Consider the following 72,089-nt stretch of genomic DNA (forward strand, 5'->3'; position numbering starts at 1 on the left):
GTGAAGCACAAGATATCTTTACCACAGGGGAGTATTCTGTATGATATTATAATAGTGAATATATGATATTATGCCTTTATCCAAAATTATAGAACTATGTAACATAATTAGTGAACTCTAATGTAAACTATAACATTTAGTTAATAATTATGCTTCCATACTGGATTAGCAACTGTAACAAAGGTACCACACCAATGCAAGATAATAATAAGAGAAAGGGAATAGAAGAGGAGGTGGAAAAGGGGAAGGAATCTGAGAGCTCTCTTTTTTCTCCCCAAATTTTCTATAAACCTAAAACTGCTTTTTAAAAAAGTAAACTTATTATTTCTTTGTAAACAGTATGTTGATAAAAAAATGTTTACAGGCCATGATTTGCTGTCCAGTAACTGAGTACTGTGAAGTTCTTTCTCAAACTTTTTAACTGTCATTAGAGTATTAAAAAAAAAATAGAATAGCAGCATATTAAGATTAATTTGGCCAAGCTGTAGTTTGAATTTCTTAGATTCTTTACATTTCTGACACACTGCCAATAATTTTACTTGGCAAGGCAAGTTCTTCAGAAGATCTTCCCTACTTTTAAACATCCATTCAGATCATCAGCAGCCATACCCCTTTTCTCTACTAATGTTTAAAGTATATGTGCATACAAAGAAAGGGTTTCATATTTATTAGTTTATTTATTATATTTATTTGATGGTTGTATATAGAGTTTTTAATCATATAAATTTCTTTACTAATACACTGTACTCAAATCATGTATTTTTGACTCAATTCTATAATATCTCATCTATTTTCTATCTAAACAAAGCTTTGAAATATTGTCCCAATATATACTTTTAGCTATTGTGTACTCAATAATATTTAACTCAAAGAAACTGAAATAGTTAAATCACTTAAATGTATAATTTATCTTAATATCCTGGCCTGTAACAAATGTTTCATTTATACACTAACTGCCAAGACCTATGCTAGGAGCCTGGAACATAACAAACAATATAACATATTTCCTACTGTTCACACTTTCTTGGACACAATAATATAATATAGTTACTGCCATAAAAATGAGAAAGTTTAAGGTTATTTGTGAGTAGAAATTGTCCAAAAATCTACTGCTTTTATTGTTGGTCTAAAGATACCACAGTTAGAATAGACCAAATCTTTAAGAAGAAAAATAAGAAAAGATAAAGGAAAACTATGAATAATGAGATATAATAACATATGTGAGTTGCAAAAGTGAGTAAATAGTGCCACAATTCACAGAGATAATAAATACAAAATAAGGACATGATTCCATGGGCAGTTAGAAGTAAAAAGTAAATTTGGATATATTATCAGGAACAAGAATAGGGCTTTAGCTACAAATTTGGAATAAAGTCATACAATGGGAATGAACATGCATACTGAAGAATTCCCCACAATGTAGGAAGACAGGAGGGCCTGGGTCATATCTCCAAAATGTATCAACATTTAGAAAATGACACCAACAAGTTAACAAAAGAGAAATTTGTTAAGAACACTGAAGGACTTGAAAAACTGAAGGCAAAGAACAGAGTGTAGGATCATAAAATTCAAGACAAGAAAATGTGTTAAGAAATAAGAGATAAAGAGGATCAGATGAAAAAGACCACAATGTGTTTGTATATACTTGGATACTGTTGCAGGGATAATATTGTTATCTTAAAAGAAAAGGTGGTATTTTTTCCTCTCCCCTCCTTCAAAGGCTAGCAATTATCATCCAATGACCTCCACCATTTATTCATTTATTCATTTTAAAAAAAAAATCTAAAGAATCTTTTATATTCCAAGAAATATAGTTCTTTAGAAAAACAATGAGGACTCTTTCAGATGCTTGGGATATATCAAAAATAAAAGACACAAAACCCCTGCCCTTGTGAAGTACCTGTTCTGAAAGACAGTAAGAGAAAACAATAAAAAATAAGTAAAGGGAAATTTTAATATTTTATTGAATGAATGAGATATAATTAATTTGAGATAATGAAATGATTTAATACGAGATCATCATAGCTTAGCAACAGAATACACTATAAACTATCACTTGCCATCATGATTAAGTGGTTGACTAAGAGGGCTTACTGTTGCTGATGCACAGCATCAAGAGAAAGTTTCATAATTCATATAGGCAGCTTAGGAAGCAATCAAAATTCTAAATCTGAAGTACAGAAGCCACAGAACGTGTATTTCTTTCACACCCATAGTATAGTGGAATATGATAAGTCTAACCAATGAAAGTCAGGAACAGCATCCAATGCCACTGAACTCTTTTTAAGCACTGCTTAAAAGGTCTTTTTGTACATCCCACAAATATTAATAAGTTGTATTTTCATTTTAATTGAGATCAAAAATATAATAAATTAATAATTTTTTAATTTCTCAATATTTCCTCTTTGACTTATGTGCTAGAGGGTACTGATTAATGTACAGGCATTTGGATATTCTCAATTATCTTATTGCATGATTTCTATTCTTTTAAATTTGGGAGTGTTTTATGACCCAGAATGTGGTCTATCTTGGTCAGTGTTCCATGAGAATCTGCATAACATGTTTATTATACTATTGCTAGGTAAAATACACTGTATTATTTCAATTACATGGAGTTGATTGATGCTGTTGAGTTCAACTATGTCTTTATTCATTTTCTGCCTGTTAGATCTGTCCATTTTGGATAGTATTGAAGTTTTAAATTATAATAGTAAATTCATCTGTTTTTCCTTGTGTGTCTGTCAGTTTTTCCCACAAGTACTTTGATGCTGTGTTGTCAAATGCAAACACATTAACGACTATAACATGGTTCTGGAAAAAAGGCCCTTTTATCATTATGTAATACCCTCGTTATCCTTCAACATGACATGGTCTTGAGGTGGAAAAAAAGATCCTTTTATCATTATGCAATATCATCTTTAACCCCTTCATAACCTTCCTTGCTATGCAGTCTGTTCTGCGTCAACTAATACAACTACTGACTTCTTTTGATTACTGTCAACGTAGTAAATTTTTCTCCATTCATTTACTTTTCCTTTTTCTGCTCTTATGTTTAAATTATATTGCTCACAGATATCATTGGGTCGTCTTCTTTGGTCCATTTTGACAATCGCTTATCTTTTAATGGGTTTATTAAGATCATTGACATTTGAAGTGATTTTTTATATTATCTGGATTATATCTTACAAATTTACTGTTTTGTTATTGTTTTGTTGTTCTTTCCTATTTTTGTCTCCTACTTTTTTTGCATTTTGTTAGTTTAATTGAGCATTTGTGTAATTCCATTTTCTCTTCTTTCTTAGCATATCTGAAACTTCTTTTGTTACTTTTTAAAAATGGCCACTTAGAGTTGTTTCATAATTCCAATATTCCTACTATATTTGAAACTGGTTCCAATGCTTGCTTGCTTTCTTCAAACCATGTTTATTTACTTTAGAATATGCCTTGTAATTGGTCGGTTTTTTTTTTTTTTTTTTTTTTTTTTTTGGTGGAAGAGGATTGAACCCAGGACCTTGTGCATGTGAGACAAGCATTCTACCAACTGACCTATGTCCCCAGCTCCTGTAATTGTTTCTTGATAGCTGGATATGCTATACTAAGTAAAGGAAATTGCTGTAAATAGGCTTTTACTAATACAGTCATAAGGCATAAAGAGAGGGAAAGTATTTTATAGTTAAGTCTCAATCTTTTAAGGAGTCTTTGCCTTTGGACTGTGAATTTCACAAATGCTTCTTGGTTTAATTTTTTTTCACCCCTCTAGGTGGTACAGAATGGTGAGAGTGGGCTAGAGTTGGGCATTTCCCCTCCCCTAGGCCAGTTATGCTCTAAGAAAAACCCCAGCAGGTTAAATAGCTTCTCCAGAGTACTTGCCTTGTTAAGAACAGAATGTTTTGGTATATTTCAAAATGGCTACTTTCCCCTTCCCCTACTGGAAGCATGAGGGAATCTTCTTCTTTTTATGTTCACTGTGAGAATCTGGTAGAGTTCATGGAGCTGAATCTCATGAAAGTGTGGGGATCTCTTCTATGATTGGGTCCCCCTGGACTTTTTTGTTTCTCAGTCTCATCCATTAGCATTTAGACATTCATAACTTACTATTAAGGTTTTCCCACCCTGGCACTGGTTCCCATGGAGATTTCTACTCATGTGCTTCTGTTCCTGTAAATTGTGATTATCTGAATTCACCTGTCTCTCCAATTTGGGGTGGGGGGGGCATTATTTTTCCCCTGTGATTTCTCTTTCCTTTTGGTCTATGAAGAGTTACACTGATTTTTCAGCTTATTCAGCTTTTTGTTTGTTTGTTCTAACAAACAGAGTAGTGACTTCCAGTTCCTTACATGTTAGACTAGAAACCTTTTAGTTCACTTCTTATAATTCTTTGGTTATCTGCCAAGTACTCCCTCACAGTCCTAAGAGCCTTAACCACACCATACGAGCTAACATTCATAGAGCAATAGGCGCCAGGCACCATATGCCATGCTAGGACTTAGATCAGTACTTCCCAGTTTTGTTTTATTAACAGGATCAGAAATATCTGAAGATCTTTTGATAGGTATAGACATCCAAGGACTACCACATACATATGTGTAGGGTAGTGTGCAGGCATGTATGTATTTCCCATTTTTAATAACCTGGGATTCGTTCACAATATCTCTATCTGATCACAAGCCCCACTGCCATCAATTTCATACATTTTTTTAAATTTTATGTTAATTGTTGATGGACCTTTATTTTATTCATTCATTCATATGCAGTGCTGAGAATTGAACCCAGTGCCTCACACATGCTAGGCAATAGGCCACAACCCCAGCCCTCATACATACTTTTAAAACTACTTTTAAGTGCTCTATATAACTGGAAATACTGCTCACATGTATGTACTTCTTTCCATCATCAATGCTATTACCATTTAGTACATTTTTTGCTAAGCAAGTTGATAACCTTTTATTGGTGTCTTTGTCTTTATCATCTTTGTAATTTATCATCTTGTTTAAAGATAAGCATAATAGGTACGTAAAGAAGCTATTTGAAATATGTTGCTCTTATAGACAGGCAGGGTGGAACACACCTGTAATCCCAGTTTACTCTGGGGACTGAGGCAGGAGGATTGCAAGTTTGAGGTCAGACTCCACACTCAGTAAGATCCTGCCTCAAAATAAAATAAAATAAAATGGGGTGGGGGATATAGGTCAATGGTAGAGAGAGGACCTTGGGAGGGAGGGAAGGAGGAAGGAAGGGAAAAATGTTGCTCTTTCATTTTATTACCTTCAACAAGACTTGTAGTTTCTGCTAGGATTCCTCTAAATTTCTATCTGGGAAAATAACTTCAAAAATGTGGACAAACTGTACACACTTTACATTCTCCAGGATGACCTCAAATGGAGTATGAAATTTAAAAACTGGAATAGATTTAGGAGGAATTTCATTGTAACATATCTGACTTTTACTAACAATAATGCAAGCAATTAATATTTATTACATGCTCAAACATCATGCCAAATGTTCTACATGCATTCCTTCATTTATTAATTCCACGGCCGCATGAGTTCACATTACTTTTCTCTTCCTTTTATACACAACAAAATTGATTCTCAAATAGTTGCCTGCATCTACTTAAGTAGCAATGTGATTCTGAACCAAGCTGATTAACTTCAAAGAACACAGATTTATCCACTATATTCTTCCAAATCATAAAACAACGCTATTCAGAAAATGGCAAAAGTTACTCATACTCACAGGACACTGAGTCTGGCTCATGGTGACGAGCAGAGAAGGAGAGCCTTGAGGCGTCATTCCTATTGCATAGACGCTGGTCTGGGGGTTGGTCCCATCTTGCAGCATTGCGGCTTTGGGTGCGGCAACAGGCAACGGTTCAGGACCTGCGACAACGTCCCTTCTGAGGCAGCAGTGCAAGCTGGTTCCGGTTCCGGTTTCAATGGCAAATGGTTCCGGTTCTGGTATCTCTTTCCCTGGTCACCTGAAATTCCCGCCCCCCTCTCCCAGCAAAAGATTTCTGGGTGTGATCTTTAATGTAGCTAACCTTGAGTGACTTCTCCTGGGAGGAATGAGCTTCCGGATGAGGCTCAAATACTTCTCAAGAGGACGTGGTTCCCATAACCTCTCTGTTATTGATGTGGAACAAAGGATAATTTCACACCTGTGCCATGTTTTAGTAGAAAGTGTCACAGCCAGGCCCATTGATCCAGAAAGCTCATCCCTTTGTATCCTAGTCAAAAAAAAAAAAACTTTTTGTACCTGGCAGACCACCAAGGAACAATGAGCAGAAATGTTACAACCCGAAGGCATGTGGGAAACAATTCTGATTCAGTTGCAATCCTGCATAGGCACCAGAAGGAGGACAATGGCAAAAAGATGTGGAAAGTGTCTTCTTTGTGAAGGGTTACTGATTCCAGGCGTCAGGAAGGCCCTTCATCATGTGAGGGCTCCATTCTTAATAATCATCAGAGAGTTCATAATGAAACAAGCCCTAAAAGTGTGGTAAATATGGAAAATCTTCTTTAGAAATCCTTGGCCTTATTCAATGCTGGTGAGTTCACACTGCAGAAATACATTTTTGTTAGGTAAAACAACTGTAGGACACCTTGTGAGGAAGCTGTCAACCTGAATTGAACCCCAAGCATATGAACATCCACAGTGGAGACAGGCATTCCCACTAAGTTATAGTTGTGTGGGAAACCTTAAGAAGCTGCACTGTACTTTCTAACCTGTGCAGTACAGAGCCTTTACCAGATTTAGGTCAGTGCCAGTTTCTGTGGCATAAACCATTTCACCTCTACCACTTGACAAGTTCCTACAGTGTAATTTTATTAATTAATAATCACCCCAGTGTAATAAGATAAAGCAGATATTGTCTCTTTCTCTCCCATCTGTGAAGAAAATCTAAGCCTTTAGGGAGCTGTCCTTTCTTCCTCTCTGATTAGTTGAAGCATGGTCCTGACCCAATTTCAGCCAAGAAGACCCAATCTGTAATGTAACTAGCAACTTGCAAAGAAATTTATCATTTTTCCAGTTTTTTCTCTAATTTTCTTTGCTGCCAACGGCTACCTGGAAAAGAGTAGTCCTAATTTTGAATTTTGTAGTCCTAATTTGTAACTTGGATGCCTAGATTACTTTGTGGTCTCAAGGATCACCCCAAAGAAGGAGAAACAATTGTGACAACATACAGTACTTTGAGGAAACTCATAGAGTGATTCCCTTTTTCTTACGGAATGTCCCATAATGTCCAGCACTATTCAGGCACTGCACATGAAAATGTGCCCTGATGTCCAGAACTGTTTGCTTGTGTCATTGTGGTAAGACTACAGGATCCAGGCTGAAACCATAATTAGTATAAAAAATACTGGATGTGATTAACAGTATTTGGAGGAGACAGCATCAAAACAGGTATTCCACTGAGTATAGCTATGTGAGACAGTAGATGTAGTCTATTTCTGGAGTGAACTTCTTTGTCAGAACAAATTAGGTTTTGTTTACTCTTATAATGACCTCAAGGCATTGTTCCACAGTAAAGAAAATAAAAATAGAGAAACAGGAAGTCTTATAGAGTGGGGAATCTGACTTTTGTCACCCAGGTAACATTTCTGTTGGCTCCAATAGAAATTATCTTTATTGTTTGCAAATATTGCATGCCACTAATGGAGAGTTGCCCTTCACCAGACATAGGTAAGTGAACATAGGTCACCATTCTGGTTTCCTATAAAAGTAGATCTGGACTTTGACTTAAACTATTTTTAAAGTTTTATTGAAGTATAATTGATATACTATAAACTACTTAAAATGTGTAATTGGATTACTTTTCACGTAAAATACATGAAACCATCACAATCATGCTAATGAACATATTTATTATCATTCATCTTATGCCCTTTTATAATCTTTTCCTGGTCTCATCAGTTCTTCACACAAATATTAATTTACTTATTTTCTAAATAAATTAGTTTATATTTCCTAGAATATATTTGGAATCAAAAAAGACTTATTTTTTATTATTCTGGTTTCCTTTATATTACATATTTAAGATTCATAAGTGTGCTTAAGTAAATAGTTCTTTCTGTTACTGACTAGTACTCTGTCATATGGATATATTACTGTTTATCCATTCTTCTGTAAAAGGACATATGAGCTTTTATTGGATTTGGGCTATTATAAAAAACAAATTTCATAAAGTATACACTATATATTTTGATACATGCATACATGCTTGAAAACAAAATGTTGTTCTTGCCAATTATAATACATAAAATTATTAATATAAGATGTTATGGTTGGGATTTGAGGTGTCTCCCCAAAGCTCCTGTGTTAACACAAGAATATCGAGAAGTTAAATAATCGGATTCAGGAGCTGTAACCTGAATTAGTCCATCCCAGTTTGAATGTACAACTATAGGGAGGTGGGCATGGCTGAAGGAGGTAGGTCACTGGTGGCTTGCCTTTGGGATTCATAGCTCCCTGATGCTTTACTTGTTCACAGATAAACAGTAAATATTTTGTAAGGAATACTTTCATAGGAATACACAAATGGAGAGGCATATATTTGAAGCCCTAGGAATTCTTCCTCAATCTTTTTTTCATTATTTGTCAACGCATGACTATTCTTGTTGCATCTGGCCCCACATTACTAGGTTACTTTACTTACAATTCTAGACATCATGTCATACCTTACGTATGTAAGGTTCTCTTAATGCATTTCTAAAATGCATGTGCTCTTTCATACTCATACTATCAAGCAAAAATAATTTTTAGATTTTAAAATAGGTAAGGTTAGTGAGCTGACAATTTGTTGATTTAAAAAAAGCAAAAAATTAACCATCAGTGTATGGCAAATATTTACCCTTGCTAGCAATAAAATACACAAATTCATATAAAATAGCTCTTCAATTTTTTACTCACATTTGGCAGAATTCAAAAATGACAGTAATAGAAGGGAAATAGTCATATTTTTTTTTACAGTGAGAGAGAGAGGAGAGAGAGAATTTTAATATTTATTTTTTAGTTTTCGGCGGACCACAACATCTTTGTTTGTATGTGGTGCTGAGGATCAAACCCGGGCCACACTCATGCCAGGCGAGCGCGCTACTGCTTGAGCTACATCCCCAGCCCCCAAAATAGTCATTCTTAAAGTAGTTGGTAAGAGTGTATATTAAAATCACATTTTTAAAAAGTAATCTGGCATATCTTTTTTTTTTAATTTTTTATTGTTGGCTGTTCAAAACATTACATAGTTCTTGATATATCATATTTCACAATTTGATTCAAGTGGGTTATGAGCTCCCATTTTTACCCCATATACAGATTGCAGAATTACATCAGTTGCACATCCATTGATTTACATATTGCCATACTCGTGTCTGTTGTATTCTGCTGCCTTTCCTATCCTCTACTATCCCCCCTCCCCTCCCCTCCCCTCCCCTCATCTCTCTCTGCCCCCTCTACTGACATTCGTTTGTCCCCCTTGTATTATTTTTCCCCTTCCCCTCACTTCCTCTTGTATGTACTTTTGTATAACTCTGAGGGTCTCCTTCCATTTCCATGCATTTTCCCTTCTCTCTCCCTTTCCCTCCCACCTCTCATCCCTGTTTAATGTTAATCTTCTTCTCATGCTCTTCGACCCTACTCTGTTCTTAGTTACTCTCCTTATATCAAAGAAGACATTTGGCATTTGTTTTTTAGGGATTGGCTAGCTTCACTTAGCATAATCTGCTCTAATGCCATCCATTTCCCTGTAAATTCTATGATTTTGTCATTTTTTAATGCAGAGTAATACTCCATTGTGTATAAATGCCACATTTTTTTTATCCATTCATCCATTGAAGGGCATCTAGGTTAGTTCCACAGTCTAGCTATTGTGAATTGTGCTGCTATCAACATCGATGTAGCAGTGTCCCTGTAGCATGCTCTTTTTAGGTCTTTAGGGAATAGACTGAGAAGGGGAATAGCTGGGTCAAATGGTGGCTCCATTCCCAGCTTTCCAAGAAATCTCCATACTGCTTTCCAAATTGGCTGCACCAATTTGCAGTCCCACCAGCAATGTACAAGTGTACCCTTTTCCCCACATCCTCGCCAGCACTTGTTGTTGTTTGACTTCATAATGGCTGCCAATCTAACTGGAGTGAGATGGTATCTTAGGGTGGTTTTCATTTGCATTTCTCTGACTGCTAGAGATGATGAGCATTTTTTCATGTACTTGTTGATTGATTGTATGTCCTCCTCTGAGAAGTGTCTGTTCAGGTCCTTGGCCCATTTGTTGATTGGGTTGTTTGTTCTCTTATTGTCTAATTTTTTGAGTTCTTTGTATACTCTGGATATTAGGGCTCTATCTGAAGTGTGAGGAGTAAAGATTTGTTCCCAGGATGTAGGCTCTCTATTTACCTCTCTTATTGTTTCTTTTGCTGAGAAAAAACTTTTTAGTTTGAGTAAGTCCCATTTGTTGATTCTAGTTATTAACTTTTGTGCTATGGGTGTCCTATTGAGGAATTTGGAGCCCGACCCCACAGTATGTAGATCGTAGCCAACTTTTTCTTCTATCAGACGGCGTGTCTCTGATTTGATATCAAGCTCCTTGATCCATTTTGAATTAACTTTTGTGCATGGCGAGAGAAAGGGATTCAGTTTCATTTTGTTGCATATGGATTTCCAGTTTTCCCAGCACCATTTGTTGAAGATGCTATCCTTCCTCCATTGCATGCTTTTATCCCCTTTATCAAATATAAGGTAGTTGTAGTTTTGTGGATTGGTTTCTGTGTCCTCTATTCTGTACCATTGGTCTACCCGCCTGTTTTGGTACCAGTACCATGCTGTTTTTGTTACTATTGCTCTGTAGTATAGTTTGAAGTCTGGTATCGCTATACCGCCTGATTCACACTTCCTGCTTAGCATTGTTTTTGCTATTCTGGGTCTTTTATTTTTCCATATGAATTTCATGATTGCTTTCTCTATTTCTACAAGAAATGCCGTTGGGATTTTGATTGGCATTGCATTAAACCTATAGAGAACTTTTGGTAATATCGCCATTTTGATGATGTTAGTTCTGCCTATCCATGAACAGGGTATATTTTTCCATCTTCTAAGATCTTCTATTTCTCTCTTTAGGGTTCTGTAGTTTTCATTGTATAAGTCTTTCACCTCTTTTGTTAGGTTGATTCCCAAGTATTTTATTTTTTTTGAAGATATTGTGAATGGAGTGGTTGTCCTCATTTCCATTTCAGAGGATTTGTCGCTGATATACAGGAATGCCTTTGATTTATGCGTGTTGATTTTATATCCTGCCACTTTGCTGAATTCATTTATTAGCTCTAATAGTTTCTTTGTAGACCCTTTTGGGTCTGCTAGGTATAGAATCATGTCATCTGCAAATAGTGATAATTTAAGTTCTTCTTTTCCTATTTTGATGCCTTTAATTTCTTTCGTCTGTCTAATTGCTCTGGCCAGTGTTTCGAGAACTATGTTGAACAGAAGTGGTGAGAGAGGGCATCCCTGTCTTGTTCCAGATTTTAGAGGGAATGCCTTCAATTTTTCTCCATTCAGAATGATGCTAGCCTGAGGCTTAGCATAGATTGCTTTTACAATATTGAGGTATGTTCCTGTTATCCCTAGTTTTTCTAGAGTTTTGAACATAAAGGGATGCTGTACTTTGTCGAATGCTTTTTCCGCATCTATCGAGATGATCATATGGTTCTTATTTTTAAGTCTATTGATGTGGTGAATAACATTTATTGATTTCCGTATATTGAACCAGCCTTGCATCCCAGGGATGAATCCTACTTGATCATGGTGCACAATTTTTTTGATATGTTTTTGTATCCGAGTGGCCAGAATTTTATTGAGGATTTTTGCATCTAGGTTCATTAGAGATATTGGTCTGTAGTTTTCTTTCTTTGAAGTGTCTTTGTCTGGTTTAGGTATCAGGGTGATGTTGGCCTCGTAGAATGAATTTGGAAGTTCTCCCTCTTTTTCTATTTCCTGAAGTAGCTTGAAAAGTATTGGTATTAGTTCCTCTTTAAAGGTTTTGTAAAACTCTGCTGTATACCCATCCGGTCCTGGGCTTTTCTTAGTTGGTAGTCTTTTGATGGTTTCTTCTATTTCCTCAATTGATATTGGTCTGTTTAGGTTGTCTATATCCTCCTGACTCAATCTGGGCAGATCATATGACTTAAGAAATTTATCTATCTGGCATATCTTTTTAATGTAGAATTTTTTTAAGAGCTTAGCCTAAAGAAATAAATAGAAAAGTAAAAGAAGAATGTTAAAGATACAAATACTGTAAATGTCAAAAAACAGGATGTTAGTACATTTCAATTCATATGCCAATTTTTTAAAAAAAATATTAATAATTTCATTTATCATGAACATAAATGATAAAATTCATATGTTTTATTATGAATCACATTAATTATTACATCAATACAATTAAGATACAGTCATCCATATATTCAAATGTGAACATTTTACTTCATGTTATTAGCAAAATCTTGTATATTTTGGTCATATTTTGTCAATTGTACTATAACTCAATTAGTATCAGTCAACCATGTTATCATTTTAGACTGAATGAATTTAATAGAACAAAAAAATTGAAATATTATGCATTTATTAAGATATAATCACAAAAAGAAATTATAAATTTTGTGTACCTAAACTCTGTCATATGGATATATCACTATTTATCCATTCTTCTAAACATCTAAAGCATTATTTTCTATACTTATAATAATGTTGATAATAGAGTACTTATTACCTGGAGTAACAAGAAAATACATTTTCTAGTATTATTATGCGTCTACTTCATTACACCTTAACTGTTAAATTTGAATTACAATGGTCATACTGTGCTAAATAGGAAAATGCCTTTTTTTGTGGGCTCAAAATATTCTGGGATGGTGGGGCATCAGATCAACAATTTACTCTCAAATACTTCGAAAGAAAAAAGGTCTATATAATATTTTTTTAAATTCTCTAAGTTTGAGCTTATTTCAAAATTAATTTTAAAAGTTTAATCAAGTAAACACAAAAATCACATCTGTAACATTATAGCCCATTAGCACAATTAGATCATAACTCTATACACAATTTTATTTTTAATAGCCTGCCATATATTTTTAATCTACATCTTGTGAGTATTTTTCTACCTTCAAATAACTAGTGAATTCAGTGTTTCATAGAATCACATAGCCTTAACGATGTAAATATTGCCATGTATTCCTTATGAATTGATTTATCCAATTTTACATCTTCAAAGTCAAATATGAAATTTGTTAGATATTAAAAAACAAAAATGATATTCAGTGTACTAAAAACATTTTAAGTTTGCTATTTACTTTGAGCACTTACTTAGAATTAAGTTTCTAAAAATAGAGAGAGAGAGAAAGCTATGAATGAAGAAATTCTACAGTATGTGACTTATGGCAAATATGTTTGCCATTTCTAATGTGGTTATTTGTGTTTTCAAAAATGAATGAACTTTGCAAAAATATTAACTTTAGTAAGCAAGTTATTAAACCACAACTTTTCTTCATAGGCCTTACTCACATCTAGAATTGTTTTGCCTACTTGACTTTTTGTTCTGGAAATTGTATCCAGTAAGAGGTTAATTTAGCATGAGAAATTTTTATTGAACTCATACTTCTGGTAACCATCTTAAATCACTAAGAGTTCAAACATAACTAACTCAATAGTCAAGTATAGAATTATGTTGCAGATGGATATCAAAGTCATCCCATTATAATTTCTGGAATTTATCTATGCCAACCTCTTCCCCAACTCTATTGCCTCCACCATTTTGACCTGTCTTTTTAAAACATAATTATTTGTATGTTTCTGATTTCTGGCACCTGTCACATTCCCCTCCAAATTGATTCACAGCAGTTCTTCAATCACAAAGGAAAATTCTTAGGCATTGAAAAATGTCATTTGTTGGGATTATTAATCAACTCACGCTAAAAGTATCCAGATGATTATCTTCAATTTTCTAAACCCTTATGATCTTTATACCATTTTTGCTTTGTTCTTTCTAGTTCAAATAACGTTCTGCTGCATAAATAAAGAAAACTGAAAGGACAGCATTGTGGACATTGTGGATATTCAAGTATTTACTATTAAATTGTAAATGTGTCAGTTACTCCCTTACCTTTCATCCTTTATAAAGATTGATATTTTGTTTCAAATATTTTGAAGACCAATTTTATTACTCTCCCTGTGATTTAGAAATCTAGTCATTAGATACTTTCACTTTAATAAAGTCCTTCCAATCTTGTGTCTTTATTTTCATTCTACTAATCTTCACATAGTGGGCTCCTTTTATTCCCTTCTTAACTACAACACCACTTTCTCCAAAGCTTCTCTTCATCACTGGAGGTTATGGATTCCTTCCACCTACCCTACCAATGTCACTCTATCCCAAACCTGCATTGTTATTTTTGCATTATTTATAATTATGCTACAATGATTATTTTTTTTCCTGTCTCAAACTAGAAGGGGAGTTCTATGAGAAGAGGAATGCTACTCCCACCCTAGGACCTATTACTGGCCCAATCACATAGTAGATATCAAATACCTATGTGCTGAATATAGTGCTGATGTTCAAAATATTACCTGGTACAACACAGGTATTGAACAATAAAATAGAAGCCAGCCATGAACTGGAATTGTATTACTAAGGCATACAGACAGAGTATTATCCTTGATTAAATGAATAGGTAAATCTAAGCTTATGCCATCTGTCTCCCATCTAGGAACTAATGATGGAGGTCCATATTACTTTCTTATTTATTAAAGTGATCTTCTTTGACTGTATTGTAGAACTTTATTATTGCAAGTCTCACAATATTTTTAATAGTTTGTTCTTTCTAGTTCATATTGATCCCTAGTCATATCTTTCTCCTATTTTCTCTGAATTTTCCATAACTAAGTTTTAAAACACCAATACTGAACCTAGCATTTTCTCTCTGGCCACTTGGAATACTGAAATGCCAAAATTATTTTAAGTCTAAGGGTATAAATCAATTATTCCTTTCGATTAGAATTTAACAGAGTCAGACTTTTCATTTCTTGGCTTCATCTGTCTTCAGAGACTCAAACTGATAAAAAAAAAAGTAAGAATTGTCAGATGCTTTGTTCTTTCCATTGAAAATAGACAAAATGTGCTACCCCCAACACTTAAAACCTTTCACTGTGTCCCAACTGTCAGTCACCTGCTCTGCACACTGCTCCAGTCCTTCCCTATAAGTAGGATAATTATATTTAAGGTAAATTGAATTGAATATACCATATGATTTATCCAAGTTAGATTCCAACACTTACTATTGATAATTAATAATTTCACATTTCTCCTTGTCCTTTATATGGGCCCAAACACTCTTCTCTCTAGTCTTAGATTTCATTTGCATATCTGTTTTCCATTTTCCTGCTTTCAGATTTATTTTATTTTATACAAGGGATAGCCTTGCCCTGCCATTTTCCAATTCTAACTGCTATCTCACTAATTCACAGTAATAATTGAGATTATGTTTATCTATTGATGATTAAATTTAAATTTTATTCATCATTCACACATTTAACAAGCCTTTTCTCTTGCTTTCATTTAAGAATCACCAGGAAACCCTTCCAAAGTATTGATTTTAAATTTTATCTAGCTATTTTCCTCTTCCACTAATATTTTGATAAATAAATTCATAAATGCTCATAAAATGAGTCCTCTCTTTGCCTGGAGCTCATTGAGATAAACTAACATTTAGTGATCTTGTTAATACTATGCTAGATACTTTCACATACATCTTATCATTTAGCCTTCATGCTTATGTTGTCATAAAAATATTCCAAAAATGTTATGCAACCAACCTAAGAGAGTAAGAACTTGCCTCTGGTTATACTAGCTAGTATCTATGCCTGTTGATCTAGTCCTTTCTAGTTCTTTGTAAAACTTGGAGCAAAAAAAATATTGTTGTTTAGCACCACCTAAACATACAGTTACTTAATTCCCAGGACCTTATTTTTATTATGAAATTCTTAAATTTGTTTCAATATATCAAATATTTTCTTCTAGAAATGTTATTTGTTCCAACATAAATTAGCAAAAAAAGTGGTAATAGATAACGATCATCAGGATCTTTAGCAAACTCTCAAATATATAGCAGTATAATATAGTGATGAGGCATAAGGTGAGAGTGGTGTCATAATGGGTCTGCTCTGCGATTGTGTGGAAGTCAGTTTACTAAATACCTCTAAGTTTCATTTTCTGATTCTCTAATTTGGAAGAAATAAATCCAACCTTGGAGCATCATTTTAAGAAATAAATTATATAATATGTATGCATCTAAATAAAATGCCTATCAAAGAGTAAGTAAGCACTTAATAAATGTTACTTAGAATCATCATCATCATCGTCATCATCATTTTGGAGACTCTAGGAAAGTAATATACATATTTTCAACCTGTCAAGCAACCATAACCCTGAGCAGTATAATACATCCTTCTTCTTAGTCCTATGTGAGATTTCGGGGTAACTTTCAGTACCTGTAAATACCATTGTTATTCTCTTCACAAAGATAGCTATGTAGTACAAAATGTACTCCTTTAGAACAGTTGATCTAGCTTCCAGGTATGACCCAGTTAATAATAACTGACGTAAGGAGAGACACTTAACTTTTAATTGCTTTAATCTATTCATCTATAAAATAAAGGAATAGGAACAGATCATAAATAGAAAAGTTTCCATCCAAACTGAAGTTTTAAAATTTCTTCTTGGCCAGCTCTCTTATGGGAAGTAATTAACATTTATAATGACAAAGAACAAATTACTTTCCTGTTTTAGTTTACTAAACTCATATCTAGCTGAGATAATTATCACCTCATTTTAACTTCAAAAATCAGAAGTCACAAAGACAGTGGTCCTCCTCTCTGTTAGAAAATAATAAACAACCTAAAAAAAAAAATCAATGTAAAGCCAAATAAACATACTGGTGCATTCCATGAAATAAATGTATAGTCACCTGCTACTATCTTTTACCTCATCAATCCTACAAAATCCCTGTAAAGTATTTAAGAATTATGTAGCAGAAACATCCTTGTTTTACTAGAAGGAAATTTTAAAACCTATATAAAACAAGGAATTTGCATATTTTGCCTTTAATTACCAATAATAGGAGAGCTCTAAAAGAAGAAATTGGATTTGTGACCTTCAATTACTGTATATCTAAGGAAAATGAGAAACAGGTGAGGAATCAGGCAGGAGGTACCATTTTCCTTCCTTTATTTAGGTCTGAACTGCCTTCAAAAACACCAATTAGCCAAGTATGGTGGTGCATGCCTGTAATCTCAGTGACTCAGGAGGCTGATACAGGATGATTGCAAGTTCGAGGCTAGCCTCAGCAATTTATCAAAGCCCTGTCTCAAAAAATTAAAAGAGCTGTGGATTTGGTTCAGTGGTAAAGTACCCCTTGGTAAGATCCCCAATACAAAAAAAAACACCGATTAGTCTCATTTTTTTTTTAGTACTAGCACTATTCTATTTCACCACTTCCATTCGATATCATCCTTGAAACTTTAGCCAAAACAATTAGACAATAGAAAGAAATTAAAGGCATATCAATAGAAAAGAAAGACTCAAACTATCACTATTTGCAGATGACATTGTTCTATATTTAAAAGAGCCAAAAATTCCACCAGAAAAATTCTAAAACTCAGATGAATTCAGCAAACTAACAGGTTATGAAACCCAATACCCATGAATCAAACACTGATGAATCTACTGAAAGAGAAAGAGAAATCTACTGAAAAGAGAATCTACTGAAAGAGAACCCCATTCACAATAGCATCACACAAAAAAAAATGGGACTCAATCTAACAAAAGAGGTAAAAGACCTCTACAATAAAAACTACAGAACACTAAAGAAAGAAATTGAAGAAGACTTAGAAGATGGAAAGACCTCCCATGATCCTGGATAGACAGAATTAATATTGTCAAAATGGCCATACTACCAAAAGCATTATAGAGATTTAATGCAATTCCAATTAAAATCCCAATGGCATTCTTCATAGAACTAGAAAAAGCAAGCATGAAATTCATTTGGAAAAATAAGACACACATATACTCACACACACATACACACACACACACATAATTTCAAACACTTTTTTGTTTGTTTGTTTTAAAAGGAGAGTATAGGCTGGGAATGGAACCACCAGTTGACCCAGCTATTCCCCTTCTCGGACTATACCCAAAAGACCTAAAAAGAGCATACTACAGGGACACAGCCACATCAATTTTTATAGCAGCACAATTCACAATAGCTAGAATGTAGAACCAACCTAGATGCCCTTCAATAGATGAATGGATTAAAAAAATGTGGCATTTATACACAATGGAATATTACTCAGCACTAAAAAATAACAAGATCATGGCATTTGCAGGCAAATGGATGGCATTAGAGCAGATTATGCTAAGTGAAGTTAGCCAATCCCTAAAAAACAAATGCTGAATGTCTTCTCTGATGTAAGGGGGATGACTCAAAATGGGATAGGGAGGAAGAGCATGAGAAGAAGACTACCACTAAATAGGGAAGAGAGGTGGGAGGGAAAAAGAGGGAGAAAAGGAGTTGCGCGGAAGATGGAAGGAGAACCTCATTGTTATACAGAATAATGTATGATGTTATGAGGAGAAAAAGAAAAAAAATGTGTCACATTAGATTGGATAGAGAGAAAGGATAGGAGAGAAGGGGAGGAGTAGGGAGGATAGGAAGGGCAGCATAACAGAATAGACAATATGATTGATGTATGTACATTCCATGTATGTATTATATGTCAAAATACATTCTGCTGTCATGTACGACTAAAAAAATTAAAACAAAACAAAAAAAAAACGTTGGGGAGAGTCCCAAAACTAAGAACCTAAAAAAATAAAAATAAAAAAAGGAGAATATAGAAAAACATATTTGCTCTGTGTTATGATTTTGGTTATAAAGTGTCCCCCTAAAATTTCATGTGTTTATGGAGGAGTATTCCTAACTGAAATAATAGATTATGAGGTCTGTGATCTGATCAGAGAATTAATCCATTGATGGACTAATAACTTGAAAAGACTACTATACCGGGTTATAATTATGGGCAAGTATGATGTAACTGGAGAAAGTAGGTCACTGGGGGTGTGTCCTTGGGGATTATATATCTTGTCCGCATGCTTTTCTCTCTGCTTCTTGTTCACCGTGAGCTGAGCAGATTTCCTCCATCATCACCCTTCTGCCATGATATTCTGCCTCACCTCTGGTCCAGAGCAATGGAGTCAGTCAACCATGGACTGACCTCTGAAAGAGTGAGCTCCAAAAAACTTTCCCTCCTCTAACTTGTTCTTGTCAAGTATTTTGGTCACAGCAATGAAAAGCGAACTAGCACAAACTGACTTCCCTAATAATCTGTGGCCTTTTGTTAGCCATAGAGCAAATTAAAGGGTGTAAGGCTATTTTGATATGGCTCCAGAAGTTCTAGCATGTTCCCAAATCAGTGAGAGAATGCTCATGACATATGTTCAACTGTAAATCACACTTTACTAATGTTACTTATTGATCTTCAGGACATTTAATCATTTAGGTCTTATATTTAAGACAGCTCCAAGATAACGACAATTTATATGAGTTCTTTGGTATCCTAAAAATTAACCTAGTTCTCTCCCTATTAAATAAATATATCTATTCATAAGTTTCTGACATAGAGAAAAGTAGTTTGATTTCCATATACTAATATATATTATTTGCTATAGTTCATGTTATTTGATACAACATAACAGAGACATAAGTTACAAATTTCATAGTATTAAAAATGTTACAACCAACCTTCATAGATTTTCTAATGATTTTAATTATGTTATTATAAGGTTACAATGATCTTCATCAATATTTCAAGATCAGAAAGCATATAGTATGTGGGATGTATAGGTGTGAATTACAACAACCTGTGTTCATAGCTCTCTCACTGTCCTGGTTGGCTCTTCTCATTTTCTACCTTAGCCATGATTTAAGTAGCTCTAATAGTCAGGTTCTATACCCTCAAACATATAGGATAGGAGAAAGCAGGGAAGAAAGCAAAGAAGAAGAAGGAAGTTTAGGCCTAGCTGAATGGAAGACAACTCACTCCCTTAAAGGAGCTCACTCATGTACTCAAGCCCTAATATTGCAGATGAGAAACCTAAGGGTTTGACTTTGTGAACATGTGACTCATTTATGCCAGCTTATACTAGAGGAAACTCTCCTGACTTCAAAGTTGGCTCTGAAATTTCTTCTGGACCTAGTTTTCTGTTGTATGTTCTTTTAGAACCAAAAATATATTATTCACTGATTTTTGGCCTTAATTTAATAGACTATTTGATTAATGCCATACAAACCCAAAGAACTTAATGGAACATGGAAAATAACATAATAAAATCTCTTCAACTCTAGGTAATGAACTTCTGAAAGTTGTTATCTATTGTTACCAGGTACTCAAATACAAGGTATCTTTGATATTTGCCAAAAAAATTCAAATCACCAATGATCCTTTAGCAATATCCTAGACTCTAAATCTTTCCCTCCACAGAGTATTTGGGTTGTTTGCTTGGGTGTACTTAGATTTAGATCAGTTTTTCTAGGGCTTTCCAGTGGTCCTTCTGACAAGAGTTATGACTAGATAATTAAAGAACAAATGAAATTGTTCTCTCCACTGTGCATGGAAAAGTCTAACACACACACACACACACACACACACTCCCTTAAGTACAGGAAACTTGCTTTTCTTTCTCTTCAACATGTTGTGAAATTTGAGAAGACTAATCTGATTACTCTTCTCTTACCAAGATGGTTAAGTTGCCAAATGGGAAAAAAGGGGCCAGTCCTAAAAGATTTTCTAGGACACTACCCAAAATTCAGAAGGAATCAATAAACCCAAAGATGAAACAGCTCATCCAAGTATAAAGAAGTTTCATTCCCCAAATTTAAAAGCCAACATTTAGTATTACACACAATATATTTTTCATCAATAGAAAAAAGGATGACAAATTCAAAAAACAGAAAATGCAAATGTGAATGAATGATTGTCACCAGAGGTTTCATTCATGGTTTTCCCCTTGATTCTGCCCTGTCAAGTCCATTCTTGTGGTGGGTATCAGGATGGAGTCTTTCACAGCCCTGCTGCTGTTCTCATGGAATTGTTCCACTACTTTGCTTCTTCCCAGAACCCTGGCTTCAATAATAAAACAAGATAAATATAATGGCCCTGTCTGCAATTCATTCTCTAAGTGCCACCCAGATAAACTTCCAAACATCTGAATCTGAGAGGTAGTGTTTTATTACAAGCCATTCAGGGACTGCTAGTTGTTTGAGAGTAAAAATCTGAAGTCCACTTTCAGGTTTTAAAATACGTTCAGTGGCCTGGCTTTTGCCGTTTTCTCTGGCCTCGTCTTCTGCTCTTCCTTTATCCCCCAACAGAATACCAAGATCTAGTCTTTCTTTTAATTTACTTCACTACTATTTCTTTCTTCTAGGTCTAGAACCTTCAGATCCCTCTATTTGCAATATACTTTTCCCCTTTCTCTTAATATCATTTTTTTTTTTTTTTTTTTTTTTTTTTTTGGTGCTGAGGATTGAACCCAGGGCCTTGTGCATGCAAGACAAGCAGGCAAACATTCTACCAATTGAACTATATCCCCAGCCCATCTTCTAATATCTTTTTCTACCATCTTTTCAGTTTCAGGAGAAATGACCCTTCCTACAGAAGACTTAACTTTTCCACCTCACTATGTTAATTCAATCTAATACATGCTCCTTGCCATATGCCAACTGTCTGCCTCCTTAGCCAAGTTGCAAGCTCCACCAGGAACAGGAATATCTGTTTTATTTGTGGCATTTCCTCATGTCCTAATGCAGGACCTATCTTTGGTGCCAAGAAACATTTGTTGAATAAGTTGTATAAATGATATTAACCCAAAATATGGTATAGATGTTACTTTATAGTAGTTGTTGACAACTGATGCCAGCCAATATAGGAACACAGCAACTATTATGATTTCTCTCCCTTAATCTTCAGGCCTACCAGTAAGAGTTGTATTTCTTTTGCTCTCAGTCCCTGTAGTAGATAACCACTTTGATCATTTGGTAACTGTAACTTTGACCATTCAATTTTTCTAATTTCCCTCACCATCCAGTTATTGCCATTCATAGGGTTATGAGACACCTTAACAATTACAAACAACAAGACTGGATCAATCTTTAATGAATCTATAAGATTCCTAAGCTTATTTTAGTCAATAAAAAGATTTCCATTTCAAAATTGGAAAACCTATGTGTCATAGGATGAATTGTTCTCCACCCCTCAAATTCTTATGTTGAACCAAATCCCAGAATCTCAGAATGTGACTATATTTTGAAGGCAGGGACTTGACAGAGGTGATTAAATTAAAGGAGGCCAATAGGTCGGTCCCTAATCCAATCTGGTTTGTCCTTAAAAGAAGAAATCTGGATACAAAAGGAGACACCAGGGGCCACATGTACACTGAGAAAAAACAAGAGGTGGCCATCTGGAAGCCAAACAGAGAAGGCTCAGGAGAAACTGAACTTGCCAACACCTTGATCTTGGACTTCTAGCCTCTGGAACTGTGAGAAATAAGTTTCTGTTGTTTAAGTCACCCAATCTGCAGTAGTTTCTTATGGCATCCCCAGCAAACTAATACACTATGAAAAGTTAAAAATATATCACTTGTATTCTAGAATTGAAAATCTATCTTTTTCATCTTTAAATCCAGGAATTAATATTATTATTAAGGAAGAAATTTTTAAAATAATTAATTCAGCACTATATATGTGACAGACATTGTAACAGGTTCTTTGGGAAATGTCAATTTGCTGTGCATTTAACAGCTCAGAAACCAGGATCAGAAAACTTAGGTGACCACCTCAAGATCACACAGCCATCAAAGAGGAAAAGACTGCATTTGAATCTAGATCTAAGGAAGTTGAATATGGGAGAAAAGGCAAAGGTTTTGAAGCCATATGACTTGGATTTGAACCCAGGTTTATTGTGAAATTTCAGGTGTGACCATGAGTCAGGTCAGTTGTCTTCCATAAGCCTTAGTTTCTTCATCTGTACAATAAAGAAAATAATATGTACCTTGCAGGGTTAATAAAAGGATTAAATTATGTATCATACAAAACAATAGGAACATAGTAGATAACCCAAAACAGTCAGATCCTCTACTATAGCTTGTGGTAGTAGTATAGTCCATTGTCTATTGCTATAACAAAATATATGAGTCCAAATAAATTATAAAGAAAAGAAGTTTATGAACTTTTTTCTTTATAAAAGAAAAGAACTTTTTGCTGATGGAGGCTCTGTAGAGTTCTGAGATGTTGTAGGGCATCTATGGTGAGATAGAATAAGCGGGGTCTCACTTTGCCTTCTTATGAAGCCACTAAGGCTATCATGAGGGTCACACCCTCATGATTTTATCTAATCCTAATGACCTCCTAAAGGCCCCTCCTCAAAATATCATTAATACATGACTTTAAGGATTAAGTTTCCAACACTTGAATTCCAGGTGATACATCCAAACTATCTAGGAAAGCCAAGGTAAGAACAAGACCCTAACACTAGCAAAAACTGCTTTAAGCATTGTTTTTCAATTTCAACAAAGAAAAAATAATATAGACTTATGTGATCACTTAAAATTAAGTAAACATATCAGCTAAAAAATCTGCTTCTCTCAATCTGAGCTTATTAGTAGGACATTTTGGGATGCCTGTACTCACCATTGGACATGGGATATAGAGCAAATCAAGTTAAGATTGGGCTTGTTAGCAGGTCTAAATTGAGCCAGCAACCCATTGTGTGTATGAGAGAACATATATAAGATTAAAGAATTCTGATTTGAATTTAAATCCGCTGACTTATATTCTTAAATCAATATTCCGACATGACTAAAAGTACTTCTCAGGAACAATTACATCAAAATAAAAAGTTTAATTAAAAAAAAAAGCCATCATACTTAGGAGTCAACCACACCTTGAGTCAAGTCTCCTCCTTCAATTTTCTAGATAAGTGACCTTGACCAAACTTTCCAGACTCCCCAAACCTGTTTTCCTCATCTGTCAAATGACCACAATAATGACTACCTAATAGTTTGGTTACAAATAATAAATGCAATTATATATGTGTAGTGCTTAATGATAATAGCATTTATATAACATTTGTTTTGTGCCAATCACTAGTTTTAGTCCTTGAATTGTATTTATTTAACTCAGTATAGTCCTCACAACAACTTTATGAAATAGGCTCTATTATGATGATGATTTTACCAATGAAGTAATTGAAACTCAGAGATGTTGAGTAACTTGCCCAAGATCATACAAGTAATAGGTGTTGGAGCTATATTCAGACTCAGGCAGCCTGATTCCTGAGGTTGTGCTTATAATCTGTCCCTAGTAAATGTCCAATACCTAGTATTTGTAATTATTTTCAGAGAATAATCAATCCTTTAATTTTGCATCATTTAATTTGCTTTAAATTTAAGAGAACTTTGTCCAAAAAACTAAATCAAATATATTCTATAAACAGTAATGGTTTCATAAAAATCATCTGAATGATGAATGGTCTCAGTTTGAACTTAATTTTAACTATAAATTACATTTTAATGATGAATTACTGTGTTGATAGAAATAAATAGACAATGTAAATTAAATAATTATATGACCATAAAACTAAGAAATGCATATTAAAAATCATAATGGTCAAGCTCAGTGGTGCACACCTGTAATCCCAATGGCCCAGGAGGCTGAGGCAGGAGGATCAAAGCCAGCCTCATCAACAGCCAGGTGCTATACAAATAAGTGAGACTCTGTCTCTAAATAAAATACAAAAAAAGGGGGGGGTAGGGATATAGCTCAGTGGCTGAGCGCTCCTGAGTTCAATCCCTTGTACCCATTCCCTCCCCTCAAAAAAGTCACAAGGCTGGGGAATATATTTACTAGGTAAAGAGTGCCATTCTTCTTGTTTTTAAAATACATAATGTTTTGTAGATATTTTTAACTCAAAAGTTACCCTTAATATAAAATACAATAAATTTTGAAACATTCTTCAAAAATGTCATAACAATGTATTTTTTTCTAATCTTAATATAAAAGATGATTACAGTATATGGGAAATCTCATCATCTAGTTAACATGTTTTATCTTCTCTTAAACGTATGCTTATCCAAACATTTCTTCATTTAACATGTATTGAGCACACAGGCTCACTGAACTGGCTACTGGAAGATATTCAAAGAAAAAGACAACCCTCTGTGAAAGCATTCAGACATTATAAGAGAATTACATCACTGTGATTGGTGTTCCCACAGTAAAAATTTGATAGCTCAATAGGGAAACAGGTGGAGAAGGTAAGAGAGGAAGAATACTAAGGTAAGCGGGTTTTGTGTGGCAAAGGCCTAAAGTAGAGTGAGAGGGATTTGTTGTAACTGATATTGCCTCCTAGAATGGAAATAAAAGAGGGACTACAAGAAAGATATGGGGCATATAATGTCTCCTATGCAATGCCCTGGAGTTTAGAGATTTAAGAATTGTAATCATGAGAATGGCTAAACATGTTCAGATCTGTTTTAGACTTTCCCGGAATGAATATGAAAGCTGAATTGAATTTAAGAAACTTGGAGGCAAAGAATAATTCAGGAGACTAACTGCTCTTGCTATCACAGGAAAAATTATAACAGTCTGAACAGTTAGTAATGGAAATTCAGAAAGAAAGGGACCACAATAAACTAACTCTGCCCTAGATCCCAGTCCTTCCAGTGTACTAAAGAAACTGCTGCTCACATTTTTCTCAATCTCACATGTATGATTTATTAATAACCCAGAAACAATTAGTTAGGACTAATATTTATTGTGTTATTACTCTGTGCCAGGCACTGTAACAATGCTTTATAAACATTACCCAAATGTTACTTTACTAATAAATAATTTGAGCACAGAGAGTTGAAGCAACTTGCCAAGTCACACAGTTGGTCAGTAGCAGAGACAATATCCAAACCCCTTCTGTCTGAATTCTTTTTTCTACTACCTTCCCCCAAACTGTTTCTCATTCATTCAGTTATCACTGATCTTAAATTCCAGTCTTTTAATTTTTTAGTATGAATCCTCCAGTCCTTTCTTAAAAAGAGAGAGGTAACCTATTTATTTGCCCTCTAGTCTTTTCAATTATGCAATCTATTTCCTTCCCCATAATGTTAGTCTTGAATCCATAGCAATATGGATATTATCAACAGCCCTTTCTCTTTAAGTTTCAGACTTTTGGTTCTGTGCTTACTAAATTTACAATAATTATTGTGTTGGCAAATTCAAAATATTTTGCCATTTTCCCCTTGTATTCATCAAAGTACCTTGCATTATTAACCACTTTTTCTTCTCAAAACTATTTCTCCCTATCAGTGCTACAAAACTCAGGTCTCCACACTCCTGTGTCATTCCAGCAGTTCCTTTTCTGTCTCTTTCACCAGAAGGAACTGGTCCTTTTCTTTTTTGCTCTATGTGTGTTATTAGAGGTGATGGATTTTCATTTGTTTCTCTCTCTCTCTCTCTCTCTCTGGGAGGGAGGGCCCTTTATATTACAGTTTAACTTATTATGCTAGAATATAAATATCTTCCTGTCTTAATTTCTCAACATTTTTTGGAGACCCAATTTCAAATCAGCTTTGAAGACTTCTGCTTCAGTAGCTTGCCAACAATATGTATTTTACAAAGCCTTCCCCAAACACTTCCCCTTCCTTAATTGACTGGCCTTCCCCAAGGTCTCCTGCAAGCAGGCAAAGAACATATTTAAAGGATTCCTTTCACTGTTAGTCTTTTGCCTAACTCCCATCTCTTTCCTCAAGAGCTTTTCTTTCCCGCCCTCCCTTCCCCCTTCTTTCCTTTTTTTTTCCTGAAAATAAATGCTTATCAATACAACTGGCAAAATTAAAATTGAAGTTTGACACTATTAACCTAAGAAAGAGACCAATTAGCAGACTAGCTAGGTGAATCCATCTCTCACAAAGCTAGGACTTAAGTTCCTGGAGGGCAAAGAACCTCTGTCCTGTATTTTAAAAGCCAGTGTGATTCAGCGAGTAAGCATTCATTCCATTAAAGCAAAACTTCGCCAGCGACTCAGAAGCTCTGTGCGAGTAGATGATGACAGTTCTTGTGGTGCACTTAAGATGACGAACAATTGACTGTGATCCAAAACACAAATGCTAACAGGATTCTTAAAGTTCCAGGCTTGAAATAATAGAAGTCAAGGTTTTCAGAGTTCTATTGACTTATTTCCATTATCTGCACAAATTGTCAAAAACGCAAGTAAAAAAAAAAAATTAAAAACCACGTTGTTAGTTATGTCTTCTTTCCCTCACCTCCACCCTAATGGTCATGAAACGGAACTCACACAAAAACATAAGAGACAAAAGAGCAAAATTTTGCTCTTCTGCTTGTTTTAGTTTGTTGGGAAGCCGGAGAGTAATTTAAGCTCCCAAGTCTAGCTCTCTCTTCTCTGGGGTTGGTCTTTAGGACACTGGAGGAAACTCTCTTTGAGAAATAACTTTTCTGGTCTTCCTCCACTCGTGCAGAGACTGGGGGGAGGCTCTGACCCAGGATCCGCGGAGTCTGCAAGTCTGGAGGGAAAAGATCACGAAGCTCGGAGCCCGGGAGTGCTCAGGGGCAGGTGACACAGTGCGGGTTCCCCGGCGCTGGCTTGACAGTTTCATCCCCGCCCACTGGCAGGAGACCGCGGGGCCAGGCAGCACGCGAGCGCGCAGGGGGCCATAAAAGCTGCGGCCGCGCAGAGACACGGAGCTCGCCCACCGCCCTCTGCAGCTGCGACCACACCATGCATGTGAACGGCAAAGTGGCGCTGGTGACCGGCGCAGCGCAGGGAATAGGCAGAGCCTTTGCAGAGGCACTGCTGCACAAGGGCGCCAAGGTAAGCGCCTCTCCGGGCCGCTGAAACTTCTCTGCCCACTCCAAGGTTCGCCCACCGCCTGGGGGACGCCAGGGAAGATCTCGAGGAGCACCGGGCGTGCATGCCTTGCCATTTCCAAAAGCTGCTCAGGCTGAGACCCTTGAGCAGACCTCGAAAGCTACCAGTAAAGAATCCGAACTTTAACTGCCTTATTTCAGGTCTAAGAGAGGAGCGTCTTATTTATTTGGTCTATTTCATGAGCTGCGCAGGACCTTGATGCCTCTCCTCTTGTTTATAGGTAGCGCTGGTGGATTGGAATCTTGAAGCAGGTATGGACTGTAAAGCTGCCCTAGACGAGCAGTTTGAACCTCAGAAGACTCTCTTCATCAAGTGTGATGTGGCTGACCAGGAACAACTGAGAGGTAAGTCAGGGGAATCAATCCATCAACTGGGAACACTCCCTGAACAAGCAACAACCTGAAGGCAACGCGGGCAAGAGAGCCAGCCAAGGCAGAGGGCCAGCCCGTCTGGCTACCTAGTGCAGCAAGCTCCAAAATGTGGGTTAGACTGTTATGTTTCCTATTGACAACCCAATAGCCATAAAAACCAAGGAAAGGCAAAATGGCTTGAGAAATCTTTTTAGTTTAGTCATTTGGCAGCGCATAATGTAATCAAAACTTCTTTGTATATCCAAACACAGCTCTGCTACAGTAATTATTAAATAATTGAAATTGCAGACAGAATTTCGAAGTTAAAATCAGGAACTGTGGCAAACAACTTCTCTTAGAGAGCTGGAAGATGTGAAGTTCAATGACAATCAAATGTCACTTTTTTTTTTTCTTTAAACCTATTAGAACACAAATTCTAGAATCATGGTTACAGATGTGCTAGATGCTTTTAACCAGGCATTTTGTCCCCCCACCCTCATGAAGTGGTACTTACTAATAACAACACAATGTTAGAGTTGCAGAAGAAAGGTCTCTATCAGCTTTTCATCAATGTTTTCTGTGTATCTATTTGTGAAATATCAGGGATAATATTAGTATAGACACTAAACAAACAGCTTCCATTGTATAGAATGCTAGATTTGCATGAAAAAAAAATTCCTGGAGGAAAAAAATAGAAAGATAAAATATTTGTATTTCACAAAGTTTTATTTAAAGATCCTGAGCAATTACTAGGCATATTTTTAATCCAGTGGTCAGAAAGCTTCCAGAAAATTCATTCATGTTCCTACTAAAAGGAACACCAAAGAGTGAATTCCTTTTAAAATTTTGGTATATTCTATAAGAATGGAAATGGACTGCTGTATTAAAGAAAGTGTACCTAAAGTTAAGGAAAATAGTTTTAAAGGAAATTTTATCATCAAAATCTGAAAATAATAATAAAGACCTATAATATAGATTACAGGCATGAGTAGAACAGGTCTATAAACACAGTGCTAGTAGAACATATTTTGCCAGAAGATAATTGTGTTGATTGCACATTATATTTTGATTCAAGGATAGAGTCATGTCAAATCCCAGCATTCATGCTGGTAGAATAGGAAACAATATAGATAATCTGAAAGCCATTTCTGTCTCAAGTTATGTGGTTTCACACATTATGTTTAACCTCAATTGTTTTGTTTCCCAGTATTTAAAACTAGTCCCTAGGCTGTAAATACATGCCTTCAGGATAAATGATTGAGGAGGAAACGACATAATAATTGACTGGAGGAGGCATGTTTGTACCAAGAAATCTACATGTTGTCTGGACATGATCATTTATTTGTATCAAAGGAAATTATAGCACTGATTCTGTCAGTTTCAAAACTTAACATTGCCTACAGCTTTTAAAACTGTTTAGACACATTAAAATGTTTAAATGCAGAGCTGAAGATTTGGGGAATTGATATAAACATAACTTATTTTATAAATTAACAGATTGCAACACAGAGTTTAGGTAAAATTATACAAAGTACCATAGCATATAAAATATAAGTCACTTGAGCCCAGAACTCAGTGTGATGTCAGAAATAATATGATGAATTATACATTGGTGAAAGCAGAGTATAAGGGATTTACTGGAGACTAGAATGAAGAAAGCAAATTAAGGAAAAATAGACACACACATTAACAACCTAATTTCCCATAAAGTGGGGCTGTGTCTGTAGAATAACAAAGAATAGAACATACTTAGCGAGAAAGGGGGAAGATAAAGAAATAATATTTCCTGGATGACCTCTTCTGAATCTAATTTGAGGTCTTAAGAAACAGTTGAAGTTCTATGAAAAAGTTTTGATTTATTTTTGTTGTTGTTTTCCATTCTAGTTTAGTGAGTATAAAAGGGCTTGTATTAGAAAGTCTACAATGTCTTTAGCAATTAACTTGCAAAGTAATTTATTCATAGAGGAACTGACTGACCCATGTCTTCCCAAATGTTTGGTAGTTGTTAATTCTAAGAATTGGTTTCAATCAAAATAAAGCTTGTGATGATCTACTTTTTGAAAGGAACTCATATGTTAGTCTAGACATATGAGAAGAACAACCACAAATGTTATCTATAGTCTTAAGTAATAGAACTAGAATGAATGGTAGGAGGCCTACAGAGGCAGTTTAAATCAATAGAGCTACATAAAAGTCTGCTTTGAGAAATAATGAATTTCTCAGTACTAAGGTGGTAAAGCCTAGTTTGGACTGGTAAAGAGCTTTTTCAAGAATTGGATATTTGGTTAGATGATGTAATGAGTAGCATTCAGGCCTTAGAATCTATGCAGATTTACCCTGGTTACATATACTTTTATACAAACTAATAATATAAAGTAGTATTAAAATGAGAAAGAAAAACTTAAACAGTATGCATGGTGGAGGTTTTATTAACCTAATGGAATCAACTGAATGAGAAGGACACTTTCATTTACTAGGATATCAAAACTCCCTAAAACTATCATAATGGATTTGGAAAATAAGAAAACTGGTATTAATATAACGTATTATAAATATAATATGCCTTATTTTAAAAGGATGTCTATTATAGTCTATGCCATGGAGCTGCAATAACTTCTTAGGAATACAGCGATGCTATCTGTCAAAACTGACTTCAAAGAGTTCTTAGCTTAGGATGCTTGATTCTCTAAAACTTATTCCATTAAGTTACCACTTATAGAATTTTAGTGTGCATATAATTCATCTAAGAATATGTTAAAGTAAAATACTGACTCAGTAGGTATATGGTGTCCACAAAATTCTGCATTTCTAATAAACTTCCAGGTAAAGCTAACTGATACTGCTGGTCTGTCTATCATACAACCAATAAGGAATTAAGTCATAGCTTATGAGTATAATTTTCTACGAGGGTGGATAAATGAAAAATTCATTTCATGGCATTGGGTCTGATTTAAGTGTGTTTATGGAAAATAAAAAATATCTATATCTTTTTTTAGATACTTTCAGAAAAGTCGTAGACCATTTTGGAAGATTGGACATTTTGGTCAATAATGCTGGAGTGAATAATGAGAAAAACTGGGAAAAAACTCTGCAGATTAATTTGGTAAGCTATCTTAGCCATGTTGATTGCCTGAAACTATTTAATGACATGATGCTTATGGACAAAATAAAACATGTTACATTCAGAGAAACAAAACAATGACCTGCAACATAGAAAATTGGAAGTTACAGAAAGCTTCCTTTTACAAATAGGAAGACATTAGAGGCATAATTAAGAAAATAAGTTTGTCTTAAGATATTAGCAGGAAATAGGAAAAAATAAAGTTGCTGGTTTAACTCAGGGGTTGGCATACTCCAATCGACAACCCAAATGGCCTGCCATCTTGTTTTTATATGACCTTCAAGAGAAAAATGATTTTTAAATGGTTAAAAATAATAATATGAAATACATGAGCATATGAAATTCAGATTTCAGCATCTATAAAGTTTAATTGGAACACAGCCACAGTTATTCGGGTTATGTATTGTCAATGGCTACTTTCATCCTTTAATGTAAGAGTTGAGTATTAAGACAGAGACCTATGATTTGCAAGGACTAAAATATTTACTACTTGATGCTTTACAGAAACAACTTGCTAACTAACAATTTTCTTAGTTTAAATTTAATTTAATATTTATGTCCCTGCTTGTAAATAATAGTAACTAATAATTTTCTTTTTGTATAGTGTTTCTATTTGGTTCAACTATGCTTTGGCTAATTTTTATCTCCTGGATCTGTCAGTCTCTGAACAAATATTTCAAATGACAAATGTCAGTTTGCCTACTTCTTTAAGTAATTCTGTCAGTTTAGACTCTATATATTATAAAAACTCATAATATACAGAGCCTAAATTGCTAATTGCTAGTGATTATAATTTATTAATCTTTGATTTGTGTTTAAAAGGTTATACCTCAATTTGCTGTCTAATATTTTACATCTGTTCTATATTTCCAGATGTAAAATTTAGTATCTCATGATTTCCTTTTGATTCACATTTGGTTAAATATCTCTCTTAATATTCCTTTATTTTGCAGATAAAAGTAACATTTATATTACATCTGTCTCTTGCTGCTATTATATTGTGAGATCTTATTTTTTAAATTGCATCTAGGAATGAATTTTTATGTTTGTGAATTTAAGCCATTTATATTTGTTTTTACTTTTCTCTTTTGTACTTTAATATGTACTTTTTTAATGTTTTCATTTCTTTCCTAAATCCACTGGATAGCTTTAATCACTTTTTGTTGCTAAAAGTATCATACTTTTTAAATCTTTAATTGCTACCCCTGGCTCATTAAAAACCATAATTCTTCACATCCTTTGCTTCCTGATGAAACAAAAATTTTGGATATATAGCCAGTTAAGAACCACAGCAATTTTAAATAATGATTTATAAACTTATGCCACTTTCCCAAACCACATAAAATGACAAGAATTTTTTTAAATCTAGCTATCCCAGTGAAAAATCACAAAAAATATGCAATATTATTCTCCCTTCAGCCTTACTACTTATACTTTTAATAGTTTTATCAGTAATCACTACATATATTATTCTAAATAGAGGTTATCAGAGTATAAAGATCCTATTTACAGTGCATTCATAATGAACACCTCCTGGGTTTTTTTTTTTTTCTGAGCCAAAAACAGTGTGCAATGATGAGAGTTAAAGAGAGAAACATGAAAATAGTGAGGTAGTTATCACAAAGATCTGGGTTCAAATGATTTGTATTCATCCGGCTAAGAGAGCGTATTTGCTCTAATGAAGTCTGTAAGAATGAATAAGCACCTGCTCTAAGCTGGAAAGTACCTACATCATCTGTAAATAGGAAATTAACAGACCAGGAATTTTTATTGTGATCTCTTTGGCTACAACTAACTCTCCTGGATTCTTCCCCATCGAAATTAAGCTAGTCCCAAATTTCCTTGGGACTCTTCTGACATAGACAAGTTCTTTGCTTAACTTTAGTGATTGATGGCATTTAGTTAATTTTACTTACAAGGCATAACCTTTACTACTCATAGCTTCAAAATTTGTTACTTCCCCTGCTATATACAACCATTGCCAACGTAAATCAGAGTCTAAAGAATCCTTCTTTTTTTCAACTTTATTATCTCAGAGTAATGCAAACATTTGTGTGTAGTTATGTAATCTTTGCTTGTATGTTTTTGTGCCTCCCTGGTCTTATGTTCATGTTTGTTCTTTTGCATGTTTTTCCATGTTAATTCCCATGTCTGAGCATAACATGGAGTTTTCCTCATATCTTTCAACATATCTTTCCTTGGCTTTTTTTTTTTTTTTTTTTTTTTTTTTTAGTGGAAGATGGAATCCAGGGAATTGGATATGTTAAACATACTTACATTGAGGTATACCCCCCTACTCCATATCTCTCCCTCTCCTGAAATCTTATACAACATATTTCTATGATCCCATGGGACAAATATTTTTTACATTTATATATGTTAATAAAATTTACAAATTTTATTAAAATTCTTTTAATACATATGTAATTTATGCTAGTAAAAACCACAAACTCTTATAAGGTAAAGAACTATTGTTTTGTGTCCTCACAGAGTAGAAGTTCAATTACTATTTATTAGATAAACGGCCATTATATATCTTATGTGCATGGATATTCATTTCCCTGTTTTAGTACAATATTTAGGTGATTTCCTAATAGATCAGTGCTGCCAAACAGTGTCATCTGTCCTTCCACTTTCATTACTTACCAAACTTACCCATTCCTTATTCTTCATTCTGCTACTCTTCCCACAAGAAAGATACACTAAACCTCTTCCCAGTCTTGTTTCACTAGACTGTTCTATGCTTCCTCCTCAAACTGAAGCTAGAAGCAGCGGTGTTCTTTATAACTGCTCAGAATTCTCAAGGAATGTTCAGGAAAAAAAAAAATGAGCCTTTGCAAAGCTATTAAAAGTCACTCTGGCAGAGGTAAAATTAACTTTGAGTTTTGGTGATTGTGTAATATTGTAATTCTATAATGTAATTTTTAACTTTTTGAAACTTTAATGAAACAAAATAATTCAGCCCCATTCAGGTGGAAATTATAATCTAGTTTGGACCTATAATGAACATATATTGAGTACTTTAGCATATCCAAGTAAAAATTAAACAAAATAAATGGCTGTTGCTGGTGATTCCTCATGCCCCTCAAACTAAACTAGTTTTGCTTAAAGATTTGCTGTGGAAAAGATATGAATTTGGAATTAGTCAAAACTAAAGTTCAGTCCTGAACCTTAAAAACTGTTACTTAATTTCTCTGATATAGAATTCCCCAGTTTGTAAAAGGGGGAAGATAAGCTCCTTACCTCTGAAGATGGCTAAGCTTAAATAGACCATAGTTTTTGTGAAGCATCTAGCACCATGCTACTGCATAATATTTACTCAGCAAATTGTGTTCCCCTTCAGATATCAAAACATACATTTTCTCACTATCTGAGTTTTATGAGAGCTTCCTCTGCCCTCCTCTAATGAGTAGTTGAGGAAATGGATAGGAACATTATTCTTACATGTGCTGCTCCCTTTTCTTAACACAGTTGATTGCAAATTAAATTAGTATTTATTTCCTGCGATTGCTACTCTGTAATATTGAAATATGCATTTGACCTATCTTGGGACAAGTTTGCTAAATTATAAGTAGCAAGAAGGAACAGAGTAAAGTTTAGTGCTAAAATAAGAAAGAAATGGGAAAATTTGAACAGTTAAAAAAAAGGATGAAAATGGTTTTCAGGAAATAATGATCATCTTTATTAATATTGTTTGAGAACTGGACTGGACAAAATACAAGGATTCTGAAAATCAAAGCCGCATGATTTAGATGTCTGAATATTTTCCAAGTAAAGTACAGTGCAAAATTATAAATAAACTAAGAGGAACTACGCAGTGGAAGGAGATGAGATAGGGGAAATGGAAATGAAGAAATGACAGATTAAAAATATCAGTAGTGGAAAAAAAGTGTGTGTGTGTGTGTGTGTGTGTATGCACACACACGTGCCCATGAGCACATCTGTGTATCATAGGAAGACATGATACTTGACAAGAGAGTTCAATAAATAGTCTGTTACCATTTGGCCACTTATCTTTACTACTAGAAAATTATTCCCAGTGTAAGGGAATTTATGAGAGTGATTTTAATTTATAGAATGCTATAGTTAGTGGGGGAAAAAACAAGATTTGGAATTCAAAGCAATGAAATTTCAGTATTACAGCTAAAAGTTATCTCATTAACCAAAAGCATAGAGTAAACATGTTTTTTTTTTTTTTTTTTTAATTTTTTATTGTGGGTTGTTCAAAACATTACAAATTTCTTGACATATCATATTCCACACTTTGATTCAAGTGGGTTATGAACTCCCACCTTCACCCCATACAATGTGAAATTAAATATAATATTTTCTTTAAGAGTCAAGTGCAGAATTTTAACTACCTTCACAAAGTGGACTAAAATGATGCCATAGATTCAAGTTACTTTGTGTGTTTGTATCTGAAAATGACTGTAATTTTTTTCTAGATGTGTGATATTGTAATGACCCAATCTATATGATATATAAACATTGCACAAGGACAAAAAAAAACATTTCTTAACAAAAATATTTTATTCTATGGTATTCTAACAATTCCTTGTGTGTGTGCACACATGTGTACATATGTACGTGTGTGTACATGTGTATGATCTGGGGTAAGAGAAAAGAGTGTTATTGTAAACAAAAAGAGGTGAAAAATATCACAACCCAAAGATTTAGACCTGTCTTGTAGATTCAGTTCTTCAAATGATAAGAGAAAAATAGTCTCTTGTTCTCCTCTACCAAAGAGGTAAAAATAAATTCTGTTTCAAAAAAATGTAAAATAAAGTTTAAATCTTTCCAAATTTTTTTATCTGGCTGCATTTTTATGTTGAAAACACAAAATCATGGAGTAAGGCTGTGAATACTTGGTAATAAAAGCCTAGTGCCAATGCATGTAAACAGAAATTCTGTTCAGACATGCTGAAGACTTGGGCAGAAACTAACAGAATCTGACTTCAGTAATTTTAGCCGTCTACATTTTTTCCTTCTTATATAAACTTTGCCTTCTATTTACTGTTCAAAGGAATCATGTGAAAGATTTTATTCATTTTCCCTAAGCCCACTTCATCTCAAACTGACACATAGCTTAAGTGAATAGAATCTTCAATTGGGTTTTCTGTTCTAGAACTACTTTTAGGAAGGAGAGGCATTTCTGAATACTTGTCAAGAAAACTCCAAAAGGACCTTTTAAAATAAAAAGAAGGTAAACACAAATACGTGCCCTCAGTTTCAGACTCATTACCTACTAAATCATTTTCTTTGAAGTATTGTAAAGGACGGAAAAATAGAAATTGAGATGTCAAAGAGAATTTTCACTTTTTAAAAGTCTGAGCTTGAAGACAGAAGGATTCCTAGATCTAAATAAATAAATAAGGCTTCAAATATCAGTTTTAAATCACAGGTCATTTCTGGTAATAGTGAATTCTTAAATAGTAGAATAAAAGCAGGAAGAATTCCTACAGGTGGAGGTAAGTAGCTAATTAGTAAACTACCAAGAAGATAGCTATAAGCAGTGTTGAATAAAATTAAGTATAAACATTACTGAAGACCATGTGTCCAAGTAACAGAAACTCTCTGCTCAAACTAGACAAAACAATGATGTGATTTCACACAACCCAAGAGTTCAGGATTATTTAATACTGAACATCAGTGATATTGTTAGGACCCAGTGTCTTTTCTTCTCACCCACCTGCCATCTTTTATCTTAGCTTCTTTTTCCTGATGCTAGCAGTATGACTGTCTGTTCCATTCATCACACATATACAAGCAATGCATAGGGAGTAATGTAAGTATTTCTTCCCAATTTTAAGAACAACAAAAAATTTCCCCGCAGCATCCTATCCTTCACCACCCCCTCTCTCCCATCCCCACCTCCAGCTGACAGCCACTCAGGTCTCTCTATTGAGAATTGGGTTATATGCAGTCTCAAACCAGCCATTGTCAGGAAGAATGGGACTTCTGTGACTGAATTAGATTAATCAGCTTATACACTGAAGCTGGAGAGATCATCTTCTACTATTTTGGGGTGTTGTTGTTATTGTTGTTATAGTGGTGATAATACTGGGATTGAACCCAGGGGTGCTCTACTACTAAGCTACATCCCCAGACCTTTATTTTATTTTGAAATATGATCTTGCTAAATTGCTGAGGCCAACCTCAAACTTGCAATCAAGTTATAGACATGTGCCCCAGTGCTAACTCCTCCTACTGTGCATGAAGACAATGTAGATACAAGAACAAATGGGATTTTATTCAAAAGAAAAGAGGAGAAAATGAAAATTATAGTAAATCAAGAGTAGCCACTATCCTATATTCTAAGGTCCAAGAGAATTGAATGTGCAGATGAATGGGCATATCTCATACTTGGATATGAGAACCAAAGAGAGAGAAGGTAAATAAATTTTGTAGCCACTATTAATAAAAGAAAAAGAAAGCATAGAATTCTCAAAAGATACTGAAATTGAGTTAAAGTTACAAAACCCTATTGAATCCAATCTTTATAATAAAATTTCATACTGGGCAACTAAGTGAAATAAAGTTCTGTAGAAACATGATGGACTACAAAACTGTTAGGCAAACAAAAGAGGGAATCCAGGATCAATAAGTACCTTTAAAACAAATAAACAGAACCTCTTTTATTGACAGCGCTTGCAGAAACCTCACTGGATGTATGAAAACATAACAACTTTGTATACAATAAAGGCTAGTGGCTATAATGCTTTTTCCTTTTATCCCTCTTGATTAGGTTTCTGTTATCAGTGGAACCTATCTTGGTTTGGATTACATGAGCAAGCAAAATGGAGGTGAAGGTGGCATCATTATCAATATGTCATCTTTAGCAGGTAAGGACAATTATATTAAGAGTTATGTTTTCTTATTGCTAATTTGACTATGCAAGTAGATCTTTAAAGTATATTTATTCACTCAGGTTTGAAATTAAGACTTTAAATTTTTGTATTTTTATATTTCTACGGATATTTCTACAGCATAATAATAAGTATTTGAACTATACGCTTATTTTAAGTTTCATATTTTTATTTCATTTTAGCACTGTATTTTTAAAAAATTATAAATTTTCCCCAGGTTTACTATTTTTTAAAGCTTATTGTGATACTCCTAAGCAATAAGGCAAGTAAAAGTAACTTTGACAAAGTAGAAAGTACTGAAATGAAGTTAAACTATCTCTATTCTGTTATTTTAATAAAAGTATATAATTATAAAGTATTATATATATATAGTGACGTGCTAAACTTCTCTAATAAATAGACCCCAAACATATCAGAGTTTATATATTGTATGTGCTTACTTCTCTCCCATGTAAAAGCCCATGACAAGATCCTTGTTGCAGGGCACTCTATGTAGTCATTTGTGAAACTTGGGTGACAGGTCTACATCTTCAACATTGAGCCTTCCAGGCTATTCTGAAATTGGTGGAGTCCTTTCTCTCTAGCAGAAAGAGGAAAAGAACATGGAGGAGGCGTAGTTACTCTTTTAAAACCTGTAGCACAGAAATGGCAAACTTCACTTCTGCTCATGTTCCAGTTATGAACTTGATCTGACGGATCACATTTTGGGCCGTATATTCTAGCTGTGTGCAAAGGAAAAAACAAATTATTTCAGTGGAGTGTTGATCATCTGTCACACAGAATATTGATGGATTGATGCCTGCAAGCAATCCAAGACAATATTTCATTCAAGAACAGTATGATTTAATATCAGCTGATATCTTATTCCTTAATGGCAATTATAAACTGCTAACAGAAATCTTTGGAGCAACTTAGCTAAGTGACTTTACTTTTAAAACTCTAGGAAAAGATCATTAATGATTCTTGAAGAGTTTGAGTGAAATTATTAAATTTAAGAAACCTGATCAATATTAGAAAGCAAATATGAACTACTCATGTCCAAAAATAGAGAGGCTTTCTTAAATTGCCTGCTTGGTTTCAGTTAGTGTGGAGATTTCAGAGTAGGAATTCTCCACCGCCTCCCACCCTGTTCTCTTAAAGCCCCAGTGGTATTTGGGGAGTCAAGTTTGGAGGTACCTGTGACTAAATCAGTGTCTGGTTCTGAGCATTGTTCCTCATGTCTCTAAAAATCTCTGTCACATGGGCCTTAATCCACTGCTGCCAGGAGACATTTAGAGAACTCCTTCTTTACAAGTTCTGAAAAAATAGAGTAATTTCTCATTTTTTGTGTTGCTTCAAGTCAAAATGACATCCATAAAGCTATTACAAACATAATTCTATAAATCATTCTGGATAATCTGGTTACTTTCCTAGTAGGACGTGTACTTATAAATTATAACATTTCAAATAAAAGGTAAGAGCATGAGTAATACTTGAGAGATGTGAGCTCTAGAGAAGACGAAGTTTCACTTTCTTGGCTTAGCCCTACTTCACAGCTAAATTTACACTATTCTAAAAGAAAATTTTTTTAAAATTATAAGAAATTCATACAAATGATTGGAGAATTAAGAAGAAATATTTAATATTTTCTTGGAAATGTAAATGTACAAAAACCTGAGGACTGTTATCCAAAGATAATTCTATGGATTCTTATATGAAGCTATGAGGGCTAGCAAAGCTTAGAGAGCCATGAACACTATACAGAGAGCTCCTATACTGGAGGCACTGATTATATTCTTGGGAACAGTTGGAAAGCCTCAGGACTGGATCATTTTAGGACTCTCTAGGAAAGATTCTACACCATGCAAGGAGGCTTACTTGCTTTAAAGAGGAATAATAGGAGGACACAATGTAGTACTACTGCCTTTTATACAATGAAAATATTTAAAGATATGATAATAATTAACATTTATTGAGCACTTACTATTTACCTATGTATTAGCTTTCTTGCACTATCATGAAATACCTGAAATAAGTAACTTATAAAGAGATAAGTTCTAGAGATCTAGTCCAAATTAAGGCAGTCTTTGACTTTGGTCCTCTTACAAGGACACCACATCATAACACGAGTGTGTGGTAGATCAAAGCAATTATATCCTGAGCGAGGAAGCAAAAGAAAGAAAGGATTGGAAATGTCACAATCCTATTCAAAGGTATGCTCCCAATGACCTAAAGACCTTCCCAAATGGCCCTGCCTCCTAAAGGTTTCCCTGCCTCCCAATAGCACTACCCTGGAGATCAAGCCTTTACTACCTGAAACTTTGGGGAACATTCAATATGCAAGCTATAGCAACCGGGTACCATTTTAAAGACAATGTATGTGTTCTCATGATTAAACCTTCCATAAAATCTTAAGCTTTGGTCCCATTGTGTTTACATTGTAAAGTCCTTCAAATATTTGAGGAATTTACCAGAGTCAAAAGTTCAAACATGGCCTTGAAAAGAGCAATTTAAGGCTTACAATTTATTGTCCATTTTGTTTTCTTGTCTAAAAGTTTACTTTACCATACTACCCACCTCTGGGAGTTAAATTTCTTAACTGTCTCAGACTCAATATTTGGAAGCATGTATGAGTCTTTCTCTATTCATGTAGATAAAATGATGAATTAGTATAAATTCAATGATAAGATTGCTTTGGTTTCAAATTACCTTTCTGGCATTGTTATGATAATTAATATTATAGTGTTCCAAACTTGTTCTTCCTCTAATTTGTGTCCCAACATGCAAGGCAACCCCCTAAAATGCTTGGTTTGTTATCTTTTTTAGTTTGTCCTTATCATCCTCCCTTCATAGTGCGAACTTCGCATGTATGTTGTCTATATTCTGTTTCCTTGTTTCTGGAGGCCAGTCTGTAGGATCCCTACTACCTCTCTTTCACTAATGTGCCTTCATCTCACAAAGAGTCATAAAACAAATTGCCTTGTATCTTGTCCATTAATCAAGAACCTCTGTTCTTCCCATAGTGATATTAGTTTGATAAAAAATTCAGACTATAATATTAATAGAAGAAGGGGAAAAGGACACCTCAGTCTTTATAATTTTCTTAGAAAAGGTATCAACAATTTTATGCCCTTGAGTCACAGCACATAGGAGTGGCTACATGACCAAAACAATCTTTGAGGGATTATCAAAGCCAAAGTTCTTATCATGTTTGTTTTCTGTTTTCCAAAACTTCCTTCTTTATTGATTTTTTTTTTTTCCTGCTCACTCTAGTGAAGGCATAGCCATTGGCAGTATCCAGCTCTACTAGGGTCTATCCTCATGATCCCTTTGATTGATTCAGCAGAGTCCTTCACTGTTGTAGTAAAACCTAAGTTGACATACTGGTTTGGGCAGAGAAGTTAATGAGTAAAGGCTACTGACGCAGACAGAGTTTCAAATGCAATTAATGGATTTAACAAACAGACTAGTAAAGTGGAGAGAGATTCTTCAGCATACTGAGGATGACTGTGCTCAGGTCTGGAGTCCAGAAGTTGTTCTCATTGTTGTTGAACACATGGACTCTTGCATATGAATTGTTGTTTACAACTTACAATCATGCACTCTTTTTGTCACATTTGTCCTTAACTATTAAAAAAACAAAGTTGGAAGGAACAACAGAGAAGAATGCAGTCTGGTTTAATGCAGATAAATAATGACTATCCTCTAAGACACCCCATAAAAGTCAAATATGCTTCTTACATGTTTAGTTGCTTCAAACTACAGGAAAGAAACATAATTATCACAGAAAAAGAAATTTACCCAACAGTCCTTTTCAAACCTGCCTACATACTCAGCTACCTCAGTAGCTTTAGTTTTCCCTAGGAACATTCACTATGTCTCAGAAACAAGTCACTCAGTGATATTTTGTGGGAGATACCATGAGGGTATTATTTACACAGAATTTAAAACATTAGCAAATCAAGAAAAGATTTGAAAATTATAGAAATTTTTTTATCATGCCTAAATAACAGCCGGTGATATGTCCATTTGTATTATGAGTTTTATATAAAATAATTAGCTTATACATAATGTTAAAACAGAACTAAGTTACTAATTAAAATTAAAAATTCAGGTTTAACATATATGTTAACAATTGCCTAAAGGAAATGAGGATATAAAGGTAATTAGGCAAGTTTCTATCCCAAGAATTATATAATTCCAAGACTGCAAAACTAAACAGTCATCATGGCATAAATTATTGAAATAGAAGCTTATTTAATTTGGAAGGTCTTTGGAAATATTAGAAATATTCCAACAGCTAAAAAACAATATTTGCACTGAAATGTCCCAACAAACCAGAAATTCTAGGCAAAGTAAAACATTGATCACTTTTCTTTATTTTCAGGCCAAAAGCAAAAAGAAAAATTGGTTTCACAGCTGCGCCTTATAATGATAGGGGCCTAACACTTATTTAGCAACTGCCAAGATCCAGGCATTGTGGTAAATATTGTTTACATGATAGTGCATTAAATTATTTTTTAAGTTTCTACAATATAGATTGATTTACAGTTAATCCCGAATAGGTCGCATAACTTGAAAAGCATAATAAGAATGAGCACAATTGTAATAAAAGCGATTTTATTTCATTATATTTCAGCATATGAAATGGAATGGGTGAACTACTCTAGTACTGTCTGGGTCTTAATTGCTCAGGTGCCAACTGTCAGGAGTATATGAGCCACCACTCCTGCTAGTACTGGCTTAGTTCTCTATGCCATTCCATGGAGACTGGTGTTCATTTTGCTCTTTTAATAATTAGGAAGACACATGTTAGAAGAATTAGTTATAAAGGTTAAATATTTATTAACAAGCCTTTTGAAGTATGCATAAAATATTTAGCTTCTCTTAGTATCAGAAATGAAGACCTATTAGGAAATAGTCTTCTAGAACAGAGCTTCTTAAATTTTAATGTGCATGAACAATACCCAGAGACTTGGTTAGATGCAGATTCTCACTAGGACTGAGGTGGGTCCTGAAATTCTGCTCCCAGGTAATGCGGATACCTGGACCAAACTTTAAGAAGCTAGCCTCTAGTATTCTTTGAGTGATTAAGAAAGGACATCTCAGTTTCCTCTGATATTAGCACAGGCAATGAATGAAATTTTAGGAAGGAGGAATTTGGAAGAACACTAGGAACAACTTTCGAGAATTATCACTGGAAAGTACCATTAGATTTATCATTCTGGAAAGACTTTTATTATGAAAGATATACTGGTTATGAAAGTTTATGTCACTGTTTAGTGTTTTGTCACAATTTAAAGCCTAACTTTATGGATGATTTAAGAATGAAGTGGAAAAGTATCATCAGAACAGATGTTCTGTTAGGAGGAATATAACATAATGAGGAAGTCCAGCATTACTTTGGCCAGCTTCATGCGCATAGGTGAATAGTTCCCACTAGTTCTCCCTTTCTCCTCATATTAGAGAAGTGGTGGTTAAAAATAGAGAAATGGGTAAGCAGATTCTTTTTTGGTTTCAAAAAAGTGTGGGAGATTTTTATTCCTGCTTTTAAAAAGCACAGCTGCTGAGCTCCAATAAGCAGCTTCCTTAGATTCACAATTTATTTTCCTAAGTTGAATTTTTTTTTAGTATTTCTATATAGTTCATTTCACATGGTTTCTATTCATTTAGAAGCAAATGTTTGCATGTTCAGTGTAGTTGTCTTTCTGAGGAGATTGCAGTTTTTGTATAAAACCTTTTAAGATTTTTACCTTCTATGAGATATAGAGATTAAAGTTGTCTCTTTACAAATATGGGTAGAAAGAATTTTAAGACTAGACTAATATAGAAATGAACCTCTCACTCTGTCTTTAGCTCTAGAGAGTGAGATTTGTACTACTTATTGTCATGTCTTCTGGTAGTTTTCTTTCCTTAAAATATATCTGTGCGAATTCAAAACTTTAATAGGAGTGATTTCATTTCAGTACTATAGTTAGTGCCATCAAGTACAGGGTATAATGAAAACATTAGTAAACTAAATGCATATAAAAGGAATTTACCATTTTATCAAAATGTCATTTCTTATGCTGTTTGGTCATTAAAAAATTTCTTTTTACCAAGAGAATAAAAAGACGAACCAGGCTAGGAGAAAACGCTTACCCAAGACATGACATATCCAATAAATGACTGTTGTCCAATATATAAAAACCTTAAACTCAACAAAAGGAAATTTAAAAAAAAAACAATTAAAATGGGTAATAGCCACTTCATTAAAGATACTATACAGATGGCAAACAATCCTATGAAAATGTGTTCAGCATCATATGTCACTAGGGAATTGGAAATTAAAATAACAATGAGATAACCCTATACACAATTAAAATGGCCAAATTCAGACACTGTGAACCCCAAATGCTGATGAAGATGTAAAGCATTAGGATTCTTATTCATGGTTGGTGTGAATGCAAAATGGTATAGCCACTTTTGAAGAGAGTTTGGCAATTTCTTACAAAACTATTTCTACAATGCAGTCCAGCAGTTGTGTTCCTTGGCATTTAAACAAAGGAACTGTAAATTTATGTCCACACAAAAACTTGTACATTGGGCTAGGGATATATCTTAGTTGGTAGAGTGCTTGCCTTGCATGCACAAGGCCTTGGGTTAAATCCCCAGCACCACAAAAAAAATTGTACATGGATGTTTAAAGCAATTTTATTCATAATTATTAAAACTTGGAAGCAAACAAGCCATTTTTCAGTAAGTCAGTAGATAAAGACACCATAGTACATTCAGACAATGCAATATCATTCAGCACCAAAAAGAAATGAACTATCAAATCATGAAAAGACATGGAAGAATCTTAAGTGCATAATAATAAGTAAAAGAAGCCAATCCGAAAAAGGCTGCATACCATATGATTTTAATTATATGACATTTTGGACAAAGCAAACCTAAGTAGATAATAAAAAGATCTCTGGTTGCCAGGGGCTTGTGGGAGGGAGGATGTGTTACATGTTTATATGTATTTGTGTATATGTATACATACTTTATAATTATGTAAGTAATTTTGAGGTATTTTATGTGCTTTATATATACAAATGTGTGTATATATGTGTATATACATATATAACCATATGTCCATGTATATACATTTATATATTATATACATTTATATACATATATACACTAAACCACCAACTGATGAAATAACTATGTATGTATGTATATGTGGTTGTATAAACACACACATACACATACACACACACACACACACACACACACACATATAGTCTATTGAGTGTTCAAAAGAGAGCCTTATTAGAATGAGTTGTGGAATAAATGGGAGGTAAGGAAAGAAGACACAATGAATGTAATAACTTTTGAGGATTTTTTTCCTTTAAAGAAAAATGTGGTGGTAGCTGGATAAAGGTACAAGACCAGAAGAGGTATTATTTTTAGGCAGGTAATTCTGAAGCCTATTCAAAGAGAATGATTCTCATTTGATTCTGCACTTGATACTAATGACCACTTTAAACCTCTTAAATATTTTCATCCTTAATTTCTATGATATAGCACTTAGCTTGTTTTTTTTTCTTACCTCTGCTTGTTCCTCCTTCTCTCTCTGTTCAGTCATCCTCCTCTATTAGAGATAGCTGCCTTGTGTAATCCTGTAGGTTGTGAACTTTAGAAACCTTAGGGTGCATGATTTACACTAAAAAGATGTCCCCAGAGTCATACCATGCCCATCCAGCATAATTCAATGTGCTGAGCCTTATTACCAACATCAGAACACAATTTTATTTAAAGCACATAGGAACAATATTATATGCTGATGTTGCGGGTCTAAGATAAATAATGGAAGTATGGTTATCCAATACTTAAGCTAAACCCAATAAAAATACACTTTGAAAGAAAAAAATTGATCTTGAGATCTGATAGAAAATGTTGGATATCTGGAAACTAAAATTGTTGTGAAAAAGAAAAAAAATCTCTTTTCTTTCCCTATTTAGCCTGATGAAATATACATGTTTGGGATGTTAAAGGAAAATACTCTGTTTAACTAAATTAACTACAACTTGACTAAATGTGATAATTGAAAAACAGAATAATACTAAGCTATTGATACACACTACAACATGAATGAATCTCAAAATTGTTGTAAGAGAAACAATTAAACCAAAAAGAATTTATACTATAAAATTACATTTACATAAGTTCTAGAAAATATGAACCATGGTAACATAGTAGATCAGTGGTTGGGTAGGGTAAAATGGAAATGCAGAAGGAAGGTATTCTCAAGAGGTACAAGGAAACTTTTCAGGTGAATATGTGTTATCTTGATGATTGTAATGGTTTCACAGGTGTATGCACATGTCAAAACTTTTCAGATTGCACATTTTAAATATATGCAGCTTTCTTGTATGTCAATTATATTTCAATAAAGCTATAAAATTTTTAAAAGAAAGCTTAGTTCCTAAATGTCTAAAATTGGTTTCTGTAAGCTTTGATCTAATATTAGAAAATGAAAGCAATGCAAGGGGAAACATTTTGTAGAAAAGTAATGAAAATGTCATTAGAATGTTAGAAGATTCATAAAACCAAGTGCCATTTTAAAAATGTTAATAAGTTCTTTCACATTCTGGTTGCATTTATAATTCTACTTTAAAGTAAAGGTATTATATATTTTGTATTTGCTTATTTCCAGAACCAACAAAGCAATGTTTGATTTATTTCACCTCTGAGACTCCTTGAACTAACTTGGGTTCAGAAGTTCATAATTTTCATATATGTAACAAAAATTTGTTCATAATCCATCTTTGATAACATTTATGAACAATGTTCTTGTGGTTTTTTGCCACTTTGTCAACTAGTTTATCTCTCATTGAGATTCACACTATTCCTGCAGTGTGTGAACACTATCTACAACCACTACGTTTGATTCACAAACATTTAAGGAATGGGTAAAGCAAGGACTAATATATAAGAATAAAAATCAATAACATTTGGCTGTATCTATTATTTTTTTATCTCATATTCTTAATATACCTCTGAATCCTGTGGAGACATTATAAATTCTTGCTGACACTTATGAATCTAATTAACATACACATTTTGTTTAACCAAAACACCAGCAAGAAAACCAACATGTTATGGTACTTTGAGGTCACTGGGTAGACACATCATGTGTGATCTACCATCCTTAGGGATTTAAACTGCTCTTGAGCAAACATACTTTATAAATTGAGACCTGGAAGGCACCCAGGGAGTGGTTAAGGTCTGCATTTATTGCTGAACTTTGGCACAACACTCTCAACTGATTGGTGGTGTTCTGAAACTAGTTAGCTGGGTGGAGATGAACACACTCAGCAGAATAATTTAGTATTATTAGCATGACATTTGATACTAATACCATAATAATCAGAGACCACTCAGAGAAATTACAAATTACAAAAGAAGTGTTAAGCCAAGTTAATCTAAGAAATTAGCTAGAAACTAAAATATAAAATTGATTCTAAAGTTAAATTTGATAGTTTGTCTTGACAATAAATAAGAAATATGCTTGATAGTTACTGCAGTGAAATAGGGTGTTTTGTTGTTTTTTGTCCTTTGGTTTCCTTTTAAATGATTGGACTAGACCAGGAATTAAGGGAGAAAAGACACTGAATATACTATAATACTGTTTGGTTTTGTACAGACCATGAATTTAATCAGTTACTATTATATACCTGGGGAAAATTAACAATCTATATTCTGTTATTGACTATATAATTATGACAAGAAATAAAATAAGAACATAAATTTTTATTTCTTCTTCTCTTAAGTCATGGAACAAGAGCCTACCCATATACTACAGACCTACATCAAAAGATGTTTATTTTTAATTTTACTAAACTCTTAGAGGCATTACATGTGATCACATGAGGCAAATTGGTGACAGGGAAGTGCATACTAACTTATAATGAAGAACTATAATCTCTAAGTCCCTCTTAAGCAATTCAAAATCCTTCAACTATTTGGAAGCCTTAAAAACATTTAATATAGCTGGGTGTGGTGACACACACCTGTAATCCCAGCTACTTGGCAGGAGGAAGCAGGACAATCACAAGTTCAAAGCCAGCCTTGGGGATTTAGGGAGACCCTGTCTATAAATAAATAAATAAATAAATAAATAAATAAATAAAAGGGGTTGGGGATGTAGTTCAGAAGTAGACCTCCCTACAAGATTCAATCCCATCCACCAAAAAAAAAAAAAAATGTTGAATATATACTTTTCTGAAAATTTGGACTTAAAAACGGAAAACTAGATGGTAATTAACTGTCTTTAAAGATGATTCTCTGCTTTCAATGGAATTGATTTTCCTTGACTTCCAGAAAGCCAGGGAAGCAGAAAAACTTACATATCACTCTTGGCTGCACGAAGATGTAACTTACCTACCATAAATTCTGGACCACAGAGGTCACAGAGAGAAGCTGTGCTAAGGCTATTGAGTTTTACAAAGTCACCAGGTTTTATTTTAGTGTATTTTCCAAATTAAACTGAAATGGCCATAAAACGTGTACTTGCACAGTCATTATTGGATATAGTCTCATTTTTTAATCAAATTATTTAAGCCTCTCGTTCCTCTTTTTCAGGACTCATGCCTGTTGCACAGCAGCCTGTCTACTGTGCCTCCAAGCACGGCATAATTGGATTCACACGTTCGGCAGCGGTGAGGATGCAATAACAACGATATCTCTTTTTCTTTTTTATATTTTGTTTAGTTGTTGATATTTTTCTTTATACATCTATATGAACACAGACTTTATAAAGTAGAGGAAAATAAATTAAGAATTCAGTACATCTAGATTAAAGATGAAAGCATAATATTTTACTTCAACTTTTATTATATAAAAAAATAGTTTTCAGTTCATGTGGAGAACTAAATAAAAGGTACATCGTTTTAAAATGAAGTAGATTCTAAACATAGGTATGTTATTGAAAAATACCTTAAGGATAAATAATGAAGAAATACTGTTTGTTTTTCAAAATTAACTCCAAATTCCAGTATTACCAAATTCAAGCTTCTTAAGTAGAACATGAAGACATTGCCTGTCCCTGGAGATATGATGAAAATAGTCCGTGTTTGGGGCTGAAGGAGGAATCAGATCAGGCATTTACTTGATGGAGTACTCAAGGACAGTGTTGCCTTGGAGGCCTACAGTGAAGGGTATTCAGAGCTTAGAAAAATATTTTAGACCTAATTGACCACATGCTTTGATAGCCTAATGTGAAAATGCTTGCCTTTTTATAAGGGCAGCTTGAATGGAGCCTAGAAAGGAAAGAGAATGTTAGGATCAGACAGTCCCAGAGATGTAAGTAGAGCAGACCAAAAAGGACTTAAAAGCCGACAGTGTGAGCTTGGATTTTACTCTTGAGTGCAGCTACTGGTGGGTCTTTTATGCATAAGAGTGATAAGACTATGTTTCCATTTTAAGAAAATCATTCCGCCTGCTATTTAGAAAATGTATTAAAAAGCACAAGCATAACAGAGGGAAAAACAATCAAGGTTTCTGGGTGGTTCCTCTAGGTGAGAGAGGAGCCAGAAAGATAAGAAAAATGTTAACAAAATAAAAAATGCTAGAAAAAATATTTATGAAAGTTAATTGTTCACTCAAAGGCAAAGATGAACAGTTCTCACACTCTTAATTTAAATGAATTAGAAATTATTATTGGGTTTGCAAAGATTTAATCTTCAGTTCAACCTTTTTTTTTAAAAAAAAATGCAGTAAGACAAAACAAAGTAAATCTAAAAGATCAGAAACTTCACATTTAGACCACAAACATTTGCAACAATTCTCATTATTTGCAGTAGTTATGTTCTGTGAAGTTGCTTGTCAACTGAATTAGTGACTGCTGGACCATTGCTTCTAGGGGAGAAAAAGGATTAAGTTCCAGAAAGCCTGTGGTCACATTTTTATCAAACACTCAGTAATAACCTTGTTTTATACATGATTTCTATTTAAATATACCTTACTTATTATATTTTGTATTAACACTGAACTCATGGCTAACATCTTTTATAACTTACGCCTGCACGAACTTTATTTAACTCACAAGTTTTCTCTCTAAGGCATACCACAGCCTTCTTACACAGGAACACTAAACTGAATTTCTGTACTGTACTTGAGGGCCATTTTAAATAGGATAATTACCAACAAAAGGCATAAAAGAAAAACAGGGCAAGGTGAATCTTAATCTTAGCAGGAATATATGCATTTGTGACCCCAAACTGCTTCGAGGATGTCCACAGGTGACTACAAAATCTCCACAAGTATTGCTCACTGGAATGATAAGTCAATTTTAGCAAGTGTTCAAATGTGCAAATATGGAATTCACAAATAAATAATGAGAATAAACTGTATTTTATTTTACAAATGACTCAGGTAAATCAATAGGTTGAAAATTAAACCAATAAATATTAACCTGAAAATACCACTTGTTTTCCAGATAGTGCAAGTTATGTAAAGTATCTTTAAAATCCGTTAAGGTCCTAAAATTTTCCACAAAAGTATTTCTAAGCAAATATTTTCTGTTGTACAATCACAATCTTGAAAGAAAGCTGTAGATGTCAATTCTAAGACTCAGCTGCTTAGCTTCCAGTTCTTTCGACTTCAATAGATAAGAGCATCTTAGAGAATTAAGTATTTTCAGGAATTGTCCAGTAATATTGCCTTAAAAAAAAAAGCAATTAGGTAAGATCTGCAGGAATTAATTCAGTACTTAGGTATATGTTCTTTTCCTGTCTTTCTGCTTACCAGTCATTGTTATGTAGTTACAAGTCAGAGGATATCTTATTAGCAACTTTTATATCAATATGTTGAATAACTTTAATTTCAATTTGGCTTCTGCTTCTAATTGGCAGATGGCTGCTAACCTTATGAACAGTGGTGTGAGACTGAATGCCATTTGTCCAGGCTTTGTCAACACGCCCATCCTTGAATCCATTGAAAAAGAAGAAAACATGGGACAATACATAGAATATAAAGATCACATCAAAGACTTGATGAAATTCTATGGAATTTTGGAGTAAGTAAAACTATATTTCTCTTCTTTTAAATAATGAAGCAAAATACTGTCTAGACAAGCAATAAAAGGGAAGAGTAAGCTTTTAAATTTGAGAAATTATTGCAAGCTTCAAAGTTTGGGTTGACAAACTCTTTGAAAGAAAATGATTTTCTCAATTTTTGAATAGAATGTGTTTATACACTATGAAATTTGCCTTGAAATTATACGTTGTCTACCTAAATTTCAGGCAATATTTAAGTGTAACCCTTATGAAATTTTTATGGTCACATAATTAAACATTTTCATAGAAACAAATGACCCCCACACACACACACACACAATGAATTGTTTCTGAGTAAGAGTGGCTGAGGCTTTCACTTGGAACTGGGATCAAATCCTGACTCCTCCACTGACTATCAACATATCCATCAAACCTCTAGATGCTTCAATATTCTGGCATGTAAAATGCAGATAATGCTAAAACAAATTTAGAGACTTTGGAAAGACTTCAATAAGATGATAAATGAAGGGTACTTAAAATGGCTAGCAAATGGTAAAAAATAAGATGTTCAATAAATGTGATTTATAATTCATCATATTTTCCCTTTAAAAAAATTTGTATCTTGTTGGTGTGGTGGCTCAAGCCTGTAATCCAGCAACTCACCAGACTGAAGCAGGAGAAACACAAGTTCAAAGGCAGCCTCAGCAACTTAGTAAGGCCCTAAGCAACTTAGCAGGACCCTATCTCAAAACTTTAAAAATAGAATAGAAAGGGATGGGGATATGGCTGAGTGGTCAAGCACCTCGGGGTTCAGTTCCTGGTACAAAAAAAAAAAAAGGTGTATCTGATAAATCTAAGATCTACTTATATGATAAAGATGAGAAACTAATTATCTTCTCAATATAAATAATGACAACAAATAGTTCCTGCCCAAATTACAAAACATTAGGCATGGGATCTACTACTAAATTTATCTTATAATTTAGTTAGTATCTAATTGAATAAAAATTGGAGGTAGCAATAATTTAATAATATATATTTCCTTATTATACTTTCAAGGTCATAGACTTTTTTTCAAGATATAACTTGAAGTGACAATATACCTCATTCTTCAGTTTCATAATATCAATATTTCCTTTATTTTTAGCCCATCAATGATTGCCAATGGATTACTAACACTCATTGAAGACGATGCTTTCAATGGCGCTATAATGAAGATCACAACTTCTAAAGGAATTCATTTTCAGGACTATGATACAACTCCATCTCATGTCAAAACCCAATGAACATTTTAGTTATCAGCCATAACTGAAAATAAGTACAAATGACTTACATTCAGACCACATCTTTATTTGAATATAGCTTTTTAAATGAAATGTTATAGTCTGAAGCTTTCCTTCACACAACAGATATTGTTTTTTCTAAATGATTAACTGAGTCTGTGGATAAAAATTTATGATAAACTATTAAAAAGTACAATTCAAACCAAAGCTAGGTTTTTAAACTGTATAGTGTAAGTCAGGATTAAAACAAAGGATATTCAAGGAATATTCTGCCTTCCAGAAAATATTATTTAAATCTGTGGTTCATAAATATTAAAGTTTTTAGGAAATCCTTTTAAAGGAGATACTTGAATTGTTATATAAATCAAAACAGATGTAAAAAAACTCATTTTCTATGTTTGCACTTCAAAAGCAGAAAGCTACTTAATAATGACAAAGGTTTAGTACTAGTAATTTTTACTTACATGCCATCTTTAAGCTGAACATAATTTAGGATGAGTAGTTAAGAAATAAATTTCAATGTGACTATATCACAAATGAAAAATCTGATGCATGGAAAAATGACAGAAGGTAATTGATGGAGATTGTTGATTCACAGTTCAGCCTGAAATTGAGGGAAAACATTTCTTTCCTCTTTGCATACTTTAAGACCTTTGATTAATTCCAACAAATCTCAGGAAATGAAACATTTAGCACTTATAGTAAAAAAAAAAAAAATTAAACTTTTATGTAATATATGCTCTTTAAGAAAAATGCAAATGTATTTTTTTCAGATTAGCTCTTTGTTGATTTGTGCTAATTTTAAAAGTGTGTATCTTTCAATAATACCCCTTTACTCTTATCCCCATAAATTATCACTCTTTTATGTATAGCTATGAGGAGATGAAACCAATTTTGTTGCACCAAAAATATTTGTGTATATATGATGAAATTCACACCACCACAGAGGTGTATTTGAAGATTATTAAATACACCTGCTTTGGGCAATGCTCTTTACAAGCAGTGATTAATACTAATAACTATGAGAGTACAAGATTTCCAAAATCAGTCATTTCCTCAAAGAAATATTGTACAAGTGACCCACTCTTCCTGCTAAATCCAAATTTGCCAGTTTGGAACAAAATCCATCCTTGTGAGATTGATGAAAATTTCCAGGAGACATGGGAATGATATCATACCCAGCTGTTTTAATTTTGCCCTAGAGAAATGTTGCCTTCACTTTTAAGAAGTTATTTAATATGAATAACTAGAGTTTCAGATGATGTAATTTACATACACCAAGAAATGAATATCAATGAACATCTGATAAATTGTAATTAGACCCAAATGTTCTTGCACATTCTGGCAGAAACCAACCAGTGAATGATAGAGGTGTGTGCTATTGTTTACCTGACATATTTCCTACTGCAATGTAAAACTACAGCTTACATTTCTTATTTATGAATAATTTTTGTATGAGCAGTCATCAATGTACTTTATGCTTTGTTAACTTTTTTTTCAAATTAATAAACTGTATAGACATTTAACATCAATACTGAGTGAAGCTAAAAAAAAGTGTGTTGCATGTGGTAAAAACTTATTTTCTTTAAACTTTAACTTCTGTGAATAGCTTTAAATAAATCTAAGGAAGGAAGACTGTGGATTAGAGGAAAGAAGCACCTCACATCAGTACCTCAGCATAGGACTCAAATCAAGAAGAGTTTCTCAGCAAGGTGGGTTTAAAAAAAAAAAACAATGAAATTTAATGGGTGAACTGCTAAAAAGTTTAAATTATAAAGACACAAAATCAGAAACTTGAACATCCCAAACAAAGGAGAAGGTATGAATGGCAGATTAGAAATAATAATTTAAAAGAAATGAAATATTGGCTTGAGGAAACCTAACACAGAGAGGAAGGCTGATTTTAATGGACACAGAGTCAGTAGGGGAAGTGGCTTACTTTAAGCAAATCCACAATTAGTTTCCCTGGAATGGGAAACACTCTGAATGCACAGCTGGTCAGGGGAAAAGGATGCAGTATTCAGAGCACTCAGTACCAAAGACTACCAAGTCTGTAGTCAGACTACCCCGGTACAGGGCACCCACTGCAGTAACCGTGCGCCTGGCACCCCACACAGAGAAATCAGGCTGCCACACCTGCCTCAATCTGCGCATGCACCTGACAAAAAGAGCCCCTACAATGCTGATCTTCACTTGGAGGAAAAAGCAGCCTCCACCCCCACCACCTCCACCCCACCCCCGCCACCACCACCGTGGCCACTATGGTCCCAGACAGGAAAGAACACCTCCAGCGCCACCAGATACAATTGATAGCAGTGACAGAAAATAGGGAATACCTGCAGACAACTTAAAAAAAAATCCCAGAAGACACCTGAAACAGAAAGATCAAAACAGGCACAAAGAAAACTGTATTTAGACAGTTCAGGTCCTGGGTTCCAAGGGAGAAAACCACTTTCATTGTTGGTGCTGTAGTGGACACACAGGAGCAGGTAGCTGGTATTTCATGTATATAGTGAGGAAGCTGAAAACTGAGGAGGTTTTATCCCTACACCCTGAAAGTGGAGTTTGATAGAGACTCCAGAAGTTATGGCATCCTGCAGCTACTGGTATCTCCCCAGTAATAGAGAATAGGGACAGATCCTCAAACTGCCACCCCCAGAGTTCCAAAGTAAAATTGAAATGAAAACTCAATTACTAGAATCCCCAATTTAGAATACTCCCTGCCCCTGTCATGGAAGGACACAATTTGTCAGCACCCAAATTGTGATACTCCACCATCTAGCAGGAGACTGGAAGCTGAGATCTGTTACAACCAGTTGTGTCTCCTAACCACAAAGACAGGCAGCAACCCTCAACCCAAAAGGTACAAAACCAAAATCAACTAAGAAGATAGAAATTCCATCCCTGACAACAGTTTTGACCACCTCAGCGGAAACAATCTCCATATTTATCAGCAAGGTAGTTTTCTCTTTTACCTCACTTCTTTTTTTTTCTTTTTTTTCTCACTTGTTTTCTCTTCTATCATACTCCCATTTTTTATTCATATTTCTTCTTTTTTAAAATTTTCTAACTATTTTCTTAAAATTCCAAACATTATTTTTATCATATTGTACTACTTTTTTGCTTTTTTCTATTATGCATGATTATTTGTACATGTATGTGTGACTTAATTGTGCAGATAAATTCGAAAATATATATATGTTGTTATATTTTATATTCATACTAATTGCTTCATTCTGTACTTGTTTATTATTTAGCCTTGATTTGTCTTAGGTAGGGTTCAAGTACGTTCAAGTTCAAGTGATTAGCTCTTACAGTTGCCAGTTTGCCCATACCGTGGTTCTGGCCTCTCTTATCTCCCCTTCTTTGCTCTCTTCCCCTACTAACAACCATATTTTCCTGCCCCCACTTCCTTACTTTCTTTATTTTATCACTTTCAGTTAATCTAGCTGACATCTGCTACCGATTGTTTGTCCTCTGATCTCTTTTAAAATATTTCAAGCTTTCCAACACCTTCCCACTCTATTTTCTCTTTACTTAAAAAACTGTAATCATACTAAATAATAGGATTATATAGTTTGTTCAATTCATTCCCCATTCATGTTGAAGTGATTCTTAATACAGTGTACGACATAGTAGACACTTGATGTCAAATGCTGGATCTTGTTCACAGTTTTATGTTAGTGGTACTGATGTTAATCATTGACCCCACTGAAAGGAACAATAACAAGGAGAGACACAGGGTGCAGAGGCAGGGAAGGTGGCAGAGTGGCTCTTTGTCCAAGCAGCCACATTTATTTATACCAACAGGTTACATTAGGTCATTAGTACCATAACCACATTATTGCTTAAGAGTATCAGTAAGGTTGCTTATTCTGTAGTTACATTTCACAGTTACAATATGCAATGTTAGGAGCATTGTGCAGTCCTTAAGAAAGTCTATTGTTTAAGTTACTGTTAGTCGGGCAGCTTCAGAAGCACCAGAGCTTGATGAAACATCATAGTTATCTAGCAAACAATTTCTTCTATCCACAGGAGCTATGTGCCTGCAATCAAGGTCGAAGTTTGATGAGGCTCTAACACAGAGGCCTCTCAGGGCATTGTCATACCAGCTAGACACAGCACATACATTAGCTATATTATTAGATCCTAAGAGAGATTACAGGATATTCTAAGGATGGGAAATAGGGTGCCTGTTACCCCACCCCAGGGGGGCGGGTTTCTTACCAGGGGAACACTTCCCTGTACATTTCCACGGTCAGAATCCCTACACCCCATCATTCCTATATAGATGGCAATTAATGTTACAGATGTCAAAGTAGACTCTGGACATTTATTTTTATCCATCAGTTACTGACATTAGTGCTATTCCTAGCTCTCCCCTCCCTCTAAGAGGGGCTGGAAAATGATTGGAATGCTTCAAGATTACAGAGTAGAAACCCTGATGCCAAGAAATTATCAAAACCTAGTCAAACAACAGTGAATCTTGCCCCACAAGTTTTAATCCCACCTGAGCCTAAATATGATTTCAATTAACAGAAGTGGGGGTACAAAATCCCCCAAACAAAAACCAAGCTAGAAGGAGAAACAACCAGAATGGAACTTCAGGTCCCCCCCACCTTGACATCTACACATTTATCAAAAACTGAAAGAAATCCTAGTTTTAAAAGGACATGTGTATAAAAGAAGAATGGGGATCCACCTCAATTGATACTCATGTCCAGAAACTTCTGAAAACATGAGGAAACTGGTGAGCAAATCCCCCCCAAAACTCAGAGCCCTCTAATAAAGGGTCCCATAGATAAAGAAGTATGAAATTCCAGAGAAGGACTATAAAAAATTGATTGTTAAAATGTCCAATGAACTAAAAGAAGATCTGAGGAATAAACTGGGAGAGAAAATGCAGAGATGAAAGATCACTTCAATAAAGAAATACAAATGTTGAAAAGAAAACAACAGGAACTCCTAGAAATGAAACATATAATGAATTAAATTAAAAATCTATTTGAAAGTACCACCAACAGAGTAGATTGCATATAAAATAGAGCTTCAGCCCTTGAAGACAGAAACTCAGGCCTTGAAAACAGGACATACAAATTTAAGTACATGAATACATGCATTCTATCAGATCATAATGGAATGAAACTAGAAATCAACAGCAAGAAAAATAATAGAAACCACATGAATACATGGATATTATGCAATGCTCTTTTAAATGAAGAATGGATCAAAGAAGAAATGGAAGAAAAAATCAAGAAATTCTTAGAAACAAGTGAAAACAAAGGTGCAGCATATCAAAATATATGGGACATACTGAAAGTAGTGTAAGAGGAAAATTCTTTACATTTAGTGCCTATATTTAAAAAAAGAGAGAGATTCCAAGAAGCTTATGCCTCACCTTAAAGTCTTAGAAAAAGAATAAAATAACACCAAAGAAAGGAGAAAACAAGAAACAATAAGCATCAGAACCAAAATTAATGATATTGAGAATAAAAAACAATACACAGTATCAATACAACAAATAGTTGGTTCTTTGAAAAAATAAAAAAGATTGATGAATCCTTACCCAAACTAACCAAAAGAGAGAGAAGACATAAATCAACAAGATTAAAGGTGAAAAAGAAGCAATTACACGTCTGAAACCCAGAGGATCATTAAAAATTATTTTGAAAACTTATACTCCAATAAATTCTAAAATCTAGAAGACATTGAAAAATTTCCAGACACATACAACTTGCCCAAACTAAACCAGGAAGATATATTAAAAAAAAAAAAACTTAACAGACCAATATCAAGTAATAAAATTAGAACAGCAATTAAAAGTCTACCAATAAAGGCCCAAGACCAGATGGATTCTCAGCAGAGTGCTACCAGATCTTTTTTTTTTTTTTTTTTTTTTTAAAAAAAAAGAACTAACACAAGTTTTTCTCAAATTATTCCATGAACTTGAAAGGGAAGGAACACTCCTGAACACATTCTATAAAGTCAGAATAGCCCTAATACCAAAATTAGACAAAGACCCATCTGGGAATGAAAGCTAAAGATCAATATCCCTGATGAACATGGATGCAAAAATTCTTAATAAAATATTAGCAATCTGCATTCAAAAACATTTTAAGAAGATAACACAACATAAACAAGTGGACTGTATCTCAGGGATGCAAGGCTGGTTCAACATATGCAAATCAACTGATGCAACTCATCACTTAAAATAGAATAAAGAACAAGAATCATATGATTCCTCAATAGATGGACAAAAGGTCTTTGGTAAAATACTGCAACCATTCATGGAGAAACTAGGGATAGAAGGAACGTACGTCAATATTATAAAGGTTATATATGACAAACCCATAGACAACATTGTATTGGATGGAGAAAAACTGAAAGCTTTTCCTCTAAAATCAGGAACAAGACAAGGATGTCCACTCTCACCACTTCTATTCAATAGAGTTCTCAAAACTCTACCAAGGGCAATCTGGCAAGAGAAGGAACCTAAAGGACTACAAATTATCACTGCTGGTGACATGATCCTATATGTAAAAGACCCAGAAAATTCCACCAGAAGAATTCTTGAGCTGATAAATGAATCAACATTAAAAAAGTAGCAGAAAACTGTGGGATACCACAGTTATTTGAGCTTATTTGAACATCTTCACTTGGCCTTGAGCTAAGGAGATTCAGGTTTGGCATTGCAGACTCTTTTGTGGCTTCTCCCACTCAATGAATTGCACAATGAATGTGACCTCTGTCTTTGCTCATTAGGGAGACCACTCTGGTAGCTCTGGAGCTGGGAGTAACCCATTAGAAACTGGAAAGCCCATCTCCTACCTTAATTAGTGAAAAACATTCTATGGAAAACCTTTGATGTTTCCCCCATATAAATAAAGGAAACACGGACTCTCATACTCTTTTTCCAGTGTGGAAGCTTGATTTCTAAGATAGAAGAGTCATCCCACCCTGTTTTCTAAAATTATTTCCTGTGTACTATAGTTTTTTCACTGTCTTCTTTTTCTTAGCTTTTATTACCCCCCTCCCCACCTCAGAATTCCATCAAAGAGGCACCTTCACTTCCACCGCCCACGCAGGACGTGGTGGGAGGAAATAAGATCAACCCTCATAAATTAATAGCTTTTCTATACTCCAACAGTGATACAGCCAAGAAAGAAATCAGAAAAACCATCCCTTTCACAATAACTTCAAAATAAAATAAAATATTTTGAATTAATCTAAACAATGAGATAACAGATCTCTATTATGTAAACCATAGAACACTGAAATTGAAGAATACCTCAAAAGATGAAAAGACCTCCCATGTTCTCGGATAGGCAGAATTAATATTATTAAAATGGCCATACTAGCAAAAGCAATATATACATTCAATGCAATCCCCATCAAAATAGTCCTAAAATTCATTTGGAAGAATAAGGGACCCATAACAAGCAAAGAATTTCTGAACAAGAATAGTGATGTAGGAGGCATCACAATTCCCAAACTCAAATTATACTACAGAGCTATAATAGCAAAAGCAGCATGGTATTGCCATCAAAATATGCAGCAAGATCAATGTAATAGAAGACATAGAGACAAACTCTTATTTTTATAGCCACCTGATACATAACAAAGGTGCCAAAAAAACATGTTGGAGAAAAGACAGCATTTTTAATAAATGGTGCTTGGAAAACTGAATGTCCATATATAGAAGAATGAATTTATATCCTTATCTCTCACCCTACACAAAAGTAAAATAATAATGGATCAAATACTTAGAAATTAGACCAGAAACCTTGCGGATTCTAGAAGAAAACATAAGATCAACACTCCATCATACAGGTGCAGTCACTAACTTCCTAAACAAGACCTCTAAAGCTCAAGAAATAAAACCAAGAATCAATGAGTGGTATGCCCTCAAATTAAAAAGCTACTACATAGGAAAGGAAATGATTGAGAGAGTGAAGAGAGAGCCTACAGAATGGGAGAAAATATTTGCCAGCTACTTCTCTAATCAGGGATTAATGTGTGCAACGGGCAAAAGAACTAAACAGAAACTTCTCAAAGGAAGAAACGCAAATGGCCAAGAAATATATTTAAAAAAATGTTAAGGATTTCCAGAAATTAGGGAAATGCAAATCAAAACTATGCTAAAAATGGCAATTATCAAGAACAAGAATAATAATAAATTCTGGTAAAAATGTGGGGTAAAAGTATACTCTTAAATTGTTAGTAGGACTGCAAATTGGTACAACCAATTTGGAAAGCAATATGGAGATTCCTCAAAAAACTAGAAGTGAAACAACCATATGACCCAGCTATCCCACTCCTCAGTATTTATTCCAAAGATCTAAAATCAGCATATCATAGCACCACAGTCACCTCAAGGTTTATAGCAGTACAATTCACAATAGCTGAATTATGGAATCAACCTAGATGTCTGTCGATATGTGAATGGCTTAAGATAATGTGGTATATACACACAATGGAATTCTACTCAGTCATAAAGAAGAATGAAATGATGGCATTTGCTGGAAATGGATAAAAATGGAGAAAATCATGCTAAGTGAAATAAGCCAGAGTCAGAAAATTAAAGGTCAAATGCTTTTTCTCATAAGTGGAAGCTAGAGCCAACCAAGAAAAGAGGGTGGTTAGGGGGGAATCAGATATCATAGAGATATAGGATAAGATCAGTGGAGTAGAAACAGAACAGGAATGAGAGAGGAAGGAAGGAAAAGGGAAAGATATATAGAAGGAATACAACAAAATTATGTTATAGTATAAAGATACCAAAGAGAATTTCACCTTTATGTGTATGTAGAAGAAAGGAAGTTTAATAGAGTAGAGGAAGAAGAATGGGGGAAAGAGGAGGGCAGAAAAAGGGGAAGGAATAGTGATTGAAATAAAATTCCTTGTATGTATGATTTTGTCAAAATGAGCCCAAATACTATATATAATTGTAATGCTCTAATAAAAAATTTTAAAAGAAATAAATCTACAATGTTATATGATATATCTATTTACTGGTGGAGAAAAATCACTAAATTGAATGTGGAAGAGGGAGCTGGGTTTCCCCAACTGTATTTTTAGTGAAAAATCCTAATGTACATAATATGTACTTTTTCAAATGTATTTTCCTTAATAAATAGGGTTAGAATTCTCAGAACAGCAAAACTACAAATATTTGAACACTCAAAAAAAATTAAGAGACTTGAAAATGACATCAAAATGTCCCCCAAAATTAATTTTCTTATATTAAAATCATTTCAGATAAAATAGGAATTCCTCGAACACAAGCTCTGAGATACTACAATCCAACTTGATAGCCAAGATGGCTTCTAGATGATTAATGATTGGGTAAAATATACATTGGCACATGCTAGACAAAGGGATGATTTATATTCTAGGTGAGACAAAGAGGGAAGTTCACAAGATTTTGTCACACCATTCAAAATTTATGAATTTTAGGCAATTTAAAATTTATGAATTGTTTCTTTCTGGAATTATCCATTTAACGTCTTTAGATCATAATTGACCATGAGTAACTGAAACCATGGGAAGCAAAAACACAGATAAAGGGGACTACTCTACTATTGGAGATCATGACCCAAATCTCAGAGGCTTAACAAATAGAATTTTTTTTTCTTTTCAGGTAAAAAAATTCAATGTGGGTATAATTTAGGCATCATTCCAAGATAATGATTCAGGGATTCAGGTTCCCTCCATTTTATATCTTCACTATTGTACATCATCTCAGGTGAACAAGATGAACTTAGAGATGAACAAGATGAACAAGGCACACCTGCTTCTTAACCATGACATTCTGCCAGGGTGAAAGTATAGTGCTCTGAAAAGTAACCCCTACCTGAAGCCATTTTCCTGCTGCAACTTTTCCCTTTTCAATGAGAATATGAATCTTTTTTTTTTTTTTTTTTTTTGGAGAGCTATCTATGTGTGACATACTTCTCTCATGTTTTAAACTTAAATGTAATACATACACATTTAAATCATCACAAAGTAGGTATTTTATGTTAGTTCATTGTTGCCATGACAAATACCTGAGATAAACAAAAGGAGGACATTTATTTTGGATCACAATTTTACAGCTTTTAGTCCAGAATTGTTTGGCCCTGTTACTTTAGGCCTGTGATGAGGCAGAACATTATGGCATGGAGCATGTGGTAGAGTAAGCTGCTCACCTCATGGTGGGCAGGAAGCAAAGAGAGATGGGAAGGGGTCAGGATCCCACTATCCCTTTCAAGGTCACAATCCCAATAACCTAACTTCCTCCAAGGAGGACCCCCTTCCTAAAGTTTTCACCACCTCCAAATAGGGGCCCCAGCTGTTGACCAAGACTTTAACACGTGGGTCTTGGGGAGAGATTTCAGATCCAAACTACTGCATATTTCTTTTGCATATTTTCATTATTAGCATATAAAAATAACCAATGAGAAACAAATACTATAACATTTTATAGATCATATTCTCCACTGTAAAATTTCACTAGCTCCTTTTAAGGGTCATAAATTTTACATTGTTTTATCATTTGATTCACATTCATGTACAATTTAGCACAAATTTATCCTAAATATTTTTTCTGGAAATAATTGTATGATCATAGTTCTATGAAGCAAATACATACACAGAAATAAATTTAATGTTATATTTTGTTTCCTTCTAAAGTTCAAGTGAACAACTTTTTGGATCTGATGTAATTAAAATTATTAATACACAATTGATAAAATAACTATGTTAACTTTTTATAAAGATTATTTAGAAAGCAAATTAAAATACAATCAGAAATGCATTCTTACTAAGATAAATGGGCCTTTTTTCAAATTTATTCATATGTTCAAGGATAAATATCACTTATTCCCACTGCAGTAATAGATTTTAAGAAGCATTTTTCATGTGAGTAGCTGAGCGTGAAAGGAGTTTTGCTGTGATAGTGTTACTCATTTCTTTGAATTTCCTCTAGATTATATACCAAAACTGTATAGTATTCTGTCTTCAAATTAGTTTTTAAAATTTATGAGGTGATGTCTGCTATTTCCGTTTTTGTTTTGTTTTGTTTTCTGTGGTGCATGGGGATTGAACCCAGGGCCTTGTGCATGTGAGGTAAGCACTCTCCCAACTGAGCTATATTCCCAGCACTATTTCCAATTTTTGAGAGCAAAAAATTGGAAAGAATTTGAAAGCAGATTTCTTGAAAAATAAAAAATAAAAAAAATGGAGGGGGGGGAAATGCTGGGGAGTGACATTGGCCAAATTATAGTTATATTGTATGCATGTGTGAATATGTAACAACAAACCATTTGTTATTTTACCCTTTTAGTCTATGAGTTTCTCAGCTACTGGAAAGTATAATAAAATGGCTTTCCAAAATATATTGAGTATCTTGAGTTTGCCCTCTAGATCTACTCTTAACATTGCTTTGTGTTCCAGGAAAAAAGACTGACAAGCCCTTTGTCTTTCAACACTTAATTTGTTTCAGTCATTAGAAGCCTCTCAGAAGAGATTGGAGGACCAGGAACAAGTGGTGTCAGGATATTTTTCCTTAACTTTTTGTGGGTTTGTTCTTTAAGGGGTCAACGTTAGATGAAACTGAAATAAAACACCTCACACTATTGGAAATAAAAGAAAAATCACAATTAACTAAATAACCTAATTTCAGAAATAAAAAAAAAAACAGTGCTACAGACAATAAAAAGAAAGTTAAATTATTTTATTAACAATTTTACAAGAGTACAATTTGATTGCTTACATAAAGTGGGTAAATAACTAGAAATAGGCAACTTACCAAAATTGACAAAAGAAGAAACCAAAAATGAATTGTTAGATAACTACTAAAGGGATTTTAAACTAGCCATATTATTTAATCTTATAAGTACTTTCCCATAATGAAAATTTCTTGATCAAATGGCTTGAAAGATAAATTTTACCAAAGAAAAATCAATTCCATCTTTACTTTGACTCTTCTTTAGTATAGATAAAGAGGACACTTGACAATTTATGATCTGTATTTTAAAACCTGACAAGGATATTGTGTGAAAAAAAAGTATAAGTCAATCTCACTTTTTATCATAATGAAATGAAATTAAAAATCTTCAATAAATTAACAAAACAAGTTCTTACGTATCAAAAAAAGAATAAAAAAATCATGAACAAGTTGGGTTATTATAGTAATGGAATTTTATCTAATATTCAAATTTAATCAGTAAAAAATACATTAACAGAATAAAAAAAGAAAGATTTTAAAATTATCTCAATATATGTAGAAAATCTTTGATAAAATTCAGCATTTGTATTTCTTTTTATATTTTTCTTTTCTGCATTTTATGGGTGCATTATAGTTGTACATAATGATGTGTTGTTACACATTCACACATGCATGCAATATAATTTGACCAGTGTCACTCCCCAGCACTTACCTCCTCCCTCAATTTTTCCCATCCCCTGATCCTTTCCTCTACTGATCTCCCTTTGATTTTCATGAGATTCTCTGCCTTCACCTTTCTTTTCCTTTTTCCTCCCTAGCTTGCACATAAAATAGAAAATATACAACCCCTGACCTTCTGAATTTGGCTTATTTCACTTAAAATAATGGTCTCAACTTCCATTCATTTTCCTGCAAATGACATAATTTCATTTTATTTTATGGTTGAATAAAACCCCATTTTGTATTTACATCATATTTTCTTTATCCATTCATCCACTGACGGGCATCTAGACTGGTTCCACAGTTTGGCTATTGTGAATTGTGCTGCTATAAAGATGGGTATGCATGTATCACTATAGTTTGATGACTTTAATTCTTTAGGATAGATACTGAGGAGTGGTATATCTGGGTGATATGGTGGTTCCATGCTTGGACTTCTGGGGAAACTCCATACTGATTTCCATAGTGCTTGTACTAATTTACAATCCCACTGACAGTGTAAAAGTATTCCTTTTTCTCCACCTCCTCTCCAGCATTTATTATTGTTTGTATTATTTATGACTGCTATTCTGATTGGTATGTAATGTAGTTTTGATTTGCATTTCCCTAATTGCTAATGATATTGAACATTTTTTCATGTATTTATTGGCCATCTGTATTTCTTCTTTGATATGTGTTGTATAGTTTATTTGCCCATTTATTAACTGGATTAATTGGGTTTTTGGTGTAAAGTTTTTGGAGCTCTTTGTATATTCTAGATAGTAATCCTCTGTCAGAAGAGTGGCTAGGAAAGATTTTTCTCCCATTTATAGGTTCTCTCTTCTCATTCATAATTGTTTCGTTTGCTGTACTGAAACAATTTGATGCCATCCCACTTATTAACCTTTGGTATTATAACCTGCACTTCTTTAGGGGTTGTATTGAGAAAGTTATTGCTTGTCTTGTATGCTGGAGTACTGACCTGTGGTGAGCCGTTCCTATAGACCGTGGCCGCCATTAGAAGATGGCGCCGGCTTCCACTGTGGCCTGTGATAAACAACTCCTTTTTTGGAGAGTTGGCACGTAATCCCTTATCACCCTATGAGAAAGCTCCACGTGGCAGCTTTGCATTGGGGCTTGAGATGCTTTATTAAGGCTGGGAGGGGCATCCAGGAGAGAGAAGAAGAAATATCAAGGGCCTGAATAAACTGCTGAAAGAAGATTCCTGAGTTGCGTCTTCCTTGCGGGCAAGGGGTCGCGACAAGTGGTGCCGAAACCCGGGAAATCAGAACTCTCAGTAGTCAGGGGTGGTGCACCGGTTAGTCCCCAGGTAAGTGGGATCCGCGATCAAAGCGGGGTTAGTCCCCAGGTAAGGGGGATCCGCGTTCAAAGCGGGGTTAGTCCCCAGGTAAGGGGGATCCGCGTTCAAAGCGGGGTTAGTCCCTAGGTAAGTGGGATCCGCGACTAAAGCGGGGCAGCTCTTCTGTAATGAAAGAGGAAGCCTTGCATTTTATTGCAGCTGCGCCGTGTACTTTTGCTTCTACTTTCGCTTTTGCTTTCTGTGTTTTTTCTGCTGCGTCAGTGTGTTTCTGCTGTCTGTATTTTTTTTGTCGTTGTGTCATGGGTGCCGCATCTTCAAGTCCGCTTCTTCTGGCCCTAGATGGCCTGTTACGTTCCAAGGGACTGGAAGTGAAGCATAGTACTCTACAGAGATTTTTACAAAAGGTAGATATCGCTGCACCGTGGTTTGCATTTTCGGGCAGCCTTACTGTGCCTAGCTGGGATAAATTAGGCAAAGATCTTGATTTTGCATCTGAGCACGGCATGTTAGAGGGTGGGGTGATACCCCTTTGGAAAATGGTCCGTGGTTGCCTTACGGATGGCAGATGCCAGGAAGCACTTGCTAAAGGACAGGAGGTTTTAGAGCGATTACATGAGGAAAAGTCGGAGACGGCAGAAAGCGAAGTGACTCGGGAAGAAGGGAGTGTGCGGAGCATGACACGGGGGAGGAGACGGTTGTATCCAGATCTCAGTACGCTGCGTACACCCCCATGCGAAAGTGGGTCAGAGGAGGAGGAGGATGAGGAGGAAGAGCTCGGGAGGCTGTCTTGTCAGCTAGGGAGTTTAGCTATAGGAGAAGGGAATAAAAAGAAACAAGGGCTCAGGAAGAACGATCCCCCGGATCCACCGCCGTATGGTGGGGGCACTACGGGGAGAGCTTTCCATGCCCAAACATGGAGGGCTGTTCACGCTGAGATGGGTCTTGCTTATCCAGTTTTTCAGGATGACAACAGGGGAAGAGTCCATGAACCCTTAGATTTTAAAATTGTAAAGACCCTGGCGGAGTCTGTGCGTACTTATGGGGTGGATGCCGCCTTCACACTGACTCAGGTGGAGAATCTATCTAGATACTGTATGACTCCTTCTGATTGGGCTAGCCTTGTTCGGGCTTGCGTTTCCCCGGGTAAATATCTGGACTGGAGAGCATTCGTGCTAGAGGGCGCTATAGAGCAGGCTGCCCAAAACCATGCGGCGGGACATCCCCATTGGGACAAGGATATGCTCTTAGGGCAGGGTAGATTTACAAATCAACAGACAGGATTTCCTCTTGAGGCATATGATCAAATTAACAACATTTGCATTCGGGCATGGAAGTCGCTTCCAAATAGAGGAGAGGTGTCTGGTAATTTGACCAAGATTCTACAAGGCCCTACAGAACCCTTTTCAGATTTTGTAGCAAGGATGGTGGATGCCGCTGGAAAGATTTTTGGGGATCCTGATAGAGCCATGCCCCTTATCAAGCAATTGGTTTTTGAGCAGTGCACTAAGGAATGTAAAGCAGCAATCACTCCTTATAAAAATAAGGGCATAGAAGCATGGATGAAAGTGTGTAGAGAGATTGGAGGACCTTTAACTAATGCAGGTCTTGCAGCTGCTGTCCTTCGGATGGCAAAAGGGGGCAGTCCTGGTGCCGGAACATGCTTCCATTGTGGTCAACCTGGTCATTTCAGACGTGAATGTCCTAAAAAAGATAATTTTACTGGACCCCCTCGCGGTGGCCCTTTCAATGGCCTTCGTCAACCGGGGCTGTGTCCAAAATGTAAAAAGGGAAAGCATTGGGCAAAAGAGTGTAGATCAGTGAGGGACATCTATGGACAGCCTGTTTCAGCTGGGCCAAAAAACGGCCGAAGGGGCCCCCGACCTCAGGGCCCACAAATATATGGGGCAATGGAGAATGTCACACCCAAACCCGAGACATGGCCATCTCTACGCCATCCCATGAGACGCGGAGAGCCACTACAGGTGCCGCGGGATTGGACCTCTGTTCCACATCCAGACTCGTACTAACACCTAAGATGGGAGTCCAATTGGTGGAAACTGAATTCAAAGGACCTTTACCACCTGGCACTGTAGGTTTGCTAATTGGACGTGCATCCTCTATATTACAAGGTCTTTATGTCTTTCCTGGAGTCATTAGTCCTGATACTGTAGGATCAGTAAAGGTTATGGTGGAAGCTCCAAGGGGTATTGTATCCATTTCCCCAGGAGACCGGATTGCTCAATTGCTAATTCTACCCAGTCTGCATACCCGCTTTCCTGCTGATTCCTTTTCAAGGACAAGTGATGAGATTGGAGTCACTGGAGGGAATTCTGTTTATTTGTCCTTAGATATGAATGACCGTCCTACTTTAACCTTAACCATAGAAGGCAAATCAATTTTGGGGTTGCTAGATACTGGAGCAGATCGTAGTATAATAGTACAAAAGGACTGGTCAAAGGGGTGGCCGGTGCAGCTCTCAGATCAATCACTAAGAGGTTTGGGATATGCCCAAGCCCCTCAAATCAGCTGTAGACATCTATCTTGGAAGGACCCAGAAGGACACAATGGCACCTTTCAGCCTTATGTACTTGATTTACCTATCTCTTTATGGGGTCGTGATCTGATGAAAGACATGGGGTTCACTCTTAGTAATGACTATTCTCCGGTGTCTCAACAGATTATGCAAAATATGGGGTATAGGCCAGGTCTAGGACTAGGAAAACACCTACAGGGGTGTAGGCATCCTGTGCAAGGTCATCAAAAGCTTAACAGATTTGGTCTGGGTTTTTCCTAGGGGCCACTGGGGCTCAAATACCCATAACATGGCTCACCGAGGAGCCTGTTTGGGTGCCTCAGTGGCCTCTTCCCTCGGTTAAATTGGCAGCGGCCCATAATTTAATCAAAGAACAACTAAACTTGGGTCACATCCAACCTTCTACTTCTCCATGGAATACTCCCATATTTGTTATTAGGAAAAAATCAGGAAAGTGGCGCCTACTACATGATTTACGAGCAGTTAATGCTCAAATGCAACTTATGGGGCCCATTCAAAGAGGGCTACCTCTGCTCTCCTCTATTCCTCAGGGCTGGCATATTATTGCTATTGACATTAAAGACTGTTTCTTTTCTATTCCTTTACATCCTAAAGACTCACAACGTTTTGCTTTCACCCTTCCCTCGTGTAACCACGAGGAGCCAGATCTTAGGTTTGAGTGGGTAGTGTTGCCACAGGGAATGGCTAATAGTCCCACGATGTGCCAGATGTATGTGGGGAAGGCACTCGCACCTCTCAGACATAAGTATTCCTCCATCAAGATTATTCACTATATGGATGATGTGTTATTGGCCGCTAAATTAGAGCAGATAGTTAATGAGGCCTATAAAGACTTAGTAAAGCTGTTAGCTCAATATGGGCTACATATTGCACCTGAAAAAGTTCAAACGGGAAATTCTATTGAGTATTTGGGAGCAATAATTGGGTATGACAAACTAAAACCACAAAAAATCACCATAAGAACTCAAGATCTCCAAACTCTAAATGATTTTCAAAAACTGTTGGGAGATATTAATTGGATAAGGGGATATTTACATATTCCTAATGGTGTGCTCCAGCCTTTGTATGCTACCCTTAAGGGTGATCCAGATCTTGCTTCTCCTCGTAGCCTTACCAAAGAGGCTAGAGCGGCCCTTATAACAGTAGAAGAAGCTATACAACATGCTACTCTATGCAGGCTCCAAAGTGATAAATCTTTCCAGTTATGTGTGCTTGCCACTATGCGGCAGCCTACTGGAGTACTGTGGCAAGATGGGCCTTTACTATGGATCCATCCACATATATCCCCAGGAAAATCTTTAGAATACTATCCTGATGCTGTTGCAGCGTTAGCACTTAAAGGGATTCACCAAAGCATTCAATTTTTCGGACAATCACCCTCTTCTCTTATTATACCCTATACTAAGGCTCAACTTAATGTTTTGTGTGCTACTCTAGACAACTGGGCTATTCTATGTTGCTCGTTTCAAGGGGATATTGATAATCATTACCCTTCCCATCCATTACTCCATTTTGTTAAAGAACATCCCATCATTTTCCCTAAGGTAACTTCACCCAATCCAATTCCGGGGGCTGTTAATATTTTCACTGATGGTTCCAAGTCTGGAATGGGAGCTTATGTAATTAATGATTCTCCCCCTGTTCAGCATCAATTTGCTCCTGGTAATCCACAATGGGTTGAACTGCAAATTGTTATTGAGGTTTTTAAACAGTGTTCTTTTCCTTTTAATCTTATCTCGGACTCCATTTATGTGGTACAAGCACTCAAAGTCCTGGAGGCCGTGGGAGCTATTAGTAATGCCCATAATGTATCTGCTTACTTTAATCAGCTTCAACAACTTATCTGTAGCCGCACTGCTCCTTTTTATCCAATGCACATACGGGCTCATACTTCTCTTCCTGGTCCGTTATCACAGGGTAATGCCTGTGCGGACTCAGCCACTAGAGGCCAGTTGATATGCTTGGCTTCCTCCTTAGAGGGGGCTAAACTATTTCACCAAAATTTCCATGTTAATGCTTTAACGCTGCGCAGGCGTTTTTCCATTTCAAGAGCGGATGCTCGTCAGATAGTATTACAATGTCCCCATTGTGTCACATTTCTTCATCCCCCTACTTATGGAGTGAACCCACGGGGATTAAAACCATTGGTTGTCTGGCAAATGGATGTGACGCACATACCTGACTTTGGTAACCTCAAGTATGTACATGTTTCTGTTGATACGTGCTCTGGAGTTATTCATGCCTCTGCTTTGTCGGGAGAGAAGGCACGTAATGTTATCACTCATTGCCTAGAAGCATGGGCAGCATGGGGTGCTCCTGCATCCCTTAAGACTGATAATGGACCTGCTTATACTGGCAGACAATTTACATCCTTTTGTTCTACCATGGGAGTGCAACTTACTCATGGTCTGCCTTACAATCCTCAAGGACAAGGCATTGTTGAGCGTGCTCATCGCACCTTAAAGGAAACTTTACAAAAACAAAAAGGGGGAATAGGAGCTGAACACACTCCTAAAGAACGCCTGTCCTTAGCTCTCTTTACCATTAATTTTTTAAATTTGGATATTCATGGTCGCTCTGTGGCTGATAGACATGTGTCCCCTCAGCCCTCTGTGATTGGTTATGTTAAGTGGAAGGATGTTCTTACAGGCCAATGGAACGGCCCCGACCCCGTGCTGACATGGGCACGATGATCTGTATGTGTTTTTCCCCAGGATCGCACGGAGCCGTTGTGGGTCCCTGAACGTCTAACAAGAAGAGTCTTGACATCAACCGACCAGCAACAAGAGATACCACAGCAACCCTGTGATGAGGATCTTCACTCTGCTACGTGCTCTGGTTCTGGTGCTGGTGCCGATGGCACAGACGACACCAATGCAGTGGTGGGCAGTGGCACGGGCTTGGCCAATGCCGATGCCGGTTCATGGTAGTTCTAGTGTCCTCCCCACTCTTTTCTCTACCTCATGTGAGATGTCTGCTCCCTGTGCCTCTCCTAGAGGGGACGTGGAAAGCATTTTTAATCGATCTCAGGTTAATCTCACAGGAGTTTTTTGTTTCAGCCTTGGAAACGCTAATTGCATTAGCCTTAAGACCAAAAATCTGACTAACTGGGAGGACCCATTGCGGTCCAATCAGGTCTCAGGGAGTATTAT

General features: G+C 35.2%; 1 protein-coding gene across 1 annotated transcript; it reads left to right on the forward strand.

Moving 5' to 3' along the window:
* Nucleotides 1-27,879: 27,879 nt before the first annotated feature.
* Nucleotides 27,880-53,392, forward strand: Hpgd (15-hydroxyprostaglandin dehydrogenase). The gene is made up of 7 exons (XM_027927065.2): nucleotides 27,880-27,972; nucleotides 28,250-28,373; nucleotides 31,376-31,482; nucleotides 38,246-38,342; nucleotides 48,960-49,036; nucleotides 51,230-51,393; nucleotides 52,521-53,392. Exons 1-7 carry the CDS (start codon nucleotides 27,880-27,882, stop codon nucleotides 52,657-52,659), a joined length of 801 nt encoding a protein of 266 aa, XP_027782866.1. The 3' UTR covers nucleotides 52,660-53,392.
* The last annotated feature ends 18,697 nt before the right edge of the window (nucleotides 53,393-72,089 follow it).

The sequence above is a fragment of the Marmota flaviventris genome, chromosome 3 (assembly GCF_047511675.1).
Source record: "Marmota flaviventris isolate mMarFla1 chromosome 3, mMarFla1.hap1, whole genome shotgun sequence".
Taxonomy (NCBI): Eukaryota; Metazoa; Chordata; class Mammalia; order Rodentia; family Sciuridae; genus Marmota; species Marmota flaviventris.

What these genes read in the sequence shown, in the direction of transcription:
- Hpgd (XM_027927065.2), top strand. Translation starts at nt 27,880, where the DNA reads ATGCATGTGAACGGCAAAGTGGCGCTGGTGACCGGCGCAGCGCAGGGA. An exon ending in TGACCAGGAACAACTGAGAG is followed by an intron (nt 28,374 to 31,375) that starts GTAAGTCAGGGG and finishes ATCTTTTTTTAG; the next exon opens with ATACTTTCAGAAAAGTCGTA. An exon ending in AAATTCTATGGAATTTTGGA is followed by an intron (nt 51,394 to 52,520) that starts GTAAGTAAAACT and finishes CTTTATTTTTAG; the next exon opens with CCCATCAATGATTGCCAATG.